The 52,486-nt window shown below is 36.8% G+C and overlaps 3 protein-coding genes across 9 annotated transcripts; all 3 read left to right on the top strand.

The window, feature by feature from the left end:
- Nucleotides 1-2,636: 2,636 nt before the first annotated feature.
- Nucleotides 2,637-12,540, top strand: LOC119072983 (deubiquitinase DESI2). Of its 4 annotated transcripts, none has more exons than XM_037178304.1 (7): nucleotides 2,637-2,761; nucleotides 3,038-3,236; nucleotides 5,532-5,604; nucleotides 7,078-7,171; nucleotides 7,238-7,379; nucleotides 7,448-7,536; nucleotides 11,191-12,540. In XM_037178304.1, the coding sequence occupies exons 2-7, from the start codon at nucleotides 3,093-3,095 to the stop codon at nucleotides 11,255-11,257; spliced, it is 609 nt and encodes a 202-aa protein (XP_037034199.1). In that variant the 5' UTR covers nucleotides 2,637-2,761; nucleotides 3,038-3,092; the 3' UTR covers nucleotides 11,258-12,540. The 4 variants fall into 4 exon arrangements, 3 of the variants coding, with proteins under 3 accessions (XP_037034199.1, XP_037034198.1, XP_037034200.1); XR_005086971.1 differs by adding an exon at nucleotides 8,138-8,279 and having other exon boundaries at nucleotides 2,695-3,236; nucleotides 11,191-11,460; XM_037178305.1 differs by having other exon boundaries at nucleotides 2,723-2,905.
- A 1,240-nt stretch (nucleotides 12,541-13,780) lies between these two features.
- On the top strand, nucleotides 13,781-46,653 carry LOC119072981 (ATP-binding cassette sub-family A member 3-like). Of its 4 annotated transcripts, none has more exons than XR_005086970.1 (15): nucleotides 13,781-13,880; nucleotides 14,534-14,843; nucleotides 15,223-15,424; nucleotides 15,563-16,038; nucleotides 16,108-16,171; nucleotides 16,238-17,938; nucleotides 18,000-18,211; nucleotides 18,273-18,988; nucleotides 19,052-19,255; nucleotides 19,318-19,648; nucleotides 19,714-20,227; nucleotides 20,291-20,421; nucleotides 20,485-20,538; nucleotides 20,599-20,882; nucleotides 20,940-21,843. XR_005086970.1 is itself a non-coding variant. In XM_037178301.1 (15 exons), exons 2-15 carry the CDS (start codon nucleotides 14,608-14,610, stop codon nucleotides 46,437-46,439), a joined length of 5,046 nt encoding a protein of 1,681 aa, XP_037034196.1. In that variant the 5' UTR covers nucleotides 13,781-13,880; nucleotides 14,534-14,607; the 3' UTR covers nucleotides 46,440-46,653. The 4 variants fall into 4 exon arrangements, 3 of the variants coding, with proteins under 3 accessions (XP_037034196.1, XP_037034194.1, XP_037034195.1); XM_037178301.1 differs by lacking the exons at nucleotides 19,052-19,255; nucleotides 19,318-19,648; nucleotides 19,714-20,227; ... (2 more) ...; nucleotides 20,599-20,882; nucleotides 20,940-21,843 and adding exons at nucleotides 44,306-44,603; nucleotides 44,667-44,870; nucleotides 44,955-45,285; ... (2 more) ...; nucleotides 46,121-46,174; nucleotides 46,235-46,653 and having other exon boundaries at nucleotides 18,273-18,690; XM_037178299.1 differs by having other exon boundaries at nucleotides 20,599-20,815; nucleotides 20,849-21,843.
- Nucleotides 26,687-27,688, top strand: LOC119072982. Its single transcript, XM_037178302.1, has 2 exons — nucleotides 26,687-26,784; nucleotides 26,850-27,688. Coding segments are annotated over exons 1-2 (789 nt in total). The 5' UTR covers nucleotides 26,687-26,782; the 3' UTR covers nucleotides 27,637-27,688.
- Nucleotides 46,654-52,486: the final 5,833 nt, after the last annotated feature.

Genomic DNA, 52,486 nt, shown 5'->3' with positions numbered 1-52,486 from the left:
GGAGAGCGAAAACCAGTTAAATTTAATTGGTCTCGGGGTCAGCTGTCAAATATCTTAGAGTAATTATACCTAGAGAGGTATTTCGTACGATAAAATGTGGTCCCGACATCAGTTTGTATAAGATTCACATTTCGTACAATTTTACGTAGAGCTTTTCACTAACACATGTAGGCGTTGAAAATTTTGATAGTTGTCACTTTTGTATTTTCCAAATCGCGTACCATTATTTTGGAATTTTGTTTAAAATCATTCGCAATAATAATAATTATTAATTAAATATGGTGCAAATGTGATTCATTACAGGATGCCAAAGTAAAGACGTCAAGGGCAATGCCTGTTCATTTTTTCGGTAATTTTAAGTGCTAAATAGAAAATTTCTTGAGTTGCATCTGTTTGTTGATTTGTTATTTTCCTTCAAATGAGACTTAAGCCCGATATAGGCTTGAGAAATTTTTCCAATTAACTGAACAAACAATTGCACAACTAATTTGCTGCATAAAACAGCACGGTTCAATTTCTATTTTTTTCGTTGTGTTTGTTGATATCAGTTCATATCATGGTATGAAAAAGGTTCTCAATTTTTTTTAAAAGAATCCTTCTAGTAGGCACATTCAAATTTTTTGCGCTAATTTGCCCACCAATTTAGTAGGGAAAAACTCACACTATCAAACATTACGTATTTCATGTCGGGACCACAAATTTTACGTAATTCTGTTCGTCATTTCCTCTCTAGGTATAATTACTCTAAGTCAAATATTCATCAATGAAAAAAGAAATTGAGAGTTGAGCCCAGTTTCAATTTGTATGTGATTTCTCTCATTTTGACGTGTGACCCCGAAACCAGTTTCAACAAAGTGGTGAAAAATCGCTCTCCTTTAACACTGTATATAAATTTGTGTTACATTGTGGTTAGCTTTGTGAAAATGACAGCTCATTTGACATCTCAAACGACACTGACAATGATTTATAAGGGTAGGAAAAAAAACGAGAAAAACTCGAGAGTTGTATTATTCAGTGGGCTTACTGTCACAAACTTTCAACTATACCGTCTTTTCCAAATCTCTTATTTCTCCAACTTCTCTCATTTCTCCATAACGAATATATATAAAGAAATGAGAGAAGTAAGAGAAATAAAAAATTTATAAAAAGACGGTAACATTTGAATGTTTGAGACAGTAGTTTAAATTTTATGTAATTTCTGTTTGATGTGTGACCCCGACTTGACTTGACCATAACAAATTGGTGCCTGTGCATATACCCGTAGAGCGTGGAATTTCTTCTACAGTTAAAGTTAACTGATCAAACTGATTAACTTATTAAACACTCGACATGTCCATTGCATCATTTTCTTAATGTAAACATTTTCTGAGACTCGTGAATTTTTGTAGAGTTTTAATTGAATTGAGCAGAACAGAGATTCACGTTCTGAAGAGTTGTAACTCATGTCCCTGACTTATTGCATTTTCGAGGTTCTGAAAGGACAAATTACAACACATCACGAAAGCGGTCCTACTTCATCACCGAGAGTAAAGAGATTGTTTCGTGTAAACAAAAAATTGAATGGAAAATATCAACTAAACCGTCTCCAATTTTCGGCTCCAATCACCTTGGTGAGTGTGAAAATCATTGAAAGGTGAGTTTGTTTATATGAAATTGCCATTTTCTCCACTCCACACAAATTTTGACATTAGACCATAACTATACAGTGTTAAAAGAGCGTTAAAGAGAGAAAAATGACCAGTTGCTTAACTGATTTCGATGGGTGATACGTCAAAAAATGTATGTAAAAGTCCAGTTAACGAGGAACAAACCAGTTAATTTAACTGAGCTCGATGGGTGAATACTCTTTTTGACATTCTCTTTTAACACTATATAGCGTATTATAATGACAGAGAATGAAATATTTTGACAAGAACCCCAAGGCAAGTTATAATAAACTGGTCGTTGGTCTTCTCACTGACAACAACATGTTGAAAGATAAGCAAATACTTTGACAAGTACCCCAAGACATGTTATAATTAACTGGTCTTCGGTTTTCTGACTCTGATCATAACACTCTAGAGTATACTTTCATTGAGGCCAAGCATCAGAGAAAATTTTGAAGTGTATTGCTAGTGACCATGTAATTTGAAATGAAAAATTGACACTCAAAATGATTATGAATGGAGTTACAGTAATTCATTTGAATTGTTAAATGCAACCTAGAGTTACGCAGATCATGATGGATAGAATTTTTACTCTACATAATATGTAGTACATTATCTACCTCAGCGGAAACTTTGTCTCCCCAATAGATCAAGTCCAAGGTTATTCGAAATGTCAAAAATCTCCTATATAGAACCACGATGATTTGATCCATAGCAACGTCGCCTACGAGATGTTTCATACAAATATGGCAACGTCGCCTACGTGATTTACACACAAATATTATTGAGGTTATGGTTCTATGGATCAAATTTGACAATTCATACAGCCTTGGAACAAACCTATGTACAGCCTTGATTTTAACGGTCATTTTCACTGCTGAAAACTGTATGTGTTCACTTTGGAAACGGCATTTTTATCATCCATGGAGATGGCAGTGTGTCCAGTGTGTACAAGAAAAACCAACTTGACAGAAAAAATCTATCCGAATCACTTTTTTTAACGATTGAAAGTGTCATACCCGTTCCCAACCTGATAGAAATTAGGGGTTTTTCTGCAGTTGCTGTCAAATCAGTACCGATTTATATTTTATATTGCTCTACGAAAAAACGCAATTGTAATTAATTAACAAAAAAAATTATATTTATTAACACCTCTATACCAGCTATTAGTGTCTAATCATTGACTTGTGTATTGTTCGATTGATAACAAATTGCGATAGAATACAAAATGTCAAATCGTCGAAAAGACATTTTCAGTGGTGTGAAAAGAAAATAAGAAAAACATTTTTTTTGTGTTGTTTCTGTTGTGGTTGATTGTTGGTTGGAGCATGCCATTTTTAGTCGAAAATTTCTATTTAAGTTTGATTATCCTAAAACACGATTATTCCTAGCACCGTAATTTCGACATTCGACCAAAAAAAATAGAGCCCACAAGACACACGGAATATGTTTTCTAGCGGTCTTCCTTCTTGCAATTTATCATTTCCGAATTGCCTAAGTGGAAGAAGTGCCAAAGAAGACAGTAGTGAGGAACTGTTACCAGCAAATATGGGAAATCGAGAGCCTGTCATTTTAAATGTTTACGATATGGTAAGTGGAATGTTTAATTAATTCAATTTATTCTGGCTGTTTTACACTGTTTTCGTAATCAATTTTGTACAAATATGAAATTATGAATTCGGAAGTACGCTACACGTTTTTATCTTTGTGCGTCTTGGTTTATGACTTGATGTGTCATTTTCGGTACCATATTCAGAGCGGTCTGAATTCAAGATAATTTGACCATTTCATGTCAAGTAATAACTGTGCGTCTCTTTCCCATATGTTATCTAGAAGTTATCTCTCGTCTACCGACACTTTTAATGTAATAGACGGATATGATGAAATCATTATGAGACTGAGACAATGGGCATGATTAATACTTCGGGAGAATCTTTATCTTCTATCGACTCCTAGATTTGTTTGCTATCTTTGCTAAATGGTTAGAGGCTGTCCAAAAACCTTATTCTTAAGGGTCATTCACTCTTAAGGGGGTGTCGGAAATTCGTAATTTTTTACTTGCTCCCTTCGTAAATGCCTCCTTATGTATTGAGAATAGTTATCTATGCAACAGTATGATAGATGCATTTTTAGGCACTCGATGAGGCCAAAGGCAGTGATTGACAATACACCTCGTGTGCCTAAAAAATCAATTATCACCACGTTTCATACCTACAACGTTTTTCTCAACAAAGGCAACGAAAGTCATAATTTTTTTCTCAACTCAGACCGGAAAGTCTACTGCCTCGAGCGACAATCCAAACATCTAGTGCCTGAAAACTAAAAAAGTGTTTATCACTCGAAGACATAAAAAACAATTTTTCCGGAAATAATCAGTATCCCTAACGTGTATGCATATGCAAGGCAAGATGCTGTTGCAACCATTGAAGTTATTTGGCTACACACGGAGAAATTTGGAATCCGATACCAATTTCTCCATGTGTTTTTTGCTGGCTGACGTGTTTTCTACCTCCACAAAAAGGTTTACATTCCAAGTAAAAATCCTTGGAAAGTACCTGCCTACGTGCCTAACAAAACAAATGAATTGTTAAAAATTGCTATCATTTCATTACTTCGTCTTCCTTCTTTCAATGAATCATTTCTGCGTGAAAAGACATTCAAAAACATTTTCAAAAGAAAAAGGTCAATAGCGCAAACACATAACTATACTACCACACAACGGCAGTATAATATACATTCATCATTCAATTTATGAGTCCTAGAAATTTCAACATATAATTCCAAACAAACAGAGAAAACTAAAATGCCAAACATTTATTCGAGCTGTATTGTTGTAAACATCCTTTGTAACTGCGAGCTATACTTAATTATTCCAAACTAACTTCTATATTAGTGTTACCAATTAGAATTAAGCAAATAACCGCTCTACAACGACAATAAAATTGTCTCTAATTAAATTATTTAATCATATCGTTTGGTTTATCGTTATTTATATGATATAAAGCGAAATTGTCGTAAATGTTGGATGTTATGAACTTTTTATTGTGCTATGTACTTTCCCAATAGCACACAAGTAGAAGTACATCAACGACCACTAAAAAAAAATTTATTTCAGTCGGTTTATTAACACCAACTTTCAATGAACATCTCAGCAGTTATGCTATGCTATGCCAGACATTGATATACGAATGTTCCTGTTATGATTGTTTATGTATACCATTGTACCTGCAGGGATGTTAATTGATAATGCATCGCATCGAAATAAAATAAAATATCCAAGGACGTCAACTGGAGATTCTACTCCCCCGTGCGCCGTGACGAGATATGACATTTCAAAGTTGCTGCGTACAATGTTCGTCTCAACATATCATATCAGTTGATAACAAATTAATATCCGTAGATATCGTCAATTATTATCAATGGCAATTTTTATCGATTATTAAGTACCAACACCTGACAAATGGCGATATAATAAACATCAGCCCGCCAATGAAAGATATCCGATTATGTTAATTGACCTGGCACACTTATATCCATGAAATGAAAATTGAGATAGCGAAAAAGTTTCGCATAGCCTCAGTGGTACGAGGAATACTTCCTGTTTATCAGGAATATTATCTCTGATTAGCTTAATAAGAATAAAAAATAATAATCGGCGTTAACAGTCCACGAAGGGCTGAAGGCTAATATAATTGTTTAATTAGTTTCGCTGCTCATAGTTCTGCATTTGGATATTGCGAATGTTCGCCTGTTTATCCCACTCCCAATATAATCGATGGCCCTGTATGTAATTATGGTTTTAAAGTTTTGTTAAATATTTTTTTTTAATTTTTTGTTTTATGATTGGCTATAACAAATTGAACATCTCGTTTTTCTTTATTGCAGTATTGGATAAATGATTACACTACCACATTAGGACTGGGTGTTTTCCACTCAGGTGTTGAAATATTTGGAACAGGTAAGCAATTTAGTTTATAATTTAGTTCATTTTCCATTCGGTATAATTCCTTCCATGAGCAATAATTGTCTAATAGCACCTGAATCTCTTCTGTTGACATTTATGCCTTAGACATTTCGTACGACAATATTGTTGTTGATACAAAAAGAGGAAAAGTGAAGAAAATGTACACTTTACGCAACTAAATTACAAAAAATCAATTCGAGTTCCTGACACCACGTACGTTGCAGTTACGAGTTCGAAAACCTATGGGTATTTTTCCCTCCTGATTATAAATCCCGAAAAAATAACTTTATAGGACGTCTGGATCAGGAGCTAGACCTGTTTTAAGTTAAATAGTAAAAGTGTGAGCGAGACGAATATTGTTGTCTCTCTCACACTAGTGGAATTCTTATTCAACCTAGAACCGGGTCTATCTCCTGATCCAGACGTCCTGGAAATTTGTTTTTTCTGGATTTAGAATCAGGAGGGAAAAATACCCATAGGTTTTCGAACTCGTAACTGCAGCAATTTTTTGTTTACCATCTGTAGAGTAGTTCGGCCTGGAAGTACAGATAAATTTTTACTCAGCCGTGTGGCATTTTGCTGTTGTTGCAAATTATAAATTTTTTGTACGACAAATTTCTGATGAGTCATAGTAATAGTACATTGTTGTCTCGTCTCGAAAATTGATCATTACTGAGTATGATTAGTTGCATGGAGAGCCGAAGACGAAAATGTTCGAAAATGCTATATTGTTCACTACCTAAACGAAGATTGTTTCTTCGTCAGTCTTTGAACGCTACGAGAGCCGAAACAAGTCAACTTGCATCTTAAAGAAATCCAAAGGTGTTGAAGCTGTTGTTTCCAAGGAATTAAAGAATTTTTTAAATAATATTTTTGTTGGGAGGTTGTCTCGGACCAATTCTAATGATTTTGTCAAAACATGTCACGTAGGAACGGCATTTTGAGTACTTTCCAAGTCACCTACGACTTTTACATGTTAGAAAATGTTGTCAGAAAGGTTCGTTTCACTTACAAAAACTGCCGCTCTCATTTTTATAGCTTCCGTAATAGCAGAGGATCTCTCGTTCTTACGTTACATTTTCATATGGAATCGGCCCTCGACAGTGAAGTGAAATAAGTTTTCAACTTTCAGATACTACAGTTACAGGCGAGGAAAATTAAGAAGTTACAAGTGGGGTCACTAGTATTACGTAAGCCGACTATGAGAGAAAAATCATATTTCTTAGGTAGTAAACCATTCATAAATGCCTTTCTTTACTTTTTACAATTTACCGATCCACCAGCGTCATGTGTCTCATGTCTTCCCCTCCCATTATAATTTATGATTTTGCTAGTGAACATGAACAAATGAATTCATTTTCGAGACGTAAATAGATTTGAATTTTCAGAAATCCATTCTTAGAGGTGTTCTACCAGCTTCACCCTTCCATATGTTTTACTAATGAATTTATGTTCAATTTTTCACAGAATTTGCGTACGGTGGTCATCCGTACTCGTTCACCGGCGTGTTCGAGATTCAACCCCGAGATCATGACGAATTAGGGGAACAATTTAGATTCAGGTAAGTTTCGAAATTCTGTCCAGACTTCTTGTGTCGGCGAGAATACAGTGGTGAGCGTTCTTTCAGGCAAAGTATTCAAATCGGTTCGACTGACTTTACGGAAGAAGAAGTGAGACGAATAGTCGAAGAAATTGGCAATCAATTTCGCGGAGATCGTTACCACTTGATGAACAACAATTGCAATCACTTTTCGAGTTCTCTAACTCAGGTACGATTATATTCGTTTTAACTGGGAATTCTATGTTGAGGTTCCGACAAATTGTTTCACTATTTCAGATACTGACTGGTCAAGAGATTCCTAATTGGGTGAATAGACTGGCACATTTTAGTTCGTGCGTACCCTTTCTCCAAAGATGTTTACCAAAGTAAGTAACGAACGAATGTAGGATGTAGAGGTAGGTAAGTAGGTGTGATTGTTTAGCATTTTAGTCACTTTAGGTGTACACGAGAATATTTCCATAAAATTCTTAAAAACATTTCAACCAAACGAACGAAATAATAAATTATTTGTTTATATCATCATCGGCTGCGTGCAGCGGCGGCATTTTAATTATTAGAAAATTACACATTTTACCATTGATCGTTTGATTAATTTTTGATTTTCTTGTAACACCGACTCATAAATACAAAATTAGACACTTTCCCGTACCGGTAATGTGTTGTGTAGCCACACGAATTCAGAATGAACGAAATACTGATAGAGAGAACACGTTTTTTTTGGATAGCAATTTTCGTTTGATTACACGATTTCCTAATATAGTTTATCATCGATTTTGTGTTTGGTCTTATTATTTCAGTCATTTCATTTCGTCAACCCGCCCCAAAATATGAGTAGTGTCACCCCTCGTAGGGTAGACTAATTTTTATCACAAACATAATTCCAATTTAAAGTTGTGTGTGTAAATAGACGGTATGATTTATATGAAATAACTTGCGTGCTCCAACATATTATGTCTCTCTTCTTAGGCACATAACATCAAATCCGCAAAATCGTAGATCTTAGGCAACACAGCCAATTCAGCTAATAAAATCCGATAAATCATGAATCAAAATAACACATTAAAAAGCTGCTTAATAACTCATTAAAACGTGTTGTTGTGTCTATAATGTAAGTTAATTTCGATTTTGTTTTTTTGTAATTAAAAAAAAATTATTTAAATTTTCAAATTGTCGTATACGGTGTTAGCACACCAGTCCAAAAAATGATAATAATTTGTTCGACATGCTGATCCAGTATACACAGGTTTCTAGACTAGTAAGAATCAAGTCTAGTTCCAGATCCTTTGTGATTGTTTATTTAAAAGCGAAAAAAGGCCGCAAGGTGCAACCAGTAAAAAACTTTTGAAAAACCAATATTTACAATAAATAAAAATCATCAACTCTATGACGTCCCAAAGTCCCCAAAATGCAACTAGCGTTTCTCTGTTAAAATTCTGTCTGAATACAACTCAATTTTGAGGATTTGCCTGAGGCATTCCTTAACTCAATGTTAATTTACGAGAACTTTTTGTGCGGTTCGGTTGAGACGGACATCAACGTCGAATCAATTCAAAATTATTCCTGACTTATATAGCCACCGTACAGTCAACCAAATTCCTTTTCTAATATGTTCTTGAACTAACAAATATTATGAAACTTCTTAACATGTATTGGCTCTGAAGCAGGGCCTATTTTCAAGAAATTATTTTCTTAAGAGGAATCTACACATGGCTAAATTGTTGCCTACATTTTAGGGCAAAATTATTATTATTTCGATGATAATTTTGTTCTCGCATCCTTATTGGAAATAGTACAACCATCGTTTGGTGTTAAAATGTGTTAGTTTTCAGCAAAAATTTAAATGTTTGTGGTGATGCAACCTTGCTCCGAGAAAACTCAAAATATGTGTCAATTTTCGTGAAATATTGAGTTTTCTCGGACTGAGGTTACATCACCACAAATATTTAAATTTTTGCTGAAAACTAACACATTTTAACACTAAACGATGGTCGTACGTTTTCCAAAACGGATGCGAGTTCAAAATCATCATCGAAATATAATAATAATTTTGCCCCCAAATGTAGGCAATAATTCGGCCATGTGTAGATTCCCCTAAAGTTTCTTGAACTTTTTTTAATTTCATGAATTTTTCTTTAAAGAAATTAAAGAAAAATTCAAGAAATTAAAGAAACTTCAAGAAAAATAAAAAAATAATTTCTTGAAAATAGGCCATGCTCTGAAGTACTAAATTTAGTTGAATGTAGTGTGGCTTACTGTGCTTGCTGTTCTTAACCAATATCAAACCTAATGCTACAATGTTTAGTGTATAGGAACATGTATGTGTGCAATGCAAAATAATGTTTGTTCAGACGAAATATTTCAAAAAAAAGAGAAATATTTCTAGACACAATTAACTTTCGGACTAAATAGCTTTGGATAAAAAAACCGGTCACAATAGCCCTTCTCATTCAGACTAAATAACCACGACTGGGAAAAAATCAAACTTTGTACGTAATCAAATTTGTATTATTCTATCGAAGTGCGATGGACTCCATTTCGCAACCTAAAGTCAGATCAGTCAAATCAGTCAACTGATTCGTGGGAAATTCAGTTATCAAAGGTTTCTGTGAAATAATTGTGTAAATTTATGTAATCTACACAGGTTTCTCCAGTTTTTCTTTTAAAAGTAACACATTTTTGCGTGCTTCAATGGTATTACTTTTTCAACAAAAAAAAAGATTTTAGTTCAGAGTAATCATCAAAAAATGAATATTGTTCCGCCTAAATGTAGGCTACAAATTTTCAAAGGGTACATTGCTCAACACATTCAAAATAATTGCGGCTTGTCAACTTTCGGCACCCTGGACTTTACCTAAATAGTCGTGGAATGCCTCCAAATAAATTTCTAAAAACCTAGAATTCAGTTTTGGATTTTTAGAAATTTATTTGGAGACATTCCTCGACTATTTAAGTAAAGTCCAAGGCGCCGTAAAGTTGGCAAGCCGCAATTAATTTCAATGTGTTAAGAGGCACCGGTACTTTACCGAAAAGCATACATTAAGGCGATTTTTAAATACAGGATTTTAGTTTACTTTTGATGATATCTTTCGCCCAGAATCCTTTTTCCAAAATGTACGACCGCAATTCCGACCACGAATGTGTTAGCTTTCAACAGAAAATAGATTTGGTTGTAACAATTTGACCAGCTCTGAGAACAATGAGCAGTTTATGAAAATTTCATTAAACTGCTCACTTTTCTCAGAGCTGATTAAACGACTACAACCAAAACTAATTTTTATTAAAAGCTAACAGATTCGTGGTCGGAATTGCGGTCGTACATTTTTCAAAAAGGATTCTGATGAAAAGATATTAACAAAAATGAAATACGAAACACGCCAATGTAGGCTACAATTTTAGCTAAGTGCCGGTGCCTCTTAAGATGCTAAGGGCAGGTTATGAAGCGAAAAATAAACTTTTAGAGGAGAAGCCCAATGCTTTTTGTTTGTAAACATTCCCACGAACAAAACTAGTGACTCTCTACACTAAGTAGCAAAGTGGCTAATTTAGTATTGTTTACAGTCGAATAATTGAGCAATCCGTCATGTTTTACGATTTGGGAGTCGTGGAGGTTTGTATTTTGCAATTAAAACATTTTCTTTAGCAAACGAAGAATTGTACTGATATTTTGCGGTGTTAGAACCATGTTTTCATTTGCTGAGCGTCGTACAAACACTTACAAACCACAAGGAATCCAGAATTGGAAGACATGAACGAATTTATGGCTCTTATCAAAGCACCTAGCATATTAGTAGAATATTGCTCATGTCAAATCGAGTAATATTTTACTGCATGACCTTGAAGCAGTGTAAAATGGAAAATTACTTCGTAAACAGTCGTTATTTACTACTCTATTTGACATAAACGATATTCCACTATTGTGCTAGGTGCTTTGATCTAATTTAATGAAATTTTAGAGTTAATCGATCTGCAAAAAAAACACCAAAACAATAATAATTCAATTTCTCGATCGTATTTTCCAGAGAATGGCTAACTCCAAACGCCTTACAACAATCAATAACAGCCATACAAGATCGTGATTCGGAATAGCGATAAACTTAAAGAAACTACAGATTTAAATTTAAATTAATTTTAAATGAAACAAAAATGGAAAGAAACAAGGCACCTGCCTTGAAAGAAGAAATTATTCTAGGATTACGGTATTATACTAAATTGAGTAAAGTATGTAAAAAACAAAACAAAAATTATTAAAGTAAAATTCAAATCAACAAAATGATGATTCAGCATAAATTAAAAAGAAAAGAAAAAGAAAACAGAAACAAATAATTAACAGAAATTAATTCAAGAAAAAGAAAGTTTAAAAATTATCTCTTATTATCAACAATAAAAAGGACGAAAAAAGTTTAAATGAAAGAAAAACCAGAAAAAGAAAAGAAAATTGTGTAAATTAAAACAAAAATTGTAAATTCAATGTAGGATATACAAAAATTGCATTGTATATAAGACATTGTCTTACCTTATTAAGACAATGGAGCAGCGAATCAGCGGAACAGGAAATCCTCTAATATAGAAATTCGTTACAGTTTGGCATATTTTTCTTTATTTTTAATTTATTTTAAACATCAGCCGATACATCTAAGTGTTCGAGAAAGAACTCGATGTTTACCAGAACCAGAACCAGACAAACACTCAATATTTAACGTATGGAAAGAGCTTAACGACTTTTATAACCGATGGTGGAATGTCTTCAGACGGAGATACCGTCCTCGGCAGAAGGTTTAATAAAGAGTCCAACTGTACAATTGCAATGACGGTCTAATTACACAACTTTATCTAAGTCAACCTGCAGTATTTCCATTTCCGTATTATGGTGGTGCTGCCCACAAACATACGAAGTCGTTTGTGCATTGAAGGCGGAGTGTAGCACCATTTCGGTTTTCTTTTTATTTACATAGATAATCTAACTTTTAACGATTCATTTCAAACGTCAACCTTTACCACAATCGACAAAAATGCATTCAAAATTGCATTCTACAGCCATCCTTTTGACCTTTTAACTTTTTACACAATATCCGTCCTTTTCACATGAATCCAATTTTTCAAAACAATAAACTGAGATGACTGCGTTGGACATTGAAACGTTCATCTCACATTATTATATCCATGACATGCATGTAATTGACAATGTTCTTGATGGTAAAGTACTGAAATTTCGTTTAACTCATTTTTGAGAAGTAGATTCAAGAGTTCACCTGTTCGCCGCAGACAACAGATATAGCCAAATGATAAGAAATTGACAAAAAAATAATATTAATTTGATTTTCTTCTAATAAAAACGAGCTGCTTGATGGAGCCCTGGCTTCATAGATTTCTAAAAAATTTATTTGGTTTCATTTTGTTGGGTTTATGTATTGACCAAGACCAGATTTAATTATTTAAGCACAAGAAACACCTGTAACATCAATCAATTCAATCGAAAGTTTTGTGTTCGGTAATCATGTTCCATACTGAGCAGTTCAATTACTTCTTTTTTTTAAATTCTTTTATAATGTTTATACAAGTGCAAGATTTGATTTATTAGTTAATTGTTATTCTTAAGTGATTTGAAAATTATACTAAACTGTAAAACGTAAAATATTTCGTTTTATTTCTCCCCACCATGAACGTTTCAGATCAGAATTTATCTGATTGAAGTCTAAACTTTTCCTGCTAAAATGTCTTGCATCACAGCCGCAGCGAAGCCAACAAGCCGAGAAAATCTCTGTAAAACTTCCGTTTTCTGCCCCGCCATATGAAAATGATTTCCCGGTTAGAAACTATGGAATCAACGATTGTTTTTGATGCCTTCACTAAATGCTACAACGTTAATGTAATATACAAGAATTACAGTTATTTAACGAGACATGTCACATTAGCGAATTATAACAAAAATGAAATTTCATTAATGTAGCTAGAAACGGAGCTTAATGAATGAAATTTCATTTTCCTTATAATTCGCTAATGTGACACGCCACGTTTATGCATTTACATTTTCAAATGTAAGGCCATTCCAGTCATACACCTGTAGATTTTTCTCCTCATCTCGACATGCATTTTTGTTGCCTGATTTTTCTTGTGATTTGTTTTTATGCATTTGACAACGCAAGGCGTCCATGATATCCATACTGCTTCGAATTTCGGTAGGACCCAAATGTTCCTCAACTCTGAGTTGTGTGTATTTTGGTCGGATATGTTCATTACTTATGACTGCTTCGAATTTTGGTCGGACTCAAATGTTCCTCAACGTTGAGTTGTTTGCATTTTGGTCAGCCCAATATATTCATTACTTATGATTGCTGCAAATTATGGTCGGACCCAAATGTTCCTCAACATTGTTGAAGAACACTGAGAGAAAACAAGATCCTTTAAGGATCCATAAAAATTTGTGCACGTTCATACCAACACAATCTTTTTGTTCCCGCCAGCGTTTTTGAAGTCAGATTCTACCAAACTTAAACCCCTTAAACCATATGGTACAGTCAAACCCATTCCATTCCACTGCTGCTATCGGCACACTTTTCTGCTCTCTTTCGGTTTCTGTTCTCTCTCTGTATGCGTCACTTCTAAACAATTTCTTGAAGAAAAATATAAACATTACTTCCAGTAAGAGACCGTGTGCTGCACATCTTAATCGCATCATCAAAACAAAAACGATTTTTGGCAACAAACGGTGGTAAATTGCTGCATTTTATCTCCTTTACTCTCGAAATACATTGATGTGTGTGTCCAATTTTAAAATTTTCCGATTATGAAGAGTGCATTTTCATCATAGCAGCATTATTTTCAATAAATTAAGATTGTGCAATTGGTGCGTCATAGATGTTCCTGATTTTCGTGTGAAAATCGAGTCATAAAATTAGTTTTTCTAGTGAAATTTGGAAGTCTGACCGACTCTTGTATATCGGATGCATTAGATGTACCGTAATCAAGTGACATTCTGTATTTGTAAAGATTTTTTGCATATATCAGCTGGTGCTAAAGCTTGCCGCTAGTTACACGTAAAAAACGTGAATGTTAGGGGTGTGACTTAGACAAAATTGTAGCCTTCATACTTTAAGCTAAACTCCAAGAAGCTTTTTCTTCTATCAAGGCAGACGTCGATTGACGATTGACCATAAACACACAAAATTTTCGGTTATTGGAATCGTATTTTCGATATAAATGTGAGATGATTTTCCCTGGAAAATGACGTCATTTCTCATACAATTTTCCGTATATTGAAAACAAAATCCAATTCACTTCCAACATAGTTTAAGCTCACTAATATATACGATACGAGTCACAACATCGCAGCACTGACGTTTAAATTTTGATGTCTCCTTCTAGGAAACAACATCAACCCTCGTTGCACTGTATGATATGATCGATTTTATACTAAAAACAAAAAGTAGTTAGACATAATGACTCCACCGACGACGCCAACTCGGCACACGGGAGTATGGCCAAAACTCGGGTTGTTACTATGGAAGAATTGCTTGCTGCAGATACGACACAAATTCCAAACGCTCATCGATATTCTGCTGCCAGTTCTAATGTTTGTGCTGCTAGCGTATTTGCAGAAATTGTCTAATCCAGTTGGGCATCCACAAGTAACGACATTTCGATCGCTGGAAATCAATACATTGGACACTTTGTGGTTTGTCAAATATTTTCATTTCTAATTTAATTTAACATAAAACGACGAGGGGTAAACGGGCCCTATGATGTCAGAGTTAGATTTTCAAGTCATTTTCCGAAAACGTTGATTCACAAGAGCCTGTTTGCTTCTCGATTTGAAAGTCACTAATTGGACGAGTTATCGCCAGGGGCGCCGACTTCTAAGGACAAGCGAGGCTCGGGCACCACTACTCGAATGATGAGCACCACTACATTTTTCCAGTTTTACTTGAAAGAGCACCACTACTCCCAGATTCGCTTGTTGTATGAGCACCACTACTCCCAAACACAAGTCGGCGTCCCTGGTTATCGCTATGGATTGACTTGACATCAAATGAGAATTTTTTCATTCGTTTCAGGAACAATTCAAATTTGAATCCACCTGTGAAAGAGCGTAAAATGGTTTTCCATCCAAACAACACAATTTTTCTAGATCTTATGAAAAGTGCTAGCGACCATTTAGCGATCGAAAGTCCTTATGGAGTCGACGAAGTAAGTCAACTGGAGGGCATCCTGATAAAGAAGGAATTAATTGCTGCTATTGAGTTTCATCATCCAGCGGTGAGTGTAGTGAATCCTTACGGGGTGAAATTGTAGTCTCAGATTATATGCGCTCTAAATAATGTCCTCTGACCATAATTCCCAAAAAGCGTGACTTCGCACTCCCAACTAAGTTTGTTTCCTATTTGTTGCTTGTAGACCCTGAACGAGCTTCCCAAAGACCTGTCGTATTCGTTACACTTTCCATCAGAATTACGCACAACAGAATTGCCAAGTCACTTCAGGCCAACCAACTACAATTGGCACACAAATAAGATTCTGCCCAACGAAGAATTTAATTTACCAAGACATTTGGAATACGCCGATGGTGGTCCTCCGTCCTACTACAACGAAGGATTTCTGGCTATTCAAAATGCTGTGGCGCGTGCCTTCGTTTCAGAAAATGCGAATAGTAAAACTCAAATGCCAGACGTGCTGGTCAAACGATTTCCGTATCCAGCGTTTACGACCAACTTTTATTGGAATATGTTGCAAATATTCCTGCCGTTGTGTATGCTGTTGAGCTTCAATTATTCGTTTTCGAATGCTGTACGTTTCATTGCCATGGAAAAGGAGAAGCAGTTGAAAGAGGCTATGAAAATTATGGGATTACAGAGCTGGTTGCATTGGTTGAGGTGAGTCTTCAATTTGTAAAAGAATGTTTTTCAGCTGAAAAATTACCTTCCGTCAACGTCCTCTTCCAGCTGGTTCTTGCGGTCAATGACAATGCTGATCATTTCGGTCCTTTTCATTATGATTCTGATCAAGGTGAGTTTCACTCAGATAAAATGAAGAAACTTTGCTTCATACCCAGCTGTCTTCGTTCATTTCCAGATTCCAATGTTTGGATCAGCCTCCGCAGTTTTTTCCAACTCAAATGCGTTCCTCCTCACAACATTTTTCCTCGTATATTGCGTCAATTTAACCACACTCAGTTTCTTCGTCAGTACGTTCTTCTCGAAAGCTAAAGCGGCCGTAACGGCATCGTCGATCATTTGGTACCTGTCTTATTTACCATATTTGATGACTCACGACAAATACGATGTGATGCCTGGTCCATTGAAAGTGTTTTTGTGCATCTTTCCCAATACGGCCATGGCGTACGGAATGAAGTTGATTATTCGCAACGAACAATTGGGGGACGGATTCATTTGGTCGACAATGTGGCGTCCAATAAATGTGTACGATAGCCTGACTATCGGAACCACAATGGTTTTTCTGTTGCTAACAGCGTGCTTGTTTTTCGTGTTGACAATGTACATCGAAAGCATTTTCCCGGGGAATTATGGCGTGGCGAAGCCGTGGTATTTTCCGTTCAAAAAAGAATTTTGGTGCCGTTCACAAAAGCGCAGAGACTATCAACCGTTTGAAGATAATCATGGTGATGACGGTAGCAGTGCTATTCAGGCGGATCCTGGAAATTTTGAAGAAGAGCCAACTGATCAGCGTGCAGGTGTCGTGACAAAACATTTGTCCAAATCGTTTGGGAAGAACGTAGTTGTTACCAATTTGTCGATGAACATGTACAACAACCAAATAACAGTTCTGTTGGGCCATAACGGAGCTGGTAAAACGACAACATTTTCTATGCTAACTGGAATGATAGAACCGACATCGGGCACAGCATTAATTGATGGGTACGATATACGATCGAACATGGACATGGCTCGCAGTTCCATGGGATTTTGCCCTCAACACAACATTCTATTCGATGAGTTGACGGTACGGGAGCACATCATGTTCTACAGTCGTCTAAAAGGCTTAAGTATGAAAGATGCCAACGACGAGGTCGAAAAATATGTTCGCCTCCTCGAATTGGACTCTAAAATCGACTCAACGTCCCAGACGTTGTCCGGTGGAATGAAGAGGAAATTGTCAATTGGAATTGCACTGTGCGGACAGTCGAAAGTGGTTTTCTGTGATGAGCCCACCAGTGGCATGGATGCCGCGTCACGCCGATCACTTTGGAATGTCTTGATCGAAGAGAAAAAGGATCGGGTCATCGTACTGACAACCCACTTTATGGACGAGGCCGATGTGCTTGGCGACCGGATCGCTATAATGGCACATGGAAACTTGCAGTGCTTTGGATCGTCATTTTTCTTGAAAAAACGTTTCGGCACCGGGTACCACTTGATATGCGAGAAGAATTTCGATTGTCACTCCGACTTTGTAACCGGACTGCTTCGGAAATATTTGCCCACGCTTCAGATTGACACCGAAAATGAAAGTGAAATAACTTACCTTCTGCCGGAGGATCAGGTTCCGATCTTCAAAGAAATGTTTCGAGACCTGGAAGACAACGAACACAACTTAAATCTGAAGAGCTACGGTGTGTCGTTGACGACTATGGAAGAGATATTCTTGAAATTTGGCAAATGCTCAGCCTATGTAGACAAAAAATCTCAAACCAGGTCGAGAAATGGATCTGATAACGCTTCGGCAGTAGTTTCCATAACAGAAAATCACTTCAACGAAACGGTACTCGTGAGAGGAACCGCTCTACTACGTCACCAAGCCATGGCAATGTTCAAAGTATTGAAAATTTGACCTGAATTAGTCGATCAAAATGTAATCAAATTCGAATTCATTGCAGAAACGCTCGTTGTGCTGGCTACGATCTTGGAAGATTTTCACTTTCTACAATTTGATCGCTTTCATCATTCTCGCGCCGATCATTTTCCAAGGCCACAGCTTTTGGAGTTCGAACATTCGACACGGTCTACCGCCTCTAGACATTTCGTTGGACGGATACGAGAAACCGATTACCGTGGTTCAGGAAAGCAGGAACAGCAGTCTGTTGTCCGAGTAAGTTAACCGTTGTTGACTGCACCGGAACCTTTCAACATTTTCGTGTTTCCATTTTTAGGATCATGGACCAGTACCAACAAAATCTGTGGTCACATTCACAAAACACAAAAGTAGTGACGACGGACAAAGAGCTGGACACGTTTCTCTTGAATTTGGCCGGCCAGTCGTTGGCAACTTTCAATTACCAGTATTTGGCAGCCGCAAGTGCCCTGACTAGTGGTGAGATCGTGGCATGGTTCAACAATCAGTTCTATCACACTGCCCCACTGGCACTGAATTTGGTACACAATGCCATCGTACGAGCAATCATTAATCCCGCTTACAGCATTCATGTTGTCAATGCTCCGTTTGACTATGTTGTCCAACCTAATAGTACCGACGATTCCAGCGTTTCCCTATTTAGCGCTTCTTTCACATTCGCTGTGGGATTAGCCATGCCAATGGTATCCGCTTCGTACATCATGTTCTACATTCAGGAGAAAGTTTGTCGTGCCAAATTTTTGCAGTATGCGAGCGGCATCAATTTGAGCATCTTTTGGATAGCGTCGATATTGTGGGACGTCTTAACGCACATGGTCACCGTTGTGTTAATCGTTGTCATGACAGCGTTTAGTCGTCAGCCGTTTTGGGCTGAGGCGAATACATTGGCTGTGATTGGCTTGCTATTTACCATGTACAATTTCGCAATGATACCAGTCATTTGTCTGACTTCGCTCATATTCTCAAAACCGACGACCGGCATGAATGTCATTTATTTCGGAAGCTTGGTCATTTGTAAGCCAGCATAATGTGGGGCATGTGATGCCTGACTCACCGTTATCTCTCTTTCCATTACAGCCATAGTGTACGCATGCGATCTGTTTATTCGATTTTTGCCTAAAGTGATCCGAGCGTTCTTTACAATCTACCCGACATGCACCTTAATCAGTGGGTTATTTAAACTGGGAAAGACAGACGAACTGTTGACTGTATGTGAACATCTGTGCGTAGAGATAAATTGTAATCGCCAGGAGTTGTGCACCGCAAATCCGGACTGTTGCCGTAAGTTAGAATTTAATTAGGAATTTAACTTGCAAATTGAGTTCAATTCATCTTTAAACTAGCAAATCTCGTGTTTTCCTGGAACGAGAACAGTGTGTCCAAGGACTTACTGGTTATGGTGGCAACTAGCATTGGTGTAACATTGCTTGTTCTTTTGATCGAGCAAGGCTTATTACGCCGTTTGATTGCATATCTAGTTAGTCTAGTACGATCTAGGCCAGTATTTGATCCACTGCAAGATGAACAGCTTGACGACGATGTACGTGAAGTGAAAGAGCGTATCAACGCAATGGACGTGGGTCAACTGCGAGAACAGAGTGTCGTCCTGCAGAACGTGTCCAAGTTCTACGGAAGCTTCTTAGCGGTGAATCAAGTATCGCTCGACATTAAGCAGTAAGTTTTGCTGGTTCCGTTTTCATCTACATTTCAATCGTGTCAATACAAAAAAAACCTTGCAGATCCGAATGCTTCGGTCTACTCGGAAATAATGGGGCCGGGAAAACATCAATTTTCAAAATGTTAACCGGCGAAGAGCTCATCTCCAGCGGAGAGATATATTTGCACGGACTGAATCTGAAAACGGACATTCGCAAAATCTACAAATGCATCGGCTACTGTCCCCAATTTGATGCACTCTTCGAGAATTTGACGGGTCGTGAAATATTGGAAATCTTCGCTTTGATTCGTGGCGTTCAGCGCAACGAAATTGCAGCGTATGCGGTCCGAGCAGCGACCGATTTGGATCTGATTGAACACATCGATAAGCACGTATCCCACATGAGTGGCGGCAACAAACGTAAACTGTCGACAGCCATTGCTTTGGTGGGAAATCCGAAAGTGGTTTTCCTCGACGAGCCGACAACTGGGATGGATCCGGCAACGAAGCGCAATTTGTGGAACATTATTATCAAGTTGCGTGATCAGGGAAAATCAATTGTCTTAACGTCACACAGCATGGAAGAATGTGAAGCGGTGAGTTTTTTTGGATTCCTTAAATGGGCAAACTCTATTACAGCTGCAACATTCTCTCTACAGCTTTGCACTCAACTGACAATCATGGTGAACGGCAACTGTAAATGCTATGGATCGTCTCAACACTTGAAAAATAAATTTACGAGAGGATTTGAGCTGAAAATCAAAGTTAAACATGACCAGGATGGACAGAGGTAACGGTTTAGATTTTTAATTCGATTCTGACCTACTTATCGAATCCTTGTTACCATTTGCAGAGTAAACGAAGTCAAAAATTACATAGCGAACGTATTCCACGAAGCTGTCTTATCGTAAGGACCTGACACATGGTCTTTTGTTCGTCCTTGAAATCCATTTTTGATTATTTTCAGCGACGAGCATCAGGACCTTCTGACATACACGATTCCATCCAGAAATCTCAAATGGTCCACTGTGTTCGAAATGATGGAAAACGGCAAAAGTACTGGAAACGTTGACGACTATTCGGTGAGCCAGAATTCGTTGGAAAACGTTCTAATATCGTTCGTAAAAAATCAGCGAACTCGCAACAATCTACAGGGAGAGTCTACCGAATAATTTACTTTTACAATTATTGGCTGATCGAAATGTGGAGGCGGAAAAATGTTAAATTGAGAAAGTCTACGCTTCTTATTCTGTATGTACTTGTAGCTGTCGGTTAAAAACCATGAAATTAACTTCATTGAATTTTCAGATATCAACGGGACGGGCAACACTGACCGAGTCAGTCTTGTTGCATAAATAATATTTTTAGATTCACCTGATTTTGTTGGTTTGTTTTTAAGCAACGACCGTAACGACTCTAAGACTTTGCGTGCGTATCTTTTATCTATTGATTTACTTTAAAGAATGTGCGTGACATCATCACCAACCAACCATTTTCACAATCTTCCTGCATCTTCTGACATAAGTTTTATTCGTCTATGTATTGTGATTGATCACACACTTTGAGTCCGTGGATGATTAAAGTAATGTAGCACGTAAGATACGTAAGTTCACGCTGATCAATTTGTGTCTAGTTAAGCAACTAGTGAAAATGTATGTTCGATAAGCAGAACTTTATTTGTTAAGTACAGTCACATCGCATATCATACAATGTCTGACGTCGTCATAGGTACTGAAAAATTATTCATTGTCGCTACTTTCCAATACAAAGGTTTTATTGACTTTATTAATCAGTGAATCTCTAATGTGATTTAAATTTTAAAACATTTACTTTAAGAAGGACAAAATCTATTTTTCTACGAATTCGTTGTGAGACGACCTCCTTCCTATCCTAATTATTACATTGCCTTAGTACTTATAGAAGATAGATCATTGCAAATAACCAATCAAGTTGGATGCAAGTGTTCACGTTTGTGATTTTAATTGAAATGTAATTTTAAGTTACGATATGTAGTGCACGTATTATTCATACACATTCTGGGTGGCATGCGATCGAGGGTATAACAATCATACGTTCGCATGTGGGACAGGATGATCAAGGATGCATAGAAAAACGTACCAGCTGATAAAATAGTGGATCAGTCAAAAACTCTCAAAAGAGTAAAAGTGACGCAAGTCCCTGTGCATACTTCCAAAACAACTGATATCGCTGGATGTGACGCATTCTGCGCTTGTACGCAAAAACTGTAACAGGAAAAATTTGACCAAAGAAATTCTAGAAACAAAATTTTACCAAAAAAAATTTGCGTCACAAAGTGGAAGATGATTCGGACATATTAGGACGTATTCTTGCCTATTTTAAAAAAATTCTTAAAAGTACTTTCCTCAACATCTGCCACTTGTGACGCAAAATTTTTTTGGTAAAATTTGGTTTCTAGAATTTCTTTGGTCAAATTTTTCCTGTTACAGTTTTTGCGTACAAGCGCAGAATGCGTCACATCCTGCGATATCAGTTGTTTTGGAAGTATGCACTGGGACTTGCGTCTGTTTTACTCTTTTGAGAGTTTTTGACTGATATCAGTTCTTTTGGAAGAATTAGTAGATTGAAAAAATTTGAAAAATTTGAAAAATTTAAAAATTTAAAAAATTTTAAAAATTTTTGAAAAATTTGAAAAAATTTTTAAAATTTTAAAAGTTCAAAAAATTTTAAAAATTCGAAAAATTTGAAAAATTTGAAAAATGTAAAAATTTTAAAAAATTTAAAAAATTTTGAAAAATTTAAAAAATACTAAATTTAGGAAAAAACGAGCCATCAGAACAGTCGGAGCGTTTGCTGCGACTGAGCCCCGTACAAACCCGTATATCTATTGCGTACGTGACCCTAGTGCGTCTGTCACCCTACTTTGACCGTAAGCCTGTTGCGCCGGTTAATGTAGTTACAGTAAAATTATTATGTAATATGTACATCTTACAAATTGCGCATAGCGCAATTACGAAGCCCCGTACGACGTTCCTTTCAAATGAAACAAAAATTTCAAATCGCCCTAAAATTTTATTTTTTTGAAGGGCCTAATATCGGCCTCAGTCCGAGGACCCAAATTTAAAAATTTTTTCAACTACATTCTATTCGGCCTTTGATTACCTCCCAAATGAAACAAAAATTACGAAAAACGGATGAAATTTGCTCGAGTTATATGTAAAATACACATAGGGCCCTAGTAGTGGCCTTAGTCCAAGGACCCAAATTTAATTTTTTTTTCAACGACATTCTATTCGGCCTTTGATTACCTTCCAAATGAAACAAAAATTACGAAAAACGGATGAAATTTACTCGAGTTATATGTGAAATACACATAGGGCCCTAGTAGCGGCCTTAGGCCAAGGACCCAAATTTAATTTTTTTTCAACAACATTCTATTCGGCATTCGATTACCTTCCAAATCAAACAAAAATTACGAAAAACGAATGAAATTTACTCGAGTTCTATGTAAAATACACATAGGGCCCTAGTAGCATTTCACTTCTAAGGCCCTAACTCACGGTCCACTCACCCGATTTTAAAAAACTTTTTTTTCCTGGATTGGTATTGACAATACCTATCATTTACATTTCCATCGTTTATTTTGCCATAAATATCACCAAAAGACCTTAAATCACTTAGGTGGCCCTAACTCACGAAGGGCCGACCCGAATATGCCCATCTTCGAACTTAGCCTCACTATTTTGACTATCTTTCAGGAAAAAATTTTTTTTTGAAATCGGATTTGATTTACTCAAGATATCGACGTGACGGACAGACGGACAGACGGACAGACGGCCCAAATTTTTATTGCGGATTCGTCATCTATGAACATAGGCAAACACTTTGCCCTTACCGTCTGCTTCGAATTCCATCAATTACACACGGCATCGTAATCCTATAAGCCCCTTTGTACTTCGTACGGGGCTAAAAATTGAGGCGAGCAGAGCTTACCAAATACCAAAAGCGAACAAATTTGTTCTACCATACCCATCCACACACACACACTTAAAGGTGTTCTTATATGGGGCCTATATGGGAACTTCGAGAAGCCCTAGCTCCGAAACGAGGCCGGTTCCCCCCCAATTTTTTTTTCTGGAATGTCTTAGAATGACGACTAGAATCTACTCCCAAAATTTCAACAAAATCTAAAGAAGACTTTAGAAGATAGGAAACACGGACGGACGGACGGACTAACAAAGTAACGTAGGATTTTTTCATTTCGTTTAAAGTACTGAAATTGACCAAAATGTATGGAAATGGGGCTTCTTGGAAGATTTTTTGCGTGGCCAAATTTTAAGCTGCAAGAACGTGTGATAGCTCGTTGAACTCGTGCGGACGCCTAGTTTTTTTTAATTTTGAGTCATTTGTATTTGAATTGTGGAACTTCAATATTTGCTGTATATATGGTTCTGCAGTCTACGACAAAAAAAATTTTTTGAAATTTTTTCTAGTAATAGGACTTGCGTCACGGGCGCTATGCTAACGCGCGCCCATGATTACGTTCTAAATAATAGTATCTCCTTGCTTGTAAGTGTGTTGATTTGGCAAGTGTGAGCTTTGCGGAACGAGCCGAAGGCGAGTGGAGAACTCACACAAGCCAACACAATAACTTACAAGCAGTTACGTAAGATATTTTATTCAAAAACGTGAGGTAAAGTTAATATTACTTCAAGTTTTTGAATAACATCCACATGCCGCGGCATGCCGTAACATGTAATAGTATATTACTTCCGAGGTTCCAAGTTGTGTATTTGATAAGTGGGGTGTTACAGCCCGACCCGACCCCACTTGTCAAATAACAACTTGGAACCTCGTAAGTACAATGCTTTACGTGATTAGGCAATGGAAATGAAAATGAAACATGCGGTAACACGTAAAATACCTTACTTGGCAATGGGGCAAATTATGGAAATGGTACGTCTTGTGTGTTTCACAAAAGAAGTACCATTTCCATCATTTGCCCCATTGGTAAGTAATGTACTTGTACTATCACATGTTTGTGCACGGTAAGTGCATTTTCAATGTCGCAAACAGTGACGTAAAGTACACTTTACATACAGTGCATAGCATGGGCAAGTAAATAAGTAAGCAAGTAAGCCCCTGGTAAATGAGTGGTGACGTTCATATATATAAAGTAATGAGTCATTTCCTAAGGGCTTAGTGAGAATAGAAAATGTCTGAAGTTCATATTCAAGGACGTTTCAAATGTCATCAACGCTATAAAAAAAATTCATAAAAATGAATGAACGAAATATTAAACGAAACTTAAGTGAGAATTAAGATAGAATACGATCTAGATGGATGTGAAACAATGAAAAAAACTCCTAGACTGTGTAATTAATAGTTATATACCAGAGGTGTCATATGCTAATCGTCGTCCAAAAAATATATGGGCACTCCAGCCCATGTTTAAAAATGACAGAGCCCTTATGTCATTTTCCAAGTGTAACTCTATTGTGTAATTGAACTAGAATTTGAATATCAACTTATTTGCCTAATATATACAACAACAAAAACACGAAACTTTGCCTTTATGCTGTTGCAACTTATTTTTTATTGTTATGTTTATTCAAATAAATGGCTGTATTTGTGTAACAATGGCTTTTCTTTGTTAGAAGCTAAGAGTAATTTTACCTAGAGAGGAAATTTCGAACAAAATTACGTAAAATATGTGGTTCCAACATGAAATACGAAATGTTTATTGGAATGTGTTTGTCCTCTTAATTAAGAGGGCAAATTGAGCTATCAAAAGCGAAATAGCGTCAACGCATACATGTATTGGTATTAAATTATACGACGAAATTTGTATATTATACAAACTGATGTTGATATAACATTTCGTATTACAAATTTCCTCTCTAGATATAATTACTCTAAGGTTAGAAGCATCGCACCGGACACATTACTACCGTAATTTTGATAAAAAACAATTTCCAGTGGAAATAACAAAAGATTTTCCAAAAATTCTTTTGTTATTTCATTGGAAATTGTTTTTCTTCCGAATAACGGCAGATTAACTGAACAATGAATTTACTTCAACAATGCTACGTGCTACGTTTAAATTCGTCTCTCTCGTTTTTTAACCAATAAGAAACCTTCACGAAGCTCTCTTTCGACGAATATTTTAAAGTGGAAATCAAGCCTTGATATACGGGGTATTCACTATCGATTGATCAATGTTCTCAATATGGAGGATATGAGTTAACTTAAGAAATCTGCATTTTGGCACCAACCTTTTTTTCCAAGACTTCTGTAGGCTTGCAGCACAAAAGTACCTGGTTCATTTCTATGTGGAACGATAGCGGGTGAGGCGAGCTACAACTACCCACGTTCAGTTCCGTGGAACACCGATGCTGAAAGGAAGGAGGACATGTCTTTACTTTTTAACGCTTTTCACATTTTTTTTTCTTCGAAAAACTGAAAGATACGTGTTTGCTAGAATTGAAAGACGAGTCCAACGAGTTATGACTCATTAAAATCGGAGACCGCTTATTCTTAAAGTTAAAAAAATCACCTGAAATTTTGGATACTTTCTGGCTGCCGCTGTGTTTGTTGTTCAGCTTCATTTATTCGTTTTTCAATACTGTACGTTTTATTGCCGTGGACATTTTTGTCATAAAACTAACAGATTCTTTTAAATCCGATTCGGGGACTCGATCAATTTGCAAATATTTTAAGTAAAGTCTGTAATTTGCAGGCAGGAAAGGATTCTACGAGGAAATGTTGTACTGCACTGTTGCCTTAGTGAGTAGTTATTATTAAAGAATTGCAGAATTTACTTGAAAGAGGTAGTAAAGCCTAGAGGAGCGAACAAAGGATCATTCCTCTAGCTTTCTGTTTCTCGTGAAGAAGCCTCCCGCAACTCTAATTTAATGTAATCTATATGGACCTGTTTTACTTTTATTGTGCATAAATATGCGGAGTGTTCTGTTTGTTTTTTTTTCGTAATCTTATCGTAAATGGATAACGAACAGTATAGATTATGAAGCTGCTTTTAATACCATCATTTCGTCTCATTAGATCCGTGTGATACACGTGAAGATTTGTATTAAAGTGGAAGTGAGTGCATTCGTTTCAAACAAATATTTTTCTAATTCAAAACCAGACTGATTTAGAACCTTCCCTACAACATGTGAGTTGTGTATTTATCGCCAAAAACAAATGTAAATTGACTGAAATTGACAAACTTTCAAACAGGAAGTGGCAAACCAATATTCTTATCATCACAGTCCTTTTTGCGACCAATTTTAAAACATTAAAAGGAGTCGCTCTGGATTGTTCGTATGGAATGGCAGATTTTGCACAGGTTGGTAGCGTTTATGCGTGTACTGCGAGAGTACTATTTAATGGAATTGTAACTGAGAATGTAACAGTAGTTTTCGGGATTCATCAAACGGGAAAGGGAAATGAAGATGTGCACGGATTATATGTGGAGTTACAGAATCTAGATTTTGTCCCAGGAAATATCGAATCTTTCTTTTCAAATATTATTGCTATTAATTTACGGCACAACAGTATAACAGCCGTCTTCAACAGGCATTTAATTCCATTTCCAAACTTGCAACATCTATCGCTTTGGAATAATACAATTACATCAATTGACGGCGATCTTTTCGACGGACTGAATTCACTGAGATACATTAGTTTCGATAATAACAACATTAGACATGTTGGCCACGATTTAAATTTACCGGTCGGTAGTGGTAGCATACGATTCTCTGCAAACGTTTGTATCAGCCAATCAGCAAACACACCCGACGATGCTGCTAGCTTAAAACTAAATTTGTTACGCAATTGTCCGCCAACGATATCGCAAATAGAAGACTCATTAGAAAGACGACAAAATTTTTTGACCCATATTGACCGTCAAGTCCAAAGTCTGATTGACAGAGTTGCATATTTGGAGGCAATTATCGGAAGTCTATTTGAGGCTAGTCCTGCCGATCAACTTTCAATTGATCAGTCTGACAAAAAATATAACTAAATGAGTTGCCGATTCCATACTTTCTTTCAAAATTAGTGCGAGCGAAATGATTCGTCACCATGTTTATAATAAAAAATTTTAAAAATAAAACAAAAGAGTTTTAATTTCGAGGTTCTGAAGGAACAGGTTATGCCATTAACGGGTGACAGTGAAATCCATAAAATAGAATGTATGGAAAACCAACTTAGCGAAAACAAAAATTTTAAATTATTCTGGATCTTGTATTGCTTCGGACACACCGATCGTTAGACTAATTTTTGAAATTGAAGAGTGCAAAGTATGAGAAATCAAATTGAAATTTGGAAATAAAATTTTTGTTGTACGCGCCCTAATGAGATTCGAACCCGAGACCTCTTGCGTATAAAGCAAGCGGTCAACGATCTGAACCACCGGACTGAACTGTTCAGTCCGGTGGTTCAGATCGTTGACCGCTTGCTTCATACGCAAGAGGTCTCGGGTTCGAATCTCATTAGGGCGCGTACAACAAAAATTTTATTTCCAAATTTCAATTTGATTTCTCATACTTTGCACTCATCAATCTCAAAAATTTTAAATTTTTCTGTCAAGTTGAATCTGTCATACACATATATTTATGTAGATGTATGAGCCGCCTGTAATTTTCTATGTCACCGCCTTAGTGATCAACTCGGAGATGGTATAACCTGGTCTTTCAGAACCTTCTTCGTGATCAACTTGGGGATGTCTCAAGCTGTTCTTTAAGCAGAGCCGGGTTATAAGGCGTGCCAAGCGGGCCGGGCCCGGGCGCTGGGAAAATTAGGGGCGCTGATAAAATAAGACTAAAGTACACAAGCAAAATGTACACCAATTAAAGTGAGGTTTATATCTCGGTTTTGATACAGTGTTCTTGCTCAGTTATTATCGATTAACGTCATTTTTTTGTGTATAAATGGAATTCGTTTAAAAACGGTCCTATTGAAATCGGACGCATTTATATGTGCCTAGATAGGTAATAATCCATAGAAGCCACAACTATTTTTTTTTAAAGTACTCAACTCTTATCCAGTGGTATAACTGATCGAATACTGAAAACATTCCTTTTTCTTGTGGAGGTATCTCCATATACATGAAACGTACAAGGTCGTGTGAAGTGGCATTACAAAGGTACTTTCGGGGCAAATGAGGTCTTTTTTGGTTTAAACTTTATTTGAACTGAGATATGAACGGCTGAAAAAATGCTTAAAATTTGACTACACCGGTGAACATCTGATGGTTACTATGCATACAAAAAATAACAAAAACATCAAAGGCTGTTGCTACTGGTCTTAGCTTTCCAATGACACCAAACATGCATGGGTTGTGACATGATGAATGTCCCTTTGAACTTCAAAGTTTGAAGTATAAATCGGAGACTCAGTTAATCTACTCGAATATTTCATGTTTCCTGGCATTGTCAAAATTTTACAAAAAATATTTTTTGTGTGGCAGTAACAGCTGCTGACTTACGTTTGCGATATCAGCGAACATCAACAAATTTAAAACTGTTTTAAGTAACAAATTTCTGTTCACAATTACCTTTCCAATGACATGTATCTGGAGATACCTTTTATAAGAAAAGTGCATGTTTCCTGTTTTCCATCAGCTTCCGCTGTTGAGGATTGAGAATTTTTAATAAAAATAGTTTTGCCTTCTATGGGCACGTCTGGTAGGACTGTTTCAAAAGAATTCGGGTATTAAATGAGTTGCAAGCGATAAACCTTGCGGGAGACAAATTACAAAGAAAAACGTTTGATAACCGGAAAATCGGGTAATATGTTGAGATCATTTTTCACTAAGTCGAGCTGGTGAACCAAAAAAAAATTCGCTCGCTCCGCTCGCAACTTTCATTTCATTTCTATCACAAGAAATCCAAGTAGGAATTTATTGGTCGCTTAAAATTAAAATTCACAAGCAAACATAATTTAGACAACTTTTCTAAAATTTAATTTCATTTTGTTTCTAAATCTTACGGCCCAGGGCGCTGGAAATGATAATGAGGCTCTGTCTTTAAGAACCGAACATATTCAATTAAAGTTAAACCATATGACGACTTACCAGACGCTACGGCGTTAATACCATACGATCCCGCATATAGCTGCGTAAGTTGCGTAACCCTATAGTGCATCATAATACTAGTGTGCCAATAGATCTCTCCAGTTTACGAAACGAATGACAGCAGCCAGTTCACTTCCATAATCTCAAACCTTACATTGTCAAGATTTGTGTTTCACCCACCCTCGTAAGTGTCTTAAGATGTTCTTTCAGAACCTGGAACCTTATGACCAAAACCAAGGTACAAATAATCGAATAAAGTGTATATGTAGTTGAAGGTAATGTCACTCAGACGCGCGGCCTGGCACTATAGTTTGATACAAGCGATATTTCACCAATTTAAATAAAAAACTACAAATTAACTCGGACCATCTGTTTTCAGGATGGATGGGTTCAGGTGGACACAATACTTTTGGTGAAACAAGTAAATCATAGTCAACCTGTTTAAAGAAAGGTGTTTTGCTAGCATGAAACTACTGTGTAAGGCAGAATGGCATCATCTTCAACTATATTACTTTGTATTTATCTAAACAAGTCGACTCTTAAGTTATTCAATTCCGATGGTATAAATGGCTTTTTTGTCAACGCAGTAGTGGACAATTCACTTCCAAATGTGTACAATTTTGAAATTATGGCAATATCTTCAAGAATTAATATAAAGGTTGAAATAAAAAATTCAAAAAGGCAGTTAAAAACAATTAAATAGGCAGATACACACAGGGCAGTTTAAAATAAATAATTTTGGAGATAAAAAAGGCGTTAAAAATAAATAAAAAGGCAGATAGGCAGTTGAGTTAAAAAATACAAAATTGCAGATAAAAAATTCAAAAAGGCAGATAGCACTTTTCCAAAAAGCAGTTAAAAAACAATAAAAAAGCAGAAGAGGTGGTTGAGTTCAAAAATGCGAAATTGCAGACAAAAAATTCAAAAAGGCAGATAGCACTTTTTCAAAAAGACAGTTAAAAACAAATAAAAAGGCAGTTATAAAATTCAAAAAAGGAGATAACACTTTTTCAAAAAGGGAGTTAAAAATAAATAAAAAGACAGTATAGGTGGTTGAGTCAAAAAATTCAAAAAAGCAGATAGAAATAGAAAGGCAGTCATTCTAATTAATTGTACTCAGGTGCACCCATGAAATCTTCGATGTGTGTATATGCACATATGCTACAATGACGAATTGAGTTTAGATGGAAGTCAAGTATCACCTCAACCCAATATACAATGACACACCACGTGCAGTCGAATTGAGTTGACATAATTACAGCCTTCAAAGAAGTCACAGATTTAGCTGAAATAGTACAAGGGGCGAAAGTAAAAAATGCAGCACTGTGCGAAATTTGCTGCCCGCGCCGAAGGCAAGGGCTGCATCGTCATGGATATAAAGAGCAGAAGGTAACGTCGATACGTTGCAAAATTTGAAAATTAAAATTTAAAAAAATAAAAATTTTCAATGAAAAGATATTTTTTTGCATAGAAAATGTGTTTCACGTGGAAAACATGTTTCGCTGGAAAATGTGTTTCACATGTAAAATGTCTTTTAAATGGAAAACGTGTTTCACTTGTAAAACATATTTCGTATGCAATGTTTATGTTATTGAACTTCTCAGCAATGAACGTCAACACAAGATATGGTCGAATGTCAAACTTTGTATGGAGTGGAGGACATAGCGATTTCATATAAAGAAACTCACCTCCCATGAGTTTGTTTATATGAACTCGCTATGTCCTCCGGTATGTATGAATAGACCATACCTGGTTTATACTTTCATTGCTTCTCAGTGGTTCTTACTTTTCCAATGATTCAATCATACAAGTCTTGGTCGTCAGAAGTTTTCGAGAGTATTTGTTTCATAACACAGCTTTAGGCATTGCGACATAATGTTATTTTTATCGTTATTTTTTGTTCCGTGATGTAACGGTACAAAAACGGTCAACGTTTTTTCATAACCGAAAATTAAAAGTTACGGCTCGCAAAGTTACGCCCGTAACGAACATCTATAACGTTATTTGTATCTGTAACGATATTTAAAAGCTACAGTTTCAGAAACTGAACTATTGTTAGAAATAGCATTATGGTTATCTATATGTATTGTACACATTTTTCATTACAAACTTAGCGATACCGTGAGCGGTATTGGAAGTTCGGTATGGATACCGGTTTTAATACCGATATTGCATTCCCTAAAAGGTATAAATATGTGGTTGAATTAAAAAATACAAAATACAAGATAGTTAATAAATTTAAAAACTCAGTTAAAAATAAATAAAAAAGCAGATAGCACTTTTTCAAAAAAGCAGTTAAAAATAAATAAAAAGAAAGAATATGTGGTAGAGTCAAAAAATACAAAATTGCAGATAGCAATTTTTCAAAAAGGCAGATAAAAATCAATAAAAAAACAGAAGAGGTGGTTGAGTTAAGATTTATAAAATGATAGACAATAAATTGAAAAGGGCAGATACGACTTTCACAAAAAAGCAGTTAAAATAAATAAAAAGGCAGAATAGGGGCTGAGTCAAAAAATACAAAATTGCAGATAAAAAATTCAAAAAGGCAGATAGCACTTTTCCAAAAAGGCAGTTAGAAACAAATAAAAAGGCAGTTAACAATACTGCAGTTTACACGGCCATAACTGCCTTTTTTCACAATTTGAACTCCGCGATTGCATTTTAATAACTGCCTTTTTTAATTTTTTGCCTCCAAAATTATTTGTTTTCATTTGCATTTTTTATTTTTTTACCTCCTTTTTCCATTTTTTTAACTGCTTTTTTCATTATTATATCTGCCGTTTATTGCGAACCATATATTCAAAAGATAATCTTGTGCTCAAATTCCATCCTGACTGGAATCGGTGGCCGAATTGGGACTCTACCAAACATAAACCATATGGTACAACCAAACGCTGCTCTCGACACATTTTTCTTATCTCTTTCGGTTTCTGTTCGCACAATGCGTCACTTCTAAACTGTTGTTCTTAAAGAAACGTATATACACATACTTTCCAAATATACAGGACAGTGTACTGTGACACAGGACTACGAGTACTACTGTGTACATCGTAATTGCACCGTTCAAACATTTTTTTTTTTCAAACGAACGGCGGTAGTAAATTGCTACATTTTGTCTACTTTATGAGTGAACCGTATTGAGTCCATTTATTAAAGAATTATTCTCAATGAATTGATTGTGGAATGAGTTGTGATAGGCGTTCCGGATTTTTTGTGATAGTTGAGTCGGAATTGCGTTTATAGTCGGGTGTATTAGAATTAGACAATTTTATAGTCTTCACAGTTTAAGTTAAACTTAAAAAAGCTTTTGATTCTATATCACGGCGGATGTCGATTGACCGCAATCACACGAAAATTTCTATTACTGTAATCCCATTTTCGATGTAAACATGAGATGAATGTCCTTGGAAAATGATGTGATTTCTCTCATACCATTTTCCGTATTTGAAAATAAAATCGAATTCATTTCAACAACGCGAACTCAAATAAATTCTTTTATTAAATACAACACGAGCTAAAACATCTCCGCACACTGATGTTTAAATTTTGATAGTTCCTTTCAGGAATTAACATCAACCTTGGCCATCGCTGTGTGTGATATGATCGATTTTATACCAAAACCTATAATTAGCTAGACATAATGGCTCCACCGACAACGTCTCGTCGCCACACGGGAATATGGCCAAAACTAGGGTTGTTACTATGGAAGAATTGCCTGCTGCAGATACGACATAAATTCCAAACGCTTATCGATATTCTGTTGCCAGTTCTATTGTTCGTGCTACTGGCGTATTTGCAGAAATTTTCCAGTTATGATAAGAATGCACAAAAAATATTTCAATCGTTTGGAATCAATACATTGGACACTTTGTGGTTTGTAAAATGTATTCAATACTTAAATGGTTTGTACAATATTTTCATATATATTTAGAACTTAATAATGGAAAAGTGACGCAAGTTCCTCTGCAATATTTTAATCATGGGCGCACGTTAGCAAAGCATGCCCGTGATTGTGCTGTATGCTTAAATATACGAGTTTAACGAGCTACCACACATACTTGTAGCTTAAAATTTGGCCACGCAATCCATCTTCCAAGAAGCCACATTTCCATACATTTTGGTCGATTTCAGTACTTTTAATGAAATTCCCATATAGGCCTCATATAAGAACACCTTTATGTGTATGTGTGGATGTATATTGTATGGTAGAACAAATTTCTAGCGTGTGAACGGGTTGGGTTGGGGTCACAATTTTCGTTAAATTTTTCGCGATTTTCGCATGGGTTTTCGCAGTTTTTTGGCCAAATTTTTTTTATTGTAGATTTGGATAGGGGACCTTCTGAAACGTTGAGAAAACACTTTTTTGGGAAAAGGGTCTTCGCGAAATTTTGCGGTTTTCGCAGTTTTTGGTCAACATTTTTTATTGCAGATTCGGATAGAGGACGTTGAGAAAACACTTTTTTGGAAAAAGTGTGTTTGCGAAATTTCGCGGTTTTTGCGTTTTCGGATGGAGGACATAAATTAAAGCCAAATAACATAACAAAAAATCAAGTCAAACTTCCAAGACAATTGATATCAGTCAAAAACACTCAAAGAGTAAACGTGACGCAAGTCCCTGGACATATGTACTTCCAAAACAACTGATATCGTATGTGACGCATTTTGCGCTTGTACGCAAAAATTGTCAAAGCAAAAATTTGACTAATTTTACTTTTTGTTACGGCCATGAAGTTTTTTGTGTTTTAAATTTTAATTCTCTATCTCGTGGATAGATAAACACAGATAAAAATATGGACCTAGATCTAAATCTATTTGGGATTAACAGTACGCGACCGAATCTTTTTTCGAATTGAAATTTAATCCGATCAGGGATTACAGTGAACGACATCTCAAATGTCTCACTGTCATTTTTTTCAGAGAATGTCATTGTGAATTTGCAATGACACAATAAAATTCTCAGAAAAATTTGACAGTGAGACATTTGAGATGTCGTTCACTGTACTTGAACTTATCCCCAAATGAGTAATCCATAGAATAATTAAATTTTAATCTTTTAGGCCCTGACGTTTGACGCTTGTTTACTAGTTTACTCATTTTAATCTGATCTAAATGTTATTTGGACTGCAATAAAAAAAAAATTCTAACCAGGTAAACTTTTACTTCAGAAAAAAAAACGATTTTCACGGATATTGTGATATTATATCTTTTATCTAAACGTCTGATATGAGAAGAAGCTTTTTTGTGAATCTGGAATGAGAAATGTTTTTATTAAACAGATTTTTTTTTTTTATTTACCTGACGAGATTTGAACCCGGGACCTCCTGCACTTCAGTCTACGATCTTACCACTGCTGCAATTTGTTCTTATTCCCAACGTGGTTTATTGTGAACAGTTGTTTCAAAGAAACTAATTCCTCGTGGGCTTAAAATTGTGAATTAAATTCAAATTGCCAGATGACAAGATCGTCATTTCAAACCTCAATATTTTTTCATGATTTTCATTTTTATATTCTTCAGAAGTTTTCTTACCATTTTTTATAAGTATTTAATCATTTTAATTCAAAAATGTCTGGTTTCCCGTGGTAATGGGGATAGTTCGCGGCTAAATTGGCCTTCCTGCCAATTTCGATCTAGAATTTCTCTATATCTATACTATCTTTGTAATGTTTACATTGATTTTATGATTTATCTGGTAGTATCTTTACAAACCGACTAAAAATTTTTATTCTGAGCCTGGTATCGTAAGGCAGAATAATCCATCGGTAGTCCCATTGCAACATTTTAAGACCAAATTAATTTTTCTCACAAAACCGTATCTTGCTCGTAAATCGTGTTCGAACTCAATTAACTCAAAAGTGTGATTTCAAGACAATCAAATTATAAACGGAAAATAATAAGCAGTAGTATCATCATTCAATCCCCAACATTTTTGTGTAGACCTACATTTAATCCCTGATGGAATTACATTTTTTCAATTTCTGGCGAAGATTACAAATCTAATCCCGAAAAAATTACTTTTTTAAAGTAATCCCCATGGACCTAAAAATCCCATATTTTTGTCTGTGTTCATATAAATTTTCACAAACGTAGACAGAGAAATATTGGTGTCACCGCCTTCGTGATCAACTCAGAGGTGTCTTAACCTGTTCTTTCAGAAGCTTGGTACGCCAAGTATATATAGTCAGCTGAGAAATGAACAGTATGGATCTCTGTGATTATTTCACTGCTAGCGAAAAAATTGACACAAAGTTCATACATTTTCTGTAAAAATTCCATTTCACTGCAGACTAATACTTGGTTTGTAGAATGTTGAGGAATTTCGCGCAGCGTCATTCACAATAACCCACAAAGTGACATTTTCCTTATACAAAATGTGTCATTTTGTCAATTATTGTGAATAACGAGGCGCGAAATTCCTAGCAACCCACAAATCTCAGGAAAATAGTGGTCATTACTTTTACTTATTTCAGCCACAAGGCATATTTGAATCCACCCGTCAAAGAGTGTAAATTGGTTTTCCATCCAAATAACACAATTTTTGGAGATATTATGAAAAAAGCAAGCAAGTATTTAGCGGTCGAAAGGCCTGATGGAGTCAACGAAGCAAGTCAACTGGAGAGCGTCCTGATAAAGCAGGAATTAATTGCTGCTATTGAGTTCCATCATCCAGCGGTGAGTGTAGTAAATTATTACGGGAAAAACTATCGCTCTTGAAAGATGTTAGGGTTACGCAAGTCCTTTATATTCTACTTACAGAAGTAGTAATTTTTTTTTATTTATTCTTACGTCAACCGCAATAAGCTACCTGACTACAATTTTTTCTCGTTTAAAAACAATCAACCATTCCAAGCATGAAACAATACAATAAAATAATTCCAAAATGAAAATTAAATTAAAACGAAAACACATCAAGAAGTTAACGACATCAACCCTGATCGAGCGATGAGGCAAGTGAGTGGAGATTGAATTGATCCAGCAGCACAGATGGTAGCATCGCTGATCTAACACAGTTCCGAAATATGTCCCTTGACATCGAACGATTGTACGTCTGGGAGAAGCAGTTGAACATCCTCACAATACTGTTTATAGGCTCATGTTGACCATAACCCGTTCGGTGGTACTCAACAATAAGGAACTCATGCCTCCGAAAAGTCCTGTTCGGATGATTAATTATCAATTTCGAAGCTAATGACGGTGCACGTAGACGGCCGCTCAGCAGATCAAAAACGAATAGAACTAGGGAATGTAACCGGGAAATTAAAAACCGGGAAAAACCGGTTAACCGGTTTACCGTTTCCCGGGATTTTTTTTTTTCATTTACCGGTTAACCGACCTTCAAAAATTGAATGATTTTCACATTTTTCCTTTGCAATAATACCTTGAATTGAATTATTCTTCTAGTTGCATTACAGCATTACATCTGATTTGAACTCGTTGTGAACATTTTCATCACATTTTCATCGTAAATTGCACCTCAAGATCAGCCCTAGACTGAGAAAAAAGGATCAGTTTATTTTGCATTGCTGAGCTGGACAATCATGCTGTAATTTCTATTGTAATTGAATTTTCACCACAGTCCAAACAAAAGAAAATGCAGCATAATTGTCGATCTGAGCAACGCAACATGTGTTATTTGTACTTAGCCTTAAGTTTGCAACTCTGAAATTGATGTTCTTTAGAAAGTCTACAGAATTCGAAGTTTAGAAGATCGTGTTACTACATCTTTAAGAAACCAATTGAAGCAACGTCCGTCAAAAATTCATGAAAACAGTTCAATAAGGAGCTTACCTTTCATTTATTTCCGTTCTCAGCATCTCGCTCAGCATAGTAAAAAATTCAATCTTTACACTGTCCAACAGAAATTTTGAAACTAGTTCACACGATCGATTTCCGATATTTCTGTTGAAATATGTAGATATGAAATTCTTTATCATCCTGAAAAATGCAAATAAAGGAATGGTAAACTCATTTCTGAAGGGCTTCGCGAGCACAATAAGCCACTTAGTAGGGGTAGGATAAAAGCATTTGTCATCGGTGCAAGTTACAAACTCCCAACTCATCCAAAAAAATGTCTAAACGAGTACAGAATGTACTATTCATTTCCCGGGAAATTTTTTCTCATTTACCGTTTTTCCCGTTTCCCGGTTTTTCAAAATCGAAGGTAAATGCATTTCCTAAATAGAACGTTCAAATTAATTCTTCTACGCCATAGTGGTTCGATGTTGATGGAAGCACAACGATCGAGATAACTTGGTAGACGAAAATTGCTGTCTCTTCTCACTGTTCTTCTCATTGCGAACATCAGAAATTTTTTCTGGATTGACTCTATCTTCATCATATGAGACATTTGATGAGGGTGCCAAACGACTGAAGCATATTCCAAGTACGAACGAACGTGAGCAAAGTAAACACTTTTAAGAGCCTGAATGTTGGTGAGCTGCTTACAAATCCTCTTGACAGATCCCAACATTGAGTAAGCCTTAGACGTAATAAATTCAATATGTCGATCAAAGGTAAGTCGTTCGTCCACCCAAACACCAAGATCTTGTATAACTTTCACTCGAGACAATGAAATACCATCGATCGAGTATTGAAAATTAATCGGCGAGCGAATCCTGAAGAATGTTATAACCTTGCATTTCTCAATATTTAGATTTAGATATCGTATATCACTCGCCTTCGTGGGTGTCTTAGCCTGTTACTTCAGAACGATTACCAACTCATTCTTTTTCTTTTTGAAAAAATGCAGTAAAAATATTCTGGTGCATTTCGCTCGAATCGGAAGCATTTATAAAAAAAAACTTTGACGCATGTCGTAGAACAATTTTTTTATTCCTTTTCCACTTTCAATTTTTTTTAGTTTGGACTTGCCCGCTTACTCTACTTTTTTCGGCCAATCAGTATCTTGCCCTGTTTGTCGAAGGTACTAAGTAATGTCCTCTGACCATAATTCCCAAAAAGCGTGACTTTGCAATCCTACTAAGTTTGTTTTTCATTTTTCGCTTCTAGACCCTGAACGAGCTTCCCACAGACCTGTCGTATTCGTTACACTTTCCATCAGAATTACGTACAACAGCGTCTGCAAGTCCACATTGGCTCACAAATAAGATTTTGCCAAATTCAAGAAATTGGAGAGACGAATATGTTGGTCATCCGATCTACTACAATGAAGGATTTCTGGCTATTCAAAATGCTGTCGCACGTGCCTTCGTTTCAGAAAATGCGAATAGTAAAACTCAAATGCCAGACGTGCTGATCAAACGATTTCCGTATCCAGCGTTTACCACCAACGAATATTTGAATCTGCTGCAAATTGTTCTGCCCTTTTGTATGCTGTTGAGCTTCAATTATTCGTTTTCGAATGCTGTACGTTTCATTGCCATGGAAAAGGAGAAACAGTTGAAAGAGGCTATGAAAATTATGGGATTACAGAGCTGGTTGCATTGGTTGAGGTGAGTCTTCATTTTGTAAAAGAATGTTTTTCGGCTGAAAAATTACCTTCCGTGAACGTCCTCTTCCAGCTGGTTCTTGAGGTCAATGACAATGTTGATCACTTCGGTCCTTTTCATCATAATTCTGGTCAAGGTGAATCTCGCTAAGATAAAATGAAGAAACTTTGGTCACACCCTGCTGCCTTCGTTCATTTCCAGATTCCAATGTTTGGATCAGCCTCCGCAGTTTTTTCCAACTCTAATGCGTTCCTCCTCACAACATTTTTCGTCGTATATTGCGTCAATTTAACCACACTCAGTTTCTTCGCCAGTACGTTCTTTTCGAAAGCTAAGGCGGCCGTAACGGCATCGTCGATCATTTGGTACTTGTCGTTTTTACCATATTGGATAACTAACGACACATACGATGTGATGCCTGGTCCATTGAAAGTGTTTTTGTGCATCTTTCCCAATACGGCCATGGCGTACGGAATGAAATTGATTATTCGCAACGAACAATTGGGGGACGGATTCATTTGGTCGACAATGTGGCGTCCAATAAATGTGTACGAAAGCCTAACTATCGGAACCACAATGGTTTTTCTGCTGATAACGGCGTTCTTGTTTTTCGTGTTGACAATGTACATCGAAAGCATTTTCCCGGGGAATTATGGCGTGGCGAAGCCGTGGTATTTTCTGTTCAAAAAAGATTTTTGGTTCGGTTCACAAAAACGTAGAGACTATCAACCGTTTGAAGACAATCATGGTGATGATGGTGGCGGTGCTATTCAGGCGGATCCTGGAAATTTTGAAGAAGAGCCAACTGATCAGCGTGCAGGTGTCGTGACAAAACATTTGTCCAAATCGTTTGGGAAGAACGTAGTTGTTACCAATTTGTCGATGAACATGTACAACAACCAAATAACAGTTCTGTTGGGCCATAACGGAGCTGGTAAAACGACAACATTTTCTATGCTAACTGGAATGATAGAACCGACATCGGGCACAGCATTAATTGATGGGTACGATATACGATCGAACATGGACATGGCTCGCAGTTCCATGGGATTTTGCCCTCAACACAACATTTTATTCGATGAGTTGACGGTACGGGAGCACATCTTGTTCTACAGTCGTCTAAAAGGCTTGAGTATGAAAGATGCCAACGACGAGGTCGAAAAATATGTTCGCCTCCTCGAATTGGACTCTAAAATCGACTCAATGTCCCAGACGTTGTCCGGTGGAATGAAGAGGAAATTATCGATTGGAATTGCACTGTGCGGACAGTCGAAAGTGGTTTTCTGTGATGAGCCCACCAGTGGCATGGATGCCGCGTCACGCCGATCACTTTGGAATGTCTTGATCGAAGAGAAAAAGGATCGGGTCATCGTACTGACAACCCACTTTATGGACGAGGCCGATGTTCTTGGCGACCGGATCGCTATAATGGCACATGGAAACTTGCAGTGCTTTGGATCGTCATTTTTCTTGAAAAAACGTTTCGGCACCGGGTACCACTTGATATGCGAGAAGAATTTCGATTGTCGCTCAGACGTTGTAACCGGACTGCTTCGGAAATATTTGTCCACGCTTCAGATTGACACGGAAAATGAAAGTGAAATAACTTACCTTCTGCCGGAGAATCAGGTTCCGATCTTCAAAGAAATGTTTCGAGACCTGGAAGACAACGAACGCAATTTAAATCTGAAGAGCTACGGTGTGTCGTTGACGACTATGGAAGAGATATTCTTGAAATTTGGCAAGGGTTCAGTCTATGTAGACAAAAAATCTCAAACCAAGTCGAGAAATGGATCTGATAACATCGCTTTGGCAGAAAATCAATTTAACGAAACGGTACTCGTGAGAGGAACAGCTTTACTATGTCACCAGGCCATGGCAATGTTCAAAGTATAATTGAAAATTGGACCTGAATTAGTCGATCAAAATGTAATCAAATTCGAATTCATTGCAGAAACGCTCGTTGTGCTGGGTACGATCTTGGAAGATTTTCACTTTCTACAATTTGCTCGCTTTCATCATTCTCGCGCCGATTATTTTCCAAGGTCACATCCTTCGGAGTTCGAACAGTCGACACGGTCTACCGCCTTTGGACATTTCGTTGGACGGATACGAGAAACCGATTACCGTGGTTCAGGAAAATAGGAACAACAGTTTGGCGTCCGAGTAAGTTAACCGTTCGTTGTTGAAATTGTACAATATTTGATGACCGGATCTTTTTGTCATTTTGAGGGTTTCTTTTGAAAAACGAATTGTCGAAATTGGACGCATTTTCCAGTGGACTTTATATGTGCCTAGAAGCCAAAACCTTCTTTTTTTAATTCGTCGAAGAGGTTATCGAAGGCCGAAAACATGCACTTTTCTTATGGAGATTTCCCCTGCTACACGAAGCGTACAAGGTCGTGTGGGGTGTCATTAGAAAGGTAATTGCATGTACTTTCGAGGCAAATAGTCTTACCACCCATATACGACACCACACACGACCTTGTACGTGTCGTATAGCAGGGGAAATTTCCATAAGAAAAGTCAAAGCACCTAGCAGGGTAATAGAGGTTTTTACACGTCAAATAGAGTAGTATTTTGGAACCAATAATACCATTAGCAACCTTAATGGTAACTTTGCAATGACATTATGAAAAAAACCCTATTGTGGACACTTCATCTGTCCGTCTGTCTGTCCGTCCAAGTGTCTGTGTCACAAATAGAAAATGAGACGATAACAGCCTTGATTCAAAATTGCAATGCTACTATGAGCAAATGAGCAAATCAACACCAGGCAAATAATAATTATTTGTTATCTGATAACCAATCGCTCATAGTTGGCATTGCAATTCGAAAATTTGGTAGTTGACTACCACGGTGATAGTTGACAACCGAATTAATTACCAGCGATATGTTTACTTTTCGATGGCTTTGCACCGACTGATGCAATTATTCTGACTGCTTGTCTATTTCCACACGAGAATTTGGTAGTTGGCTACCACGATGATAAATTGCAATGCTACTATGAGCAAATCAACACCAGGCAAATAATAATTATTTTTTATCTGATAACCGATAGCTCACAGTTAACATTGCAATTCTAAAATTTGGTAGTTGGTAGTTGGACTACCAAGGCTATAATTTACTACCAAACGTAATTTTTGGGGAAGAGATGTTTACTATTCGAGAACTACGCACCGACTGACGAAATAATTCTACATGCTCGCCTATTTATTAATCGGAAATTTGGTAGTCGGTAGCTTTGGTAGTTGGTAGTTGCGAGCTGGATTGACATTCAAAATTGCAAAGCCACCATGAGCACATCAACACCAGGCAAATAATAATTATTTGTTATCTGATCACCGATTGCTCACAGTTAACATTGCAATTCGAAAATTTGGTAGTTGGTAGTTGGACTACCAAGGCTATAATTGACTACCAAATGTAATTTTTGGGGAAGAGATGTTTACTATTCGAGAACTACGCACCGACTGACGAAATAATTCTACATGCTCGCCTATTTATTAATCGGAAATTTGGTAGTCGGTAGCTTTGGTAGTTGGTAGTTGCGAGCTGGATTGACATTCAAAATTGCAAAGCCACCATGAGCATATCAACACCAGGCAAATAATAATTATTTGTTATCTGATCACCGATTGCTCACAGTTAACATTGCAATTCGAAAATTTGGTAGTTGGTAGTTGGACTACCAAGGCTATAATTGACTACCAAATGTAATTTTTGGGGAAGAGATGTTTACTATTCGAGAACTACGCACCGACTGACGAAATTATTCTACATGCTCGCCTATTTAAAGCTTGAATTTTTGGTAGTTGACTACCAAACTGGTAGTTGACTACCATACTGATAGAGAGGTGATAGAGATATTAACTGTTTGAGAGCTGCACACCAACTGTTGAGATTATTTAGGCTGCTTGCCTATTTATAATTCGACAATTTGGTAGTTGACTACCAAACTGGTAGTTGAATACCAAAATGGTTGTTGAATAGTTGAGTTTGGTAGTTGGTAGTTGGACTACCAAGGCTATAATTGACTACCAAACGTAATTTTCGGCAGAGATGTTTACTATTCGAGAGCTGCGCACCGACTGACAAAATTATTCTGCCTGCTTGCCTATTTAAAGCTTGAATTTTTGGTAGTTGACTACCAAACTGGTAGTTGACTACCATACTGATAGAGAGGTGATAGAGATATTAACTGTTTGAGAGCTGCACACCAACTGTTGAGATTATTTAGGCTGCTTGCCTATTTATAATTCGACAATTTGGTAGTTGACTACCAAACTGGTAGTTGAATACCAAAATGGTTGTTGAATAGTTGAGTTTGGTAGTTGAATACAAAATTGGTAGTTGACTACGAAACTGATAGAACGATGGTGGCGATGTTTACTGTTCAACAGCTGGATATCGACTGAAGAAACTATTCTTCCTGCTTTCCTATTTGTAACTCACGTATTTGGTAGTTGGTATCTCGAGAAGTGAGAAAATTGAGAGAAAGAAAAAAGACCTCACTAGGCTTATAGCCGGTCTATTCTTGTTTTCTATTACCCTGCTAGGTGCTTTGGAAAAGTGCATGTTTGCGGCCTTCGATCACCTCTTCGACGAATTAAAAAAGAAAAGAAATTTTGACAGTTCGTTTTTCAAAAGAATCCATCTTTCGTGTTTCCATTTTTAGGATCATGCACCAGTACCAACAAAATCTGTGGACTCATTCACAAAACACAAAAGTAGTGACGACGGACAAAGAGCTGGACACGTTTCTCTTGGATTTGGCCGGCCAGTCGTTGGCAACTTTAAATTACCAGTATTTGGCAGCCGCAAGTGCCCTGACTAGTGGTGAGATCGTGGCATGGTTCAACAATCAGTTTTATCACACTGCCCCACTGGCACTGAATTTGGTACACAATGCCATCGTACGAGCAATAATAAATCCCGCTTACAGCATTCATGTTGTCAATGCTCCGTTTGACTATGTTGTCCAACCTAATAGTACCGATGTATATGATACGAGCGTTCCCATATTTAGTGCTTCGTTTACATTCGCTGTAGGATTTGCCATGCCATGGGTATCCGCTTCTTACATCATGTTCTACATTCAAGTAAAAAAATCGATTTCACGTTCTACATAAAACCATAATTCATGGTCGCTGTACAATTTTACAGGAGAAAGTTTGTCGTGCCAAATTTTTGCAGTATGCGAGCGGCATCAATTTGAGCATCTTTTGGATAGCGTCGATATTGTGGGATGTCTTAACGAACATGACCACCGTTGTGTTAATCGTTGTCATGATAGCGTTTAGTCATGAGCCGTTTTGGGCTGAGGCGAATACATTGGCTGTGATTGGCTTGCTATTTACCATGTACAATTTCGCAATGATACCAGTCATTTGTCTGACTTCACTCATATTCTCAAAACCGCCGACCGGCACGGTTGTGATTTATTTTGGAAGCGCGATCATTGGTAGGCCAGTATAATGTAGAGCATGTGATGCCTCATTTACCGTCATCTCTCTTTACATTACAGCCATAGTTTACGCATCTGATACGTTAGGTCGATTTTTGCCTAAAGTGATCCGAGCGTTCTTTACAATCTACCCGACATGCACCTTAATCAGTGGGTTATTTAAACTGGGAAAGACAGACGAACTGTTGACTGTATGTGAACATCTGTGCGTAGAGATAAATTGTAACCGCCAGGAGTTGTGCACCGTAAATCCGGACTGTTGCCGTAAGTTAGAATTTAATTTGGAATTTAACTTGCAAATTGAGTTCAAATTGAGTTCAAATTGAGTTCAATTCATCTTCAAACTAGCAAACCTCGTGTTTTCCTGGAACGAGAACAGTGTGTCCAAGGACTTACTGGTTATGGTGGCAACTAGCATTGGTGTAACATTGCTTGTTCTTTTGATCGAACAGGGCTTATTACGCCGTTTGATTGCATATCTAGTTAGTCTAGTACGATCTAGGCCAGTATTTGATCCACTGCAAGATGAACAGCTTGACGACGATGTACGTGAAGTGAAAGAGCGTATCAACGCAATGGACGTGGGTCAACTGCGAGAACAGAGTGTCGTCCTGCAGAACGTGTCCAAGTTCTACGGAAGCTTCTTAGCGGTGAATCAAGTATCGCTCGACATAAAGCAGTAAGTTTTGCTGGTTCCGTTTTCATCTACATGTCAATTGTGTCAATACAAAAAAAAACCTTGCAGATCCGAATGCTTCGGTCTACTCGGAAATAATGGGGCCGGGAAAACATCAATTTTCAAAATGTTAACCGGCGAAGAGCTCATCTCCAGCGGAGAGATATATTTGCACGGCCTGAATCTGAAAACGGACATTCGCAAAATCTACAAATGCATCGGCTACTGTCCCCAATTCGATGCACTCTTCGAGAATTTGACTGGTCGTGAAATATTGGAAATCTTCGCTTTGATTCGTGGCGTTCAGCGCAACGAAATTGCAGCGTATGCGGTCCGAGCAGCGACCGATTTGGATCTGATTGAACACATCGATAAGCACGTATCCCACATGAGTGGCGGCAACAAACGTAAACTATCGACAGCCATTGCTTTGGTGGGAAATCCGAAAGTGGTTTTCCTCGATGAGCCAACAACTGGGATGGATCCGGCAACGAAGCGCAATCTGTGGAACATTATTATCAAGTTGCGTGATCAGGGAAAATCAATTGTCTTAACATCACACAGCATGGAAGAATGTGAAGCGGTGAGTTGACGGGCTCCTGAAATTGCGAAAATCTGTTACAGCTGCAACATTCTCTCTACAGCTTTGCACTCAACTGACAATCATGGTGAACGGCAACTGTAAATGCTATGGATCGTCTCAACACTTGAAAAATAAATTTACGAGAGGATTTGAGCTGAAAATCAAAGTTAAACATGACCAGGATGGACAGAGGTAACAGTTTAGATTTTTGATTCGATTCTGACCTACTTATCGAATCCTTGTTACCATTTGCAGAGTAAACGAAGTCAAAAATTACATAGCGAACGTATTCCACGAAGCTGTCTTATCGTAAGGACCTGACACATGGTCTTTTGTTCGTCCTTGAAATCCATTTTTGATTATTTTCAGCGACGAGCATCAGGACCTTCTGACATACACGATTCCATCCAGAAACCTCAAATGGTCCACCGTGTTCGAAATGATGGAAAACGGCAAAAGTACTGGAAACGTTGACGACTATTCAGTGAGCCAGAATTCGTTGGAAAACGTTCTAATATCGTTCGTAAAAAATCAGCGAACTCGCAACAATCTACAGGGAGAGTCTACCGAATAATTTACTTTTACAATAAATTATTCGCTGATCGAAATGTGGAAGGAGAAAATGATTGAGATACACATATAGAAGAAAGAACATACACATCATGTGTTGTACCAACGGTTCAAAATTGGATTTGAAATGAGAATGTCCACGGTAGCTCAATTGGTTAGAGCATCAGCCCGGCAAGTTGAAGGTTGTGAGTTCGTGCCTCACCCGTGCACATCAAAAATTTTTATTTCAAATCCAATTCGATTCTAGTATCTCTAAGCTGAAAGAGAAAATGATAACTTAATTACGCTTCTTTTTCTGTATGGATTTCTAACTGGTAGGAAACATAAGACTGCATTTAATTTACTTTTATTAACAGGACGGACAACACAGGTTACTATGGTAGAATAGAAGTAATTTGCTACCCCGTATCCATATGAGTAAAATTATCAGAGGGCTTTAAATAGCTCGAGGTAGTTTTACTCATCGTGATACGAGATAACAAATTATTTTCCGTGTAATGTATTGGGTTTTACCTTACGAGCGCGTTAAAGGATCTCCCATAGGGCAGAAGAGTCATATTATCTCCCTAGTAAGGTAAAAGTCTTATTCCATACATGGAGATTGTGATTTTCATAAGTTTACGGAAAATTAGAAAATTATCAATTGACTCTTCATATTCGTTGGGAAAATAGCAATATCGCTCTTATACTATAAAAAAATAGATTTTAACAAATATTTTGGGTTGTTTCTAAATGTACCGTAAGACCACTTATAATATTAAAGTTAGGGTTGGTCACTAAAACACCTTTAATTTTGTCTTACTAAGGTTACAAACTTTAATATTTTAAGATTTTCACAATATTCCTACAGTTAGAGGGCGTTGAAATTCCATCATGCTTCAGCTGTTTTTTAGCAGATACACACAACCAATCAAAAATATTTATACGTCTTCTGCGTGTAAGAAGTCTATCGAACAGCTACAAGTTCTGCAGAAGCGTTGTCTGAAGCATGTGAATAGACTTCCCTTGCGTCATCCGACTGTCGACCTGTTTCGGAGATACTGTCCGCGAGTTCTTAATGTAGACAGTATTGTTAAGTATAGCGTTTGCAGCTTTGTGTATAAGGCCATCGGTAAACAGTCCTTCTGTAACATACCCTTCCAAGGGGCCTCACATTGCTACAATACGAGAGGAAAGCACCTGCTCATAGCATCGGCTACTAGGACGAAGAGCGGTGAAAGGGCGATTTCTGCTCTAGGGTGTAGACTGTACAATTCCTTACCCAATGAGGTTAAGTTTGCTCAGCCGAATTGCTTTCAAGCTCGCCTGAAGGGTTGGCTTCTAGAGAATCAATACTGATATTTCTGTGACATTTGACTGGGATAGTGTCGATGAGTTGATGGATCATCGGGGTTTTTTTCATTGGATGCTGGATTTTTGGTGCGTGAAGGATGCCTCTGCCTCCTGCTCCCCCACGGCAATGCCTCCTAGGCTTGCTCCAGCTTGTCTCCCCATTCCTTTCTGATTTATTATCGTATTAAATTTTTCATTTAATTCTATATTTTTGATTTCCATGCTTTATTTCAAGTAAATTTTTCCATCCTTATTTTTAGGCCAGCTATTGTAAATTGCAGGTCAAGTTTCATGCTATATTTCAAGGACAATATTTTTTTATATAATTTTAATTGGTTACTCCTTTAAAGTGTCTCACAGTGGAGAACCGCAATGCGATTTGTTATACTAATTTCATGATGTAGAAATGTTTGAATAAACTAAACTAAAACGTCTTCATACGGTTTTATCTTCGATTTTATATAAATAATAATGGATTTATATAGTAATTTTAAGCTATTTACGCTTATTGTACGCGGTATTTGATCAATTTGTGTCTTGTTAAGCAACCGTTAAAAATATATGTTCGATAAGTAGAACGTTACTTGTTGACTTTCCTAATTAATGACCTCAATGTAAAACTTAGAATACAGAAATTCCATCGCAAATAATAAAGAACATGGACGCAACAAATTGAAGTATTTTTTGATTCGAATTGAAATGTTAATCCACTAAAGTGAGCGGCAGTCAATTTTATACCGAAGTTAGTGTTGTTAGTATACACCAGTTGGTAACGCGTTCCAACACATTCTCTGTTATATGCTTATGAGTTATAAAATACTTGTAATAGTACATCGCCCAAAACCACTTACAGTGGATGTGTGACGCAAGTCCTGTTATCCACTTACAAAAGAACTGATATCGGTGTAGGTGACGCTTACAGATTCGACACGCAAAAAGGTATGCGTCACAAATGGCAGCTGATGAAAGTTATGTCAACAAAAATCTTACCAGAAAAATTTTAGGAAGAAAATTATAATAAAAAAGTTTGCGTCACAAGTGGCAGATGATTCGGCTTTCTTCCGTTTGAATTCCATTCTTTAAAGGAATATATTTCACAATTATAAAAATTTTCCTTCCTCAACATCTGCCACTTGTGACGCAAACTTTTTTTTATAATTTTCTTCCTAACATTTTTCTGGTAAGATTTTTGTTGATAAAACTTTCGCGTACTTTCCTCATCAGCTGCCATTTGTGACGCATACCTTTTTGCGCGTCGAATCTGTAAGCGTCACCTACACCGATATCAGTTCTTTTGTAAGTGGATAACAGGACTTGCATCACACCTCCACTGTAAGTGGTTTTGGGCGATATCAGCTCTTTTAAAAATTGTGATTTTTTAGAATTGTGTCGTAGATAATAGACAATCATATTATGCACTTTGAACGAAAATATTATTCTTACAAACTTAAGTGTAACTTTCTCTTTGATCTGAACCGTCCAGCTTTTATTTGACGAAAATCGAAAATTTTACGAAATTCAAAAATTTGACGAAAATCGAAAATTTGATGAAAATCGAAAATTTGACGAAAATCGAAAATTTGACGAAATTCGAAAAAACTTTCACTAAAATCTAAAAATTGACGAATATCGAAAATTTGACGAAAATCGAAAATTTGACGCACTTTAAACGCTCATAGCTCCCAAATAAGCGACTTTTTAAGGAAACCATGAAACACGTATCGACTAGAATCTAAAACTCTATAACTTTGTCTTTTAAACGAACTTTCTATCTGCCGTATTTTCCGAGTTATAGGTCCTATAGCTCAATAGCTTAACACGCTCATAGCTCCGAAATTATAAGCTTTTATAAAAATTCCTTCAAATTAGTTTCGTCCTTAACATAACCTGAAAATTTCAGCCAAATCCGCCGGTAAATTCAAAAGTTTCGTTCCAATTTTTGAAATTTAATATCTCGGCCAAATCTTAACCTTATGAGGCGTTTGATAGCTCGTTGAACTCGTATAGACGCCCAGATACCGAATAAAATACGTTGGGGGTAGTAGGAGCAAAGGGGAAAAAGTCAAAAAGTTCCTCAGTCCTGTGGAAAAATTTTTTGTCAAATTTTTCAATGTGAACGGACTTGCGTCACGGCCCTTCACTAACGTAGGGCCATGATTACGTCCTTGTTTGGAGATTTTTATTTTGCCGGAAGGGGGGTTTGTAGCCAAAGCCGAAGGCGAGCGCTATAATCCCTCGAAATAGTGTATCTGTTTTCGATGATTGACTTTAGTCAATTTTAGCCCGAACAAAGTTGGAAATTCAATTGTTAAAAACCAGATTAGATCATTTTATTTTGCTTTCATTTTACAAAAACTTTTACATGCTTTTGTTTTCCCTAAACAAGAGAATTGGTTTAGGCTTCAAAAGCATGTAATAGTTATTTAAATTATTAGAGGCGAAAAACGATTTTTTTAAATTCGACGTGTTATGTGTGAGCTGAGAGGGTATTTTAACATGAGAATGCGTGTTTGTGAATCGAGGTTTACACCATGTGTGCTTGTTGCTAACAGGTTAGTATGAATAACTATTTCACGTGTAGAAATAATTAAAATAATATTTAAAAGTGGTAGTGTCAAAATGACATTTCAGTACAATAAACTTCCAATTTAATTGATTCGAATTGATCCGATTAACCGGTTTTTGAACGAGAAAATCCGAAAGCCGCGTGTATTAAATTTAGTTCCAGTTTGTAATCCCTAATTGCAACAATCAGAAGTGAGCCATTCAACAGCATTGAGTTATAGCTTCATTCAAAGTGCGTTCTCATAATGAACCTGGATATGAGTCATGTTAAAAAAAAGTAATAAACCGAAGAGTAATTACGCATTACACTGCAAAATACGTAGATTTACGGGAAATGGTTAAAATTGTCACAGATGAACAATTGAACATTCTGGCAAGAGAGGCTGGTAAAACAGGTTTTGATTTCCCAAGTTTCTAGAAAGCTAGGACTTTCTTCACCTACTAACTAGTCAAGCCAAAAATTCTATTCAGATAGGCGAATAACATCACAGCTCTGCTAGTAGCAGTGCTATGATAACATGCAAGGGAACTTCTTTCATTATTATTTATCGAATCGACATATATTTTAAGAGAATAACTGCCGTGTAAACAAACATTTGCATATAATTGGCTTTTCGAATCGGAAAGCACTCTGTGACTGATGTGATAAGAATACAACTGCAGAGCACCTTCTCTGTCGATGCACACTGCGCAGCCCATACACAATAGATCATCGTCAGGACTGTTTAAAATGCCATCCACGTTAAAAAAATCTCATACAAATGAATGAATGAACGAAACATTTAACGAAACTTAAGTGAGGTTACGTGTGATTTATTGCTTATTTGGTTGATGTTAATACACTGTTAAGGCGAGGTCAATAGAACCTGTGGACAACAGACCCATTGGCGACTAGGTGTGACCGTTTTCCTACCCATTTTATTCTCTCCTATGATTCGACCTTATAAAAATACATTCCATTTTCTTCGAGTGTAGCAGCTAATAAATTGTTAGCAGTTCCCGCAACTTCCTGGCTAAATAACAATTTTAGAGTAATTCGTATATCCTGCATATCTTTGATTATAATTTGAATTGTTAAATGGATTTTGAATTGTCTATATAAAGGTGAAATTCTGTAGAAAAACTAGTCGTCCGATATTTTGTCAAGAGAATTTTTCCTTACAAACGTAATGCAGTCGATCAGGTATCTGTTGTATCTTTCCGCATCGTTGGTATTATTTTGTTCTGTTTCTACGATCAAGGAGGTACTACTACTTATCATAGTCTATTCAAGATATGAAGATGCATTCAAAATAAATTCTTCCTGTACTTCAGCTTAACACTTTTACCTTCGAAAGAGCTGACTTGACAGTGATGCCCAATACTGGATTGAAATTAGTAAAATATGTGGTCAGAAAATTGAATAACAGTTATCTGTACGTTGATGCGGAATTATCTTTAAATCGAACTTACGAATCTGTATTTTCACATGTTGTGGTGTATCGTCAATTTAGTTCGAACGAATTTAGAAAATTTCTGGTTGACCTGTGGGAGGATGTTTGTGAAGCCGAGGAAGGAGGAGACGGAAATTTACTCACAAAAATCGTTAAAGAAAAAACGCAAAATTACACCAATTTTTTTCGAAGATGCCCGTACACACCGGGTAACTATTATGGAAAAGTTAAAAGCTTCCCGTTCGCTTCATTCAACTTTGGGCAAATGTTGCCTTCTGGAAGATATCGTATTGAAGTAAATCTGACTAGCGGTTTTCAAGGTGCAGTCGGTCTCATGGTGAAAGCGTATATTAGTATTTCTGATCGAAGAGTTGAACAATTTTGAAGCAGAGCATTGCTCTGCGTGGAAACAACTGCGGGAAATAGTAGACTATGTTTTCGTTTGGAACTTTTTATTTTGCCAAGTGTGAGGGTTGCATCCAGGGTTTGAAGTGAGTGAAAAACTCTCCAGCATTTGCACTGCACTTAACAACTACATAACAACTGTCTTAGTTGTATGAACTTGTTTTTATGAGTGTAAGTCGAAAGTATGATACATTTTCCGATTATGGCATCTAGATACACAAATGCTGGTGCGTTATAAATAGCACATCTTTTGCATTAACTTGTCTTTATTTAACAAATAAAATAAATTTAAAATTAAAATTTTGCATAATCTTCT

This window comes from Bradysia coprophila (assembly GCF_014529535.1).
Source record: "Bradysia coprophila strain Holo2 chromosome IV unlocalized genomic scaffold, BU_Bcop_v1 contig_84, whole genome shotgun sequence".
NCBI lineage: Eukaryota > Metazoa > Arthropoda > Insecta > Diptera > Sciaridae > Bradysia > Bradysia coprophila.
The sequence above is the reverse complement of the archived record's forward strand: the minus strand, read 5'-3'. Positions and strand labels throughout refer to the sequence as shown.

What these genes read in the sequence shown, in the direction of transcription:
- LOC119072983 (XM_037178304.1), top strand. Translation starts at nt 3,093, where the DNA reads ATGTTTTCTAGCGGTCTTCCTTCTTGCAATTTATCATTTCCGAATTGC. An exon ending in TTTCGAGTTCTCTAACTCAG is followed by an intron (nt 7,380 to 7,447) that starts GTACGATTATAT and finishes TCACTATTTCAG; the next exon opens with ATACTGACTGGTCAAGAGAT. An exon ending in CTCCAAAGATGTTTACCAAA is followed by an intron (nt 7,537 to 11,190) that starts GTAAGTAACGAA and finishes CGTATTTTCCAG; the next exon opens with AGAATGGCTAACTCCAAACG.
- LOC119072981 (XM_037178301.1), top strand. Translation starts at nt 14,608, where the DNA reads ATGACTCCACCGACGACGCCAACTCGGCACACGGGAGTATGGCCAAAA. An exon ending in AGCTGGTTGCATTGGTTGAG is followed by an intron (nt 16,039 to 16,107) that starts GTGAGTCTTCAA and finishes GTCCTCTTCCAG; the next exon opens with CTGGTTCTTGCGGTCAATGA. An exon ending in GTATCGCTCGACATAAAGCA is followed by an intron (nt 45,286 to 45,351) that starts GTAAGTTTTGCT and finishes AAAACCTTGCAG; the next exon opens with ATCCGAATGCTTCGGTCTAC.